The sequence below is a fragment of the Pollachius pollachius genome (genome assembly GCF_949987615.1).
Source record: "Pollachius pollachius genome assembly, chromosome: 2".
Taxonomy (NCBI): domain Eukaryota; kingdom Metazoa; phylum Chordata; class Actinopteri; order Gadiformes; family Gadidae; genus Pollachius; species Pollachius pollachius.
In genome coordinates, this window is record NC_136935.1 from 18,542,670 (window position 1) to 18,614,758 (window position 72,089).

The 72,089-nt window shown below is 43.8% G+C and overlaps 4 protein-coding genes across 5 annotated transcripts; 2 read left to right on the forward strand and 2 right to left on the reverse strand.

The window, feature by feature from the left end:
- Positions 1 to 743: 743 nt before the first annotated feature.
- On the forward strand, positions 744 to 3,400 carry myoz1a (myozenin 1a; the record flags this gene model as incomplete). The annotated part of the gene is made up of 5 exons (XM_079730555.1): positions 744 to 834; positions 1,101 to 1,288; positions 2,111 to 2,387; positions 2,687 to 2,849; positions 3,172 to 3,400. The coding sequence occupies 5 exons, from the start codon at positions 744 to 746 to the stop codon at positions 3,398 to 3,400; spliced, it is 948 nt and encodes a 315-aa protein (XP_079586681.1).
- A 1,163-nt stretch (positions 3,401 to 4,563) lies between these two features.
- On the forward strand, positions 4,564 to 20,062 carry hhat (hedgehog acyltransferase). Its single transcript, XM_079730551.1, has 12 exons — positions 4,564 to 4,676; positions 5,095 to 5,275; positions 5,440 to 5,504; positions 5,955 to 6,068; positions 6,639 to 6,833; positions 8,250 to 8,462; positions 8,843 to 9,020; positions 9,570 to 9,720; positions 11,798 to 11,833; positions 14,728 to 14,929; positions 15,263 to 15,407; positions 19,466 to 20,062. Exons 2-12 carry the CDS (start codon positions 5,155 to 5,157, stop codon positions 19,540 to 19,542), a joined length of 1,497 nt encoding a protein of 498 aa, XP_079586677.1. The 5' UTR covers positions 4,564 to 4,676; positions 5,095 to 5,154; the 3' UTR covers positions 19,543 to 20,062.
- Positions 20,063 to 23,670: 3,608 nt separating this feature from the next.
- On the reverse strand, positions 23,671 to 51,424 carry kcnh1a (potassium voltage-gated channel, subfamily H (eag-related), member 1a; the record flags this gene model as incomplete). Of its 2 annotated transcripts, XM_079730547.1 has the most annotated exons (13): positions 23,671 to 24,552; positions 27,114 to 27,310; positions 29,391 to 29,643; positions 32,907 to 33,106; positions 37,173 to 37,444; positions 38,304 to 38,461; positions 42,109 to 42,135; positions 44,459 to 44,851; positions 46,215 to 46,333; positions 46,745 to 46,873; positions 47,346 to 47,452; positions 48,385 to 48,508; positions 51,352 to 51,424. In XM_079730547.1, 13 exons carry the CDS (start codon positions 51,422 to 51,424, stop codon positions 23,671 to 23,673), a joined length of 2,934 nt encoding a protein of 977 aa, XP_079586673.1. The 2 variants fall into 2 exon arrangements, with proteins under 2 accessions (XP_079586673.1, XP_079586674.1); XM_079730548.1 differs by lacking the exon at positions 42,109 to 42,135.
- Positions 51,425 to 52,387: 963 nt separating this feature from the next.
- On the reverse strand, positions 52,388 to 53,845 carry mrpl57 (mitochondrial ribosomal protein L57). Its single transcript, XM_079730557.1, has 2 exons — positions 53,724 to 53,845; positions 52,388 to 52,788 (listed from the first exon to the last, which is right to left on the reverse strand). The coding sequence occupies exon 2, from the start codon at positions 52,758 to 52,760 to the stop codon at positions 52,449 to 52,451; it is 312 nt and encodes a 103-aa protein (XP_079586683.1). The 5' UTR covers positions 52,761 to 52,788; positions 53,724 to 53,845; the 3' UTR covers positions 52,388 to 52,448.
- Between the last annotated feature and the right edge of the window lie 18,244 nt (positions 53,846 to 72,089).

A 72,089-nucleotide genomic window follows, 5' to 3' on the forward strand; every position in this document is an offset into this window, starting at 1 on the left:
TTTATGAAATCCAATAATATATGGCAAGTATGGCAGGGTAGATGACCTCGTTACAGGCCTCTTCAGAATGAATATGTTCGGTAGTCCAACCATTGGATCATTGGCATATTTTGTTTTTCAAAGGCAATCCAGGGTGGCGTTTTTTATTCGTAAGCATTTACAAAACTACAAAAGTCTCCAGGTATGTAACATAAACGATCCACACAAATATCTGAAAACGCTGGTCGCTGTGTGTGTACGTCTAGAAGATACATGATATCTATGCGTGCTGACATAACCCTTGAACCTGAAAATTGAGCTCGGGCCTCGGCCCTCCCCGTCTGAAGACCTCATTGGGCGACGGTCTCATTCGTTTGGCTAATGAGGTTTCACTGTGACGATGTTGTCACTGCTTGTGGTCTTGAGTTCAAACAGCAGTGGCACTAAAAGAAAGAGACCAGGCAGGAAATTGATTATTTAGGTGACTCCCAATCTGATGTTTTAATGAGGAATTCCTCATTGAAACAATAGTATTAAAAATGGTAATTAATAAAACAAATATCATTTAAGAAAAAAAAAAAAGAAAAACATAAACATATACAATGGAAATCTGCTCTTCTGTCAAAGTACGAAAGCTAAACATTGCTATTATGTTTGGTTGATATTTTCTCATCATAATAACCTTCAAGTGGCATTTGAATGGTAAAAAGTAAATGAACCAACTGGATAGGATAGTTTAACTGTATCTCCTGCCTTCTCTAGCCATGTCGCAAGCAAAGCCTGCCCCTCCGAACAAGCGGAAAAAGGGTAATCTCTCCAAGATCATTACAGACCTGGCCCACATCACTCAAGATGGTGAGGTCCCCACAACACCACCTGCAGAATGACCACCAGCACCACACAATCAACATCACCTAGTTAGTTCACTCTGCTTATCTATCTTGTGAATATCTCTATGAATTAAATAATTCTTGGCTCTATGGACACATGTATTTTATTGTGTCTAACTATTATGATAATTTTTACGATACAGAGAAGCTACACATACATTCCTTACCTATACATGGCTTTTTTGCTTGCTTGTGACCCCCATCATCCCCACCGTTGTGCTGTGCGAGCAGAGTTTGATTCAGAGCCAGAGGCGTCCGAGTTCGACCTGGGCAATAAAATCCGGACCCCCCGAGACATCATGCTGGAGGAGCTCTCCCTCATGAACAACAAAGGCTCAAAGATGTTCAGGATGAGGCAGAAGAGGGTGGAGAAGTTCATTTGGGAAAACAACCCAGACGTCTTCTCCAGTGAGTCTATGGTGAGAGCTGTAGATCAATCCATTCATCCCTTCATTCCTCCATCTCTCCGTCCATCCATCCCTCAATCCATCCATCCATCCCTCTATCCATCCATCCAACCGTTCATTCATCCAGTGGCAAAACATAGTTGCCTATGCATGATTTACTGATTATAAATCTTGCGCATGCAGACATGCGTATACACACATGTGAGCACACACACATCGGCACAGGCCGGCATCAGAAAATGCAGGCTTTTCGCGGCCTACCATCAAGAACATTATAACAGGTTGGCACGGCAACCTAACATCAACAACATTCTAACAGGTTGGCAGGGTGACCTACCATCAAGAACATTATAATATGTTGGCACGGCAACCTATTATCAAGAACATTATAACAGGTTGGCACACAAACATTAAAACAAGATAGAATCTTTAGGCCTAAGCTCATTAGAAACCCCAAAATCCCTGAAAATCATGCTAAGGCAGAGGCCCTTCTCAGGGCAAGGCCGATTCCCGTAGGCCCCTCCCAGCCCTGGGCCCTGGTACACTGGCACCCCCTATGCTCACACCAGTGAATCCATCCATCCATCCATCCATCCATCCATCCATCCATCCATCGAGCAGAATTCTTTGAAATACCAAATACCTTTTGGATACATTTGACTACCCCTTTAAGCTTGTTGACTGCTAAACTCTCTTCCAGAATACATTAGGGATGGGTTTGCTAGCCCCAGCTCCTTAAACACATAAGTGAGGACACCAGCTGTTGGAATGTGATTGATTGGATATGTTGAAATAACTTTATTGTAAGTGTTACCTATGAATGGTTGAACACAGGATAACTTGCAGAAGCTGGGCCCCAGTCTGGGCGGACAGGTGGATGGATGCTACTTAGGAAGCACGCAGGCTGGGTGGCTGCTTGGGGCAGGACCCCCCATGCCCCCACCCAAGCCAGGGATCAAAGTGGGCACAGGGGCTGGTGCAGGAGTAACTGGATTGGGAGGTGCAGCTGGAGGAGGAGCAGGAGGTGGAGCAGGAGGTGGGGCCGGAGTAGCAGGTGCAGGGGGTCAAGGAGGCAATCTCCAGGATGGAACAGGTTGGACTCCCCTTAAAGGTTAGTTTGAAGGTATCCTTTTTTCATATTAAGAGTTTGGTGATAAAATGATATATATGTATATTTTTTATGTATATATAGATTTATATATTCATATTTTTTCTTTCCAATCGAATTAAAAAAATATATGAATATATATATACATACATGTAGATATATATGGTTAGATGATAAGTTGATTAGAAAGAAAAAAATCGACCAATCCATATTTTCAAACTTTTAGTGTTTATTGTTGATGTTTGTGTGTTTTCTCTTATCCTACATACTCAATCCCTCAAACAATCCGTTCAATCATTCAGGCGGCGGAATGGATGACCCGACCAACCAATCAGTTGCGAGGACCTATCAGTCTCCATGGGAGAAGGCTATGAAGGGAGACGAAAGCCTCACCTCCACGTTGAGGTCTAAGATGGCCGGGCCGGTGGCCCAGAAGGACCTTGTTCATTACAAGTCCTTCAACAGGTATTCCAGTTCCAACCCTGAGAAACACAAGAGAAACACCTCAAGTTGTATTCGTGGTAAAGGTTGAAAAATACGGTTTAACGTATGTTGCAATGCCTTGTCTGTTGTATCGCTTGTGGATGAATAAATGTGATGTATAATTACAGTTTAATAGTTGTGCAAGAGGGACAGATAGCATACAGCATGTAACCAACATCAGTGGTACCATTGCAGAAACATATCTCTGTTTTTTGATGCATATGGTGAAAGCTATCTCACCGGAATCGAAGTCCCGGTGTTAGGTCAGCTGATTCAGGGTTCTAAACCTGTTCTCCCCTGCCAGGTCTGCCATGCCCTTTGGGGGCTACGCTAAGGCCAACATGCTGATGAAGTTCCAGCTGCCGGACAAACCGGAGGAGGAGCCAGAGCAACCGATCGTTTACCAGCACGAGATTGGCTGCAGGCCCTCGTTCAACCGCACTCCTATTGGCTGGCTGGGCAGCAGCGAGCCGAATAGCATACACATGGAGACAGAGGCAGTGCCATTTGAAGTAGAAACTGATGACCTGTGAAACAGCACACTGTGACGACATCATCAACAACAACATTCAGACAACATCAACAACAACCACAACAACAACATCAACAAAAATGTACAAAAACATCCCTCCATATCACACACACACACACACACACACACACACACACACACACACACACACACACACACACACACACACACACACACACACAACACATAAACATGCTTGCATGCCTACAGAGCTGCACACTTTTTAGCATGCCCACGCTTCATAGGTACGCTCAGATATTTATACCCATGGATAGGTTTCTTTCAATTGGCAACAAAAAAAAATTCTTGATTATGGTCTATAACCAAAGATATGTAGGAATGTATTGGCATGTAATAAGCTACTGGGAAAGGATATTATTCAACATATAATAATCTATCTTTACTGAAATGTCACATCCTGTCCATATTCACAAGTCGGACTACATGTTGGTCACCGGGTTTGTAAAAGATGGAGGATTGACCCTTGAATGAGAGGAGGTTGAAGGTAAAATGGCCTATCTTTGTGGTTGCTGGTTTGCTCTTTGTTGCTTATAATTTTATTAAGTGGATGATATGTTATGTCAATATGTTGGAATGTGCAATGACAAATGGTCTGGATATACAATAGTGACATTTAGTCAGATCTTCACAATAATGGTGAAATGTGATGTTTTCATTTGAAAGTAAAATGTCTTGCTACTGAGCAACTGTACCCCCACATCATTTATCCATAATAAATTATCTCCATTTCAACTTCCTGTGTATCCTACTGTATATTCAAATGTATATATACATATTACAACAGTTATAAAATATACGGCTTCACCGTTTGAGGCCATCTATTGGTTATATGTAATTCACATGCATCTGGTTTGAGCCACAGAATAAAATGCTGTATCGTCATTTTTATATGCATCCACTCATTACGTTCATGACATTGTCAAAAAGATGTGCCTGCCTTCGCAGGACATTCTAAAAATAAAAACAATATCTCAACGACAATGAAAAAAATTGGCAAGCTTTTATTTTGAAATATGTGGACAAGCTGGCACCGGAAGTGTGTTTCTGATTCGACCCCACTGGAGCCGCTCTTCTACCGACCCGACGCTCTTCCTCAGTAGGAGCATTCAATAGAAAGCGTATGCCCTATCTGTCAGTTAAGTTCTGTACTCTACGGGGTGTTAATGCTCTGTGCAAAACGTTGACTGCAGTTTGGTCAATTTAGCCAAAGAACTTTCTAGAGCACGAGGCTATTGTTGAGTTTTACACTTAGGAAGGTAAGCCAAGTTGCATTCCGTCAGTGATATCAGAGATGGTTACATAGTGTGTGTTCTAGGAAGAGGAGACAGCCCCACTAACATCATCACTAACTTTCACCTGGCCTTTGGCTCATCGGGCACTTGTATCCGGTCCTTACACAATCATAATTGCTCCTCAGAAAATACATTATTCTCAAGACAACTTAAATCTCACAACTTAATATACGTTTGTAACATTGGCATACTTTCGAAGCATCCACAGGGAACACTTGGAGGAAATGCCAATTTATCGCTTTTGTAGCTGTAGGTATGACTTTGATATGGTATGACATGACCGTGTGTGTGTGTGTGTGTGTGTGTGTGTGTGTGTGTGTGTGTGTGTGTGTGTGTGTGTGTGTGTGTGTGTGTGTGTGTGTGCGTGCTGGCGCGTGCACAGGTCAATGGAACACCATGGACAGGCTTGCAGAGTGTGTGTGTATGTTTTAGGTACACTCTGATGGCTTCTGGATCAGTAAGCCGTTTGGCAGCTCTGCCACGGACAGAGATCCTCATATACTGGATACTCTCCTTTGGTTCTCATTTCTACTCTTTCTATCAACTGCACAGATTCTCCAAAGGTAAAGAAAACTAAGTACATTTGATTAAAATTATACATTTGCCTATTCTACTTCCCCTTCCTAGGCCCAAATTAACACTTAAAGCCTTGCAATACACCCAAGAACTGTCCATCAGAACCCACTCAGCACTAACCAATAGCAAACAACATCATGTTTCATCACAGAACACAAAACAGGATTGGAGAGAGATTTTCAGCTGGAACCAGGACTTCTTCCAGGCTTAAGGAGGGTATGATACCGTACACACAGACAGTAGTTTCAGACAGTACACACTTTAGTGCATAAAGAATATCTAGTTTGGAATTGTAAATATAATGTTAATCCATTCCTCCTTGAGTGGACTTATTACTGGAAATCCTAAGCCTACAGCCTGATACTGAAAACATTTTGTTGGATATTGAGGTCCCCCAATCAAACCCCAAATTAATTCCAAGTATTTTCTGTTTAGTGAACTGTACAGGCTGTTCAGTACACAGGATGCCTTTGGTTCCATATTAGTAATAGGCAAGTAACTGATAACTGAAGCTGTAACAATTGAACTATAAATGTAAGCCGTTATATATATATATATCTTGGCATTTTTATAAATGGTAGTATTTAGTGTTTACGTGGATATAGTGTAGACATGAGTCCTGAAGCCCACATCTGAGCACACAGTGACGTTGGGGGTCTCTGTCAGGACCCTGCAGACTTTGAGTGGAGTTTCTGGACTGAGTGGAGCAGGAAGTCTCTGCTGTGGTCTCTGACCGGCCATGCTCTGCTCTCCATCTCCACGGGCCTCTTCATACCCAAGGTAGGCAGAGGAAACTGCCTTTCTACACCCGTCTAAAGGCATCACAGCTAGTATAATAATGCAAATGCTACATCTGAAAGTTGTACTATAATTTCAACATTAGCTTTGCAGATTTCCTTCTCAATTTGTGTTTTTGGGCAGCAATTGGGCAGTGATGATGTCAATTTTTTTGTACTCTGCAACATAGAAACCATACAAAACCTTCCAATGAGATTTATCATTGGCGTATCAGTATTCTTTCCTATTCCAAACCTTTTGCAAATATATATAAGGCATAGGCCCAGGATCTAACATGAAAACCTCCCACTGCCTATGGCAACAAGAATCGACCATTTGGCAGGTAAAAAAAATATAATTTTAAAACCTTTGCTTGGCAGGGAAATAAGGCAAGTTAATTTTGGGCCATGAATAGACCTACGGAACAAATGATTCCATGTGATGGGTTTTGTAGGCAGCTGCTTTTTAAATTGTATATTTATCTGATGATATTTATCTGATGATAATGCAGCTATCCCTATGACGATTTCACCTCATTTCCAGAACCTCTCTTCCCCTGGTCTCCCTCCACAGCTCAGGGTGCCGGTGCTGCTGGTGTACGGCCTGCTGGCGGCCGGCGGTGTCTTGGGGCTGAAGGGTTTGTGCGTGCTGCTGCTCCACCTTGGCCTGTCCTTCATCGTGGCTCAGCTGCGGCGGCCGGCCCTGTGTTGGGCCTGCAGTCTGCTGTCGCTCTCCACCCTCCACATCCCCTCACTGCTCAAGATACAGGTAGACAGGTCCTCATTACAAAGTGCAGGCCATATAGAACATGAAATGTATGAAAAATAATGCACACCCATGAACTTTACAGAACAATGAGGATATTTTTTTGTATAATTAGTAATATTATCCTAATATTATTATTATTTATTTTTTTTGTTCTCTAATAAAGTAGACAATGTTCAACATTTGTAATGTCGTGGCTACTAACTACTGGGGTTTAGACCACCGGCTTGTTGAATACTCGATTCTGATTAGTCAATCATTTTCCATGAAGCTGCATTATTTTTCGTTATACCACAGCACTGTTTAATACTTGATCCTTATGGATCAATAACCTTCCACGGGTGTGCATTTTTTTTATCACTATACCCAAGCGTTTTTTAATACTTCCTCATTGTTGTATAAAGTTCATGGCTGTGCATTATTTTTCAATAGTGGAACGTCGTCCATTGAACAGTTCCCAATCAATTTGCTGCAAATGCAGCATTAGAAACAATGGTTGAATACAACTATTGACCAGATGTTTCCTTAAAAAATGATATGCTCACAGTCCCTGGTGGACGAGGTTATTTAATAACACTGTCGTTCATCTTTTTACAATAACAGGACAGCCTTGTTATATATTTTTATAGATATTGCTAGCTTTTGTTTCAGTACTGGAATTTAATGTTTAGTCTCCCATTACGTTCTGTTTAAGGGTGTTTTAGAGTCATTATTTAAGTGTTATTTGTCAGAAATGGCAAAGCTATCAGCTATTAGTGAATCAAATGCTCTGAGAGAATATGTATTCCAGGTTGACATCTTGCTTTTTTCTGGCAATTTCTGGTCTCTCTCTTTACAACTCTTGAATCTAATCTACAGCACCTACAGCAACCTATTTTTCATATCTTGATACAATCAAAGAAGCCAGTCTAGGATCATTTGAATATATTGTGTTCCTCTCTTCAAATAGAAACAGGCAGGAATATAGTAAGTTGGCATGAATGTTGGTCTGTAATATAAAGATGTGAGCACTAGATGGTGGAAGATACTAACACGATATCAGACTGAACATTCTGAGTTTACCTCTGGTTCACCTGTATGCTATTCAGGGTATTTATTCTTGCTTATTTCATCAGGCTTCAGGCATCAAGTATTTATCATCTCAATGTATTTTGTTGATTATCTTGGTTAATTAACGAAGAAAAATAGAAAGAAAGAAAATCCATCTATCTTGTCTAAAATGTTGTGAAAGAGGCTTATGTATCTGATGGTCAGTGTAGCCCTTTTACAGCATACGTTTAAAATGTATTCTACTTACTCAACAGTTTTCTACTGAAAGACCAAAGAAACGCTCTCTTTGCGTGCTTTTATTTTCCCATGCCTTCTGGCGACGGATAGGACTCTAATAATAGAAGTAATGAATGCACGTTCCCCCGACAGAGAGCATGGTATGACACAGAAGAGGAATACTATCTGCTGCTGTTTAGCGTGGCGGTTTGCGGCCTCCGCATCATCAGCTTCAGCCTGGAGCACTGCTGGCGCCCCCTGGAGGCCGTCAGGGTAGTGCAGCTCTTCTGGTTGCTGTCCTACTCCTTCTACCATCCCTTGTTCTACAATGGGCCGATCATCACCTTCAAGGACTACACACAGCAGGTAATCCAGGGCCTTCTCAGTACTACTCTCATTTTGGGGATATAGCCCGAATGTTTGATCAACGTTACCTGGAACCCATAATGGCTGGTCACTCACGTGGCAGCATGCGTTAAACTCGAAATTTGAGTCTGCTTTTACATATTATCCATATATACGTTTTAAAACATTGTGCATATAGGTCGCAATTTGGACCAGGATTAGTCCGTAGCATTGCTATGCAACCCACAACATCACGTTTGATCTAAAACAGAACATTTATAGTTTGGTTTTGCTTGAATGAAAAACTAAACCGTGTTACACATTCACCCGCCCCACATACAGAGCGAGTAGCGGGCCGTAAGTATAACACAATGCCAACGACCTGTGGCTGTTCTCTGTAGATGCGGCGCTCGGCGGGGGAGAGCTTCTCCGTGGACGGCGTCCTCCGTTACGTGGTTCTCCGAACGGGAAGGATCGTCCTGTGGTGGCTGACGGCAGAGTACATGATCCACACCATGTACATGCACGCCATCCAGGCTAATGAGACCTACTTAGAGAGCCTCCCTCCCTGGGCCCTGGGTATGCCCCCCCGCCCCCCCACGCTGCATCATTAAGGAGGGTTTAATGTACAGGAGTCAGCTGGGTCACTTCAGACCCTTGTCTGGATACAAAGGGTGCGAGTCAGAGGAAAATGTCTCGCAAGAAATGCGAAACTCATTTTTTGCTAACAACTCGAAGGTCTCCTCACTCTGACAAATTATCCTAAATGGTTTGGTAAACAACGTGGACTATACACATAATAAATCGTACAGGTGCACAAGGAATATCCAATGGCAATCCAATCGGAGTTGGATTTATTGTTTCTGCAGCTTTTATCGAACATGATCGACTCGGGTTCCCCGACTGAAATGACTTCTCATCAGCTTTTGTCTTTAGCGAGAAGGAAGCGCAAGCATTTACACACCGGCTCACCACCCCTGATCCCGAGGGGAGTTTCTATGTCTAAAAATGGTCCGGACATGCACATGTTTTGTCCCACCTCCCTAAACCTCAATCTAAGCATTTCTCCTGTTGTCTGCCTTTGGTTTCACCCCATGTGACCCCCATCCACTTGGTGTCACGCGGCAGGCGGCCTGGCGCTGGCTCTGGTCCAGTTCTTCTACGTCAAGTACCTGGTGCTGTTCGGCCTGCCCTCCATGCTGGCCACGGTGGACCGGCTGTCCCCCCCCGCGCTGCCCCGCTGCGTGAGCACCATGCACAGCTTCACAGGCATGTGGAGGTGGGTCACACGCACGCACGGGCACACGCACGAACACACAATGGCAACCCTGTGTGGGGATTATTGTATATTATCTGCGTTGTATCTGCTGAGTAGGAGAATTACTATTTTGCAACATAAGGGTACAAATTCGATAGGATGATGTTGTTATCACATTTTAAAAGAGTTAATGATAGGATTCTATTGTGAAAAGCAGAGCTGCATTATTATGGGAACACACAAAATTGCAGACATTTATGCTGGAGAAAAGGCCTTCCTACGCAGTCTTAAAATCTATACTGTTGAATGGTACTTTGATATAAATCAAATTCCACAAAGTTGCACAGGCTTACTTTTCTCTGCAGCATTTCAAAGTGTCTGTTGACATCCATCATCCTATTTGATGACTTGGGTCATTGGTTTTTCTTCAGGCAAACCCGAATACTACTACAAACTAAAATGACAAGCAGTTGAGCAATTACATGAGATGGCATACAAATAGACATTGAGGCAATTCTGTGTTCATTTGTAACTGTTGGAAATAAGGGCTTGACTTGAGAGAGATACGTCAGCCAGCTGAACCACAATTAGTCTAAAGTCCCTTTCAAAATTGGAATCTTTTTTTAAAACACCCCATGCAGTCCATAGCCTCATCTCATTTACTTAGCCAATAGGGCCAAACTTGTTTCATCCTTCTCCGATAAACAGTTCTTTCTAGCTACCAAGGTCTTCCTCCTTTCCTATGATGGCCTGCACATATATAATGTAATTCCACATTGCTAGTTTCATCGTGCGATGTGCTGTCGGTGTTCCTGGACTAGAGGGGTAGGTAAAACCCCTGTGGAGTACCTCAAGTGGTCTACTGACTGCAACAATCAGATGCTCCGATCACAGGGCTTTATCTCATCTCCTGTCATTTGTGGCAATCAGAACAATTGGTTGGCGTAGCAACAAAACCATTTGCAGCCTTTTCTAGAGAAAACAAACCAAATAAATAAAAGCTAACCTCCCTTTCCCAATCCACTGCGGACAATAAAGGGTTTGTTAAGGTTGTATTCTGTATCTTTTGTATTCTTTGTGTTCCTATGTTAGAATTTTTGTGTTGTTATTTAGCGTCAGTAAGGTTATGTTGAAGTGTTCGACAGATTCTTTCTTCAAAGCTGACATTTCCCAGAGCATTCACTGCCATGTGAAAGAACACACGCCCTGACACCCACGCGTGCTTCTTCTCTGTAGGGGATACCTGGAAGATTGTGCCAAACATTCCCTTCAAGTAAACAATAAAAACGTTATTATTGTGTGGTCTTTCTCCTGTGAAATAAATCCAGGGCTCAATATTCCTCCTCTCAGAATAGTATCAAAAATATTCCAAGGAACACGTTTAGTACCCAAACAGAAGTTAATCATGAGACTGGATGAACATGCTCTATTGGGTCTCGGCTTGTTCTTATTGTATTTCCAAGTGGCCAGCAATCTTGCTACATTTCACCCACTGTAAAATACAAAATTAATCCAGCAAGTGCCATAATACTAATTTATGAGCTGACGTGATGTTGTTCTGAGTGGGGGTTGTCCCTTTTAACATCAGCTCTGTATTTCCCAGGCTCCATCTAACCACTAGTTTGCGTTTCTAGCTGTAAGCGTCAGGGATAACCCTCCTAGCCCGGAGAGACCCCAGTCAGTTAAGGGTGGTGGGGTTTAAGGCGTAAAGGTAGGAGGATCAAATTAATCCCAGATTGATGTGCTGACACAGAGAACCCCCCCACCCCCTCCCGCTGACTGGCCAACTGCCAACTGCCCCCACGGAGTAAAGCGTAACGCTGCTAAGCCTCTTTATGGACGGCCAGCGATGCTTTATAAGCACGGTTACGAGACGGCCTTTCAATTCCTAATGTGCCCTGAGCACACACACACACACACACACACACACACACACACACACACACACACACACACACACACACACACACACACACACACACACAGAGCTCTATTTCTGTCACTGCTGAGGGTGTTCAGGTGTTTCTGAGCCTGGTCTATATCAGTATGTAAATGTCTGATTCAATAGCGATGTTTTCCCTTCCTCTTCTCATTGTAGGCATTTTGATGAGGGTCTGTACCGCTGGCTCATCAGGTGAGAGACACTTCCCTGTTCGGGGACTTCTGGATGCTCACATTCAAATGTTAATCCATTGTTTTTCACATCGATTTGAATCTTTTCAAATGGAAAAAAAAAATAATAAATGGAGGGCTTCTTTTGTTTGTTAATGTGAGACAAATTTAATTTCCAGGCAGTTCATTGTTGTTGCCAAGCAGCTCATTTCCAGCGATGTAGAAAATGATGCAGCAAAGAATACACTCACCTTCTAAAAGGTGTCAATCTCCAACTTCCTGCAAAATAGTACATTTTAAAGTTCAGCATTATTCATAATGATAGGGGGTGACTTAGTTTTACAGTTAAATTATTTACTTCCCATTTTCCCCCTTCCTGGTGTAATATCGGCTTGTTAAATATGCGCACATGAAATGTGGACATAATGTATAAGTTTGGTGTGTTACTTTGTTTGTAACACATGTCATTAGTTTGTCAGCTTTTAATGACAGACACTGGGCTAAACAGACCCCATAGGAGCTGGAAGCTCCTATGGGGAACATTAAGTGTCATACTCTATTTATTAATATTATATTCATTAGACCTATTAGTTCTTAATTGGTTGTCTTTAATTATAATTCCATCTAGCTGACATTAACTGATTATTTACTACCATTTCATGAAGGAACCATATAATAAAGATACAATATATATATTTTTTTGTAGATCTTCTTTTCTTTTTTATATGTTTTCAAATTGTTCCGCACAACCATTGGTGGAAATCATTATCAACCCATCCAAGGAGGCCACATTAACATTGCAAATTCAAGTTTCCATTTCAACCGACGTCCATTATCTCTCTCTCTCTCTCTCTCTCTCTCTCTCTCTCCCCCCCCCCGTGGTAATTATCCCTCGTTGGATGCAGAGCGCGAGCCGTGACGCTCCGGCCCCCACGAAATGGCCGATAAAGGGCTTCTAATGCAGTTCTGAAAATGTGCTTTAATGTGTGAAGAGCCCTAGATGAGCGCGTAGGTGTGTTGGGTCGATGCCAGCCACATGAATCATTTGCCCGTGCCCCGGTCCCCTCCTCCCCCCCATCAGAGTGGCTCATTCCTCGGTTGTTTCAATAGACCCTCTCACCTGCTCTGCCTCCCGACTTAGCAGGCTTCCAAGAACAGGGTTTTTTTGTCGAGTGGCCGTGTCCTCCATTTGACAAGGGTCTGATAAGTTCAGAGTCTCTGAGGCCGGGGATAGTTTGGCATAAATAAAGACAGATTTATGGGTTTATTCATCAGAGTTCATTCATCGGAGCATTGCCCGGCCCATCGGCCAACACTGCTCACCAGACCGCAGCCCGCAGCCTGTTTGATGTGAGGGTGCTTTTTAATCCTCACTTGCATTATCTGCTGCTCCAGCTTAGTTTTCATGGCCGTTGAGTATTGGTTGAGTTTACCTGGCTGACCAGCCTAGTATCCAGGGCATGTGAAGATATTGGTTGAGTTTACCTGGCTGACCAGCCTAGTATCCAGGGCATGTGAAGATATTGGTTGAGTTTACCTGGTTGACCAGCCTAGTATCCAGGGCATGTGAAGATATTGGTTGAGATTACCTGGTTGACCAGCCTAGTATCCAGGGCATGTGCATAGATATCCGTTGAGTTTACCCTCATATCCTCATGTGAGCTGACCCCGTTTACCAGCGTAGTTTCCAAGGCATTCGATTGTAGTCTGGTTTGCTAAACCTGGTTAACCAGCTTAGTTTCCAGGGCTCTGAATGGATTTGTTGTTCGGCTGAGTGTCTGTCTGCCTCAGCAGGGCAGGGCAGGCTGCTCCCCGCCGTCCACGGCTGCAGGAAATGCTGGCTCATCTTTCAGGAACATTGATTAGCCACAGGCTGTCCGAGATAATTAGTTCCCAGCTGGGCGACTCTGGGCTGAAAGAGATGTTGGCTTGTAAGTATGGCAGAGGGATCCAGTGCGATCAGGAGGCCGCGGGCCCCGGGGGACCCAGTGAGAGGTCCCTGTGATACCAGCGTTCACCCTTCAATAGGTCGAGATATTCCCTCTGGGGCCGGGCTGTGCTCTGCGGTGAGCTTTTGTGGGAAATTAATCTTGTTTTTGACAAACGAACAACAAGTCATTGTTTTCGATGTGGTACAAATAGAATGTTTCATCGTTTTTGAACCCATTTCTTGAGGCTTATAGAATTCAGGTTTTCGTATAATTTAAATGGTTGTGTATACATTACTGTCAATTCTGTTTGTGTATTTATTGAATGACCGTTTCCTTTGTGTTGGCAGTCTTCAAACCGCTCATTCGCCATCCAGCACAAACAGGCCCAATTGGTTATCCTATATACAATGAACAGTTTAAAGGAGTGATTCCACCATCTGGTGCTTTGCTAGTGGGATGAGCTGTCACAGAGAAGCACTGAATACCAGGCCTGTCGCAGCGCATAAACGCTCATTATGAAGCATGGAGCCGTTTGGCTCGTCCATGGTCCACATTTACACAACAGTATCCCTATCTGAATGAAAAATAAACTGAAAACCCGGGGGAATATGACGTGAATTATTCCACTGACAGGTCCTCTTTAGGTTTCATTGATGTTCCATGATCGCGCCAGCCCCTCACTGAAATACAGTACGACCACGAGCGGCTCGGCTCTCTGAGAAGCTATAGATTGGTAACATAGGTACATTGATATAAGTTGCATACAAATATACGTACAAACCAGGTGTCCGGCACAGATAAAAGAAAAGGGTTATAGGACACCGACCTTTCTGCCCAGTAATGTTGGATGGTAGCTCAGAGAGTGACTCAACCAAACCTCAGCTCTACATCAGGCCTTTTCTGTCCACTACATTATCAATCTAGGTCCATCCCGCCACACTCATGATGGTTCCCCATTATGCTGCTGTTCCCCACCTGCTCCCAGGTACATCTACGTTCCTCTGGGAGGCTCCCGCTATGGCCCTGCCTACAAAGCCCTGGCCACCGGCCTGGCCTTTGGCTTTGTGTGCCTCTGGCACGGCGGCCACGACTACCTGCAGTACTGGGCCTTAATGAACTGGGCCGGGGTGCTGGTGGAGACCGCACTCAAGGCCCTCTTTGCAACCTCCATCGTGGAATCCTTTATTGTAAGTCACCAGTAAATACTCTGTGTTTGGGGTGGTTTGAGAATGCACAACGATGCCGGAGTGTGTAAATAAATCCCAATGCAACGTTTGTAGATGATGTTCTGTGTACACTTCCTCTTTCATACGGAAGCATGCGTGTGCAGAGAGCATTCAGTATTATGTGAACATCTGTTTATTCAAACAGGGCTTTGACCTCGGCCAAGGCCATCTTCTACTTTATGCTGGTTAGAGGAACAGGCCACTGGAGGAGGGTGTGGGGCAGGGCATGCTAGGACTTGAGCGCAGCGGAGAGTGTGGCTTGAATAATAATAATGGGTCTGGTGCCGTTCCCAGGAGCGGACCCTCTCGGCGGCCATGAAGAGGCGCGGGGCGGCCCTCCTGTCAGGCGGCTCCACCGCCATGCTTATCCTCTCTAACCTGCTCTTCCTCGGGGGGACGCACGTCGGACGTCTCTTCTGGAAGCGTGTCTTCGTCCAAGGTGAGCTGCCTCTTCCCTGGCGCTCCCATGCAGGGTTGCTACGGCCAGCCTCGGCCCAGTGGAGGAGTGTCTACGGTCGGAGCGTCAGATTGTATATGGCCCTCACACTTTATCCAAACAATTTGTGTGTCTGTGTGTGTGTGTGTGTGTGTGTGTGTGTGCATGAAATACAAATGTAGAGGGTTTAGTGTTTATATTTTTAAATGTTCATGTATGTAGGAAGGTAGATAGTACGCTGTAGAATGGATGTGGACAGACAGGAACTATAATATAGAAAGAATCACAATTACTTTGATATGGAAATCCACCTATACCCCTTTTTCTCTCAGTTTGGCTTCATCTCACATCAGGATGCCTACAGGAAGACCCAGACCTTGGTTTTCTAATCCAAAGCCTTAGACTCGGAAGAAAACAGCCTAACCAGTCAACTATCTGATCCCCACCTTCATTAATATTAATGCTTTATTGTTTTGGGAGGGAGAATATTGAATGGCTGAGGTGTTAACATAGAACCTCTCATAGGGTAGTGGCAGGAGGAAATATGCAATATTTGTATATTTGGAGTCTGCTATGCCAATGCATGTCTTGCTTCATGTCTCTATTTTTGGCTGATCTTGTACCTTAAGCAGCAGGCCATCTGGGAGTCACGATTCCCACATTATCCAATGTTGAAGGTGATAAATATGCCAATTATTCCAAACATTGTCATCCATGCATAATTACCCATGTGTTATCAAACACCCTAACAAAAAAACATGTGACCCATCTCTCTTCTACACTGCATTGAAACGCCATTAATTCAGCGCAGAGTTCATGTGGAAAAGGGTAGATTTTATTCAGGCTTCTCGGAGGCTTCAGGACTTAAAATCTGCACCAGTATCCTGTTGACTAGCGCTCCAGGGACGCTGATAGCAATGTCTCTGATCCATGCTATGAATCTCTGAATTGACTGTGTTTCTCAAGAGTCATCCAAGAGAAACACGTCAATCATCGGCCAAGTGTGCATACAAATATAAAAAAATGAGACATGTCCAATTGTTTAATGAGGTGGAAAAGGGAGGACGTATTAGGGGATGTGGTTTAAGTAAGTGTAGCGAGGTCTGTGCTACATGCCACCTAGGTGACTTCTGCTGGGCTCCTCCAGACAAAGGACTCCGGTTGTCGCAGTTGAAACCGGTTTAATGTAAAAGTTTTGCAGAAGATGATACATGGCTTCCTTCCTTCGAAGGGTGCAAATTACATATTCAATGACAAAACTATGTAAAAACATTTTTTTATATTTAAATATATATTAAATATATATTTAATAAGCCATATAATGTTAAACTAATTAACGTTATATTTTATATAATTATTATATAACAGAATCAGAATCAGAAAACTTTATTGATCCCCGGGGGGGAATTGTTTTGTTCCAGGTGCTCCGTACAAATAGAAATTACAAGCATAGAAGATAAGATTATAAAAAATAGAAAATTATAAATAAAATACAATAAAATAAAAGTAAGAATAAAGTAAGAAGTGGACATCTAAGTGAAAGTCGACATCTCTTAGTGGGTTATATAAAACGGCTCCATATTTCTCCTCCGCCGTCCGGTTTGAACCGCAGCTGTCAGGGTTGCTAGGTGACAGGAGCGGCGCGTCATCACGCGAGGTAAAGTTGATTACCGGCTTGTTACGCAAACTTTTAATGCTCCGTAGGGCAGACTGTCTCATTTAAAAACGTTTGTTCGGCCTTCAGTCCGGCCTTCACGGTCTACGAAGGCCACACCTTCATAGACCGCGTCCTTCAAAGGATACGTCCCCTGAATTGAGACACAGCCATTGATTACTTAATGATTACTCAAGGTACAACAGGTGTGCGACCTCACCAGGCCCAGAGTCCAATCAGCCTTACTGGGGCCAGGTGAGGCGGCTTAAACCAGCCATCATTAAAATACACACCCACAGTTAATATTTATAGTTTCAATCCCCCAGATTGCCGTCCTCTCGGTCACTGACTGGAAGAAAGTAAAATGTATGTATGTATGTTTTCAATGTCTTCAACATGATCACATTTTATCTTTTGTTAACGACCAACCAACAACTTCACTCTTATATAAAAACATTATTTAAGGTGTTTCCTATTTAAATGTGCAATGTGTAAGATTTGGCCGAGATAATCCTCCACACTCCCATTTACAAGGAGAAAACCATTGGTTTTTCAACATTTGAATCCTCAGTCATCCATACATTGTACGAGAAACGGGCTGTATGTATTTTTGCATTGGCGGTTGTAATCCCCAATTTCACCTCAGTCGCTCTCGTGAGTCGGCCCGATAATGTCAAACCGGTTTGAAAAAAATAATTGCCCTCCCGACTGTATGGGGGGCCTTAAAATATGTCTCTAGAGACCCACTACACGACAATCAGAGCTGACTTGACCACTATTGGGGGCGGTTTGACGCTTAGCGGGTCAGAGCCTTTATTGCCTAGAGCTGTGTCCAGCAGTGGACCACAATGTTAACCCTGGTTTTGTTTCTATTTCTATCATTTATTTCTCTGTCGTGATTGACCAGGGGTTAGGGAAGGCCCTCTGAGCAGCGCTGCTTTGGTCCTAATGTTGGAATGAGGCTGATCTCTGAAGGGACAGACTGGTATTACGAGATGTAAAGGACCTGGCCTGCTCAGATAGCTGCTGACTTAAGTAAAGATCTCTGCAACCCGATACATAGCTGTCTTTGACATGACATGGTTCTTCTTCACATTCTGTTGACAATTGTAGTTCATTTTTTTCTTACACATTGCACCATTAAGTTTTGACATTTTGAACCTTTTGATTTTAAGTGCAAGGGGTTTCACTAGTATCCTTCATAAAACACCAAGGGAGAGCAGTGATCTTATTAAAACCAGATCAATGATTTGAAATCAGCCTGCTTGAGATGAGTTTAGGAGGGCTGCCTGCCAGTATAAGCAGATACACATATACTTTGTGTGTGTGTGTGTGTGTGTGTGTGTGTGTGTGTGTGTGTGTGTGTGTGTGTGTGTGTGTGTGTGTGTGGGGGTGTGTGTGTGTGTGTGTGTGCTTTTACAGCATGTGTGTTTCACTGGGCCTTCTTCTCCGGCTACAATGAACAACTGCACAGTTGGAATGAAGTTAAGATGATTTATTTTGTTAAAATGTGCAGAAGTTGACCCTCTGACTGGCGACACAATACGACTGTGATGAGTTATTACAGAGGGGACTGATTGGAGCCTCTGGGATATGCTGATTAATGGCTGACTGAATATGTTAAGGAACATTGTACTCATTCTTATCCACTTGAAAAGCAAATGCCGTTCTCAGTTAAATCAGAACAATCAGGCAAGACTCCAATAGATCCAGTGTATCCATTACATTAGACAAAGTTTTTTTTTCGTGAAACATGAATAATACCAGTTTTAAGCGAAGGGGCTGGTTTAGTACAGTCCCTGTCTTGCAGGTATTGTAGGCAATTTTTTTTAACACATACATTTTGTAAAAGTTCCTTACAACCTTGAAGCTTAGAGTAGTTTGCTCCGGTTCCTCGTTGAAATGTCAAGGTAGTCAAGAAAAACATGTTCCAAAAACCTTTCCAATGGAAAGGTTTTTTTCACTCTTTAGGTTTTTTGTGGGAACATCATGGTTTTGTGTTTTTCTCTTTTGACGTTTTTGGAACGACGATGGACACAATGAATACCTGTCGGTTTTACTGAGGAGAAACTGGACAAAAGCCTCCCGGCGTCCTCCTGCGTGTATGCACGACGCCGTTAGGGCGCATGTAAAAACGGGATTGTGAAGCACATGGGAAGAATGGGTGATTGAGATGCATTGTGGTGGCAGGTGCAGGTCAGAGAGGGGCAGGCGGTGGGGAGCCCGCTGCAGACAGCTGCAGACAGGAGGGAAAGCCGGAAAGGTTACAGTCAATCACACTGCACTCGCCAACTTCTCAACCAAGGAAGATTGTGTGTTATTTTCACAAAGACGTCCTCCAGGATATACTGTATGAGATATCTGTGTTTATTCAACTTCTGAGCCTTTATTTTCCATTTTATTTCAGGCTGGTCAACCATCGCTCCACCCATGTTGGCTTTCCTGTACTGCTTCGCTCAGGTCGGCCTGGAACGCGCACCCTGACCCCGCCCCACCCCAACAGTCCCCTATACAGTAACAAGGTCGACGAGAACTGCTGTTAGTCCACTCAGCAGGCTCCGGTGTCCGCGGCTCCTCGGGCCCCCAGCCAGGGTGTCGTCTGTCAGGCAGGGCCCAACCAAACTCCCCCGGACTGAAGTGGAGCCAGACACCTCCAGCGACGCCGGGCCGCTTCAGAGGGCTAACAGGAGGCTGCCTGGGCCAGCACAGCTTCAACACATTCAACCTCAGCACAGTTGCTAATCGTGATCATTTCCAATCGTTGTTTGTATTAAATTTGTTTTCTAATCCTGAAAGCGACACTGAATATCGGTTTGAACTGGGAGTGTAAGCGAAAACAAACAAAGATGCTATAACAAAGGAAATATGAGATATATTTATATGATGCTTAATCATGACGCTAGCATTAACGCAAGTCTAGATATCCTTTATGGTTTGTTAAATGGATCATTGCAATGCTATATTTGTTCTGTTGTGGAAATGTATGATGGATGTTTCGTAACAATTATTTTATTTTTTTCAACAGTTTCTGAAATAAATGCTTTTTTAATCCCAAACCAGTAATCAGCTAAAATAAAATATAGTTTAAACCCATATGGTAGAGAGGTGACATGTAAAACATTTCCAATTTCTGTCATTGACACATTTATGCAATTATCCAAAGGACAAAACCCAAAGCTTTCATACTTTAGCGTTGGTAATCAGCAGAGCCTGTGCTTGATCAGCTCTTAGGGGTTTCATGACTCGCTCGCTATTCTTGGTTAGTGGATTATTGAAGCTGTGGTATTAAGTAGGATAAGGTTGCTGGGTCACAAAGAAATCTTCTTAAATGAGCACCAAAGTCTACGGCGCAGCCACCGTAAGAAGATAAGCCCACACAATACACCGGCTGATACACGGCTTGGCTAGCTTGTCAATTAGGTAACCTTATTAGGGCCAAAGATAAGACAAAAACAAAGGCAAGTTGCAAGGGTGTCATAGTGTTAACAAACGGCATAGAATATATATATTAATAAAATATTTATTATGAACAGTATCACAGTTTAAGTATTCCAATGTGCTTGCCATTGATACCTTTCTGAATACATGAAATCGTGTGTTTAATACATATATATATATATATATATATATATATATATATATATATATATATACGTCTACAGGCATGTGCATTTTACATATGACAGAATAATGCAGCCAAAATTATCAAATTTCGTATAAACAACTCATTCCAGTATAATTGGTGGATCCAGAAGTCTGGTAAGGTAGGCACATCCTAGAGCTGACCACCAAAAAATAGAAATATCCTCTTCAACTTCCAGATTCATGCTTCCTCCCATCTATAATAATTTACTGCAGGACTGGGCATGACTTATAAGGGGACTTTCCTGAAGGCACAGTTGCATGCTTTTAAATACCAGGCAATGGTAATGACCGACAGTAATAACTGACTGAATGTTGATGAGTGTAATACGTTAAGCAAAAGTAGTGATGGCAATGTTGTTATGATTGCAGCCATGTTGTTCATAATGGGACACCTTATTCAAAATAAGCAATGCCGCATTATGCAAGATGTCCCTTCTAGTTGGGACAACATTATAATGATACACAATAGTTCTAGATATTGCTTTTCAAGCTCTGGACTGAAGCTCCACCATCATGCAATCCCATCCCCATGTACTGTAGGGAGAATAGTGAATGATCAACACTTTCAAGTGTTGCATTCAAGCAATTCGTTTTTCATCGATAGATGGTGGGCTATAGACCGTTTACAAATGTGGCTTAAGAACTACTGCAAGTTCATAGACTGACTCATCATATCCCGTTGCCTATTTCATTTCTCTTTTCAGCACCTCTTCATGCTACTTGCAAAGTACATGACTAAAATAGCAATCACCTTCCAGCATACAAAACATCCCTCTTTATTCAAGCCTTTAGTGTCATCACTAAAAAAATGCATCTCAATTCATATGGAATAGTTCATGAATATAATATCGTTGTATGTTCGCTCATTATACTGGGAAGTGTATCACTTCTATTTCCATAATGTGGTGCATTTTGAACTTCCCAACCTGTAATGGTTGTAAATAAACATGATGTATAGGTGTTTCATTCCGTGAGCCATGGTTTCTGTTACTGTGGGTCATGCTCATGATAGCTAAGTTCATCTACTTATCAGTGTGGTTTAATAATAATAATGATTATGTTAATGCTGGCTTTCATAAGAGAGTAAGACACTTGTATGTATTGCCTCTTGGACTTGAGTTGCCAATGAAAAGTGATGTAAAAATAAATAAATTGCAACAGGGATTCGTGAAGGGGTTATGAGACAGTTATTGCAGATACATGTTGATACAATGAACTGTGCATATCATAGATGTCCCGACAAACATTTGTTCTTATCAAAGTCCCAGCAGTAGCACTGCCTCGTCTGTCATTTCAAATGGACAAGTACAAATAAATGTTTCTAGTACAATTAGCAGCTAACAACCTTGTTCCATCGACGCATCATGCAAGTTGAAAGATTATATTAACATTCAGTATCATACAGAAATTGTGTAAACATTCTATTAGACGACCTGTTTCAAAACACTACTTTGTCGCACTGGTAATAAAAATAACAATTAGTGGTTCGGTCGTGTGAATTGATTCGAATAAAAACTTAAAAAAGTAAACAAACTAAGGTAGCACAAATACCTAACAGTCTGCATTGAGAGAAAAACAGAGGTGGTCTGAATTGTCTGCCTGGTTTAAATGAAGTACGGTCAATGGGTGGACTGAGGTCTGTGTTTGTGTGTGTGTGTGTGTGTGTGGGTGTGTGGGTGGGGGGGGGGCTCTTAACACAATAGAGAGATCCAAGATTATTTATAAAATATGTTGCCAAAGGTTTTGCATTTTGTGAAAAAGACTAATAACAGCAGAGCAAAATAGGAGGTAACATAAGAACGTGAGTACGTAGGGCTTAATACAAAGGTGATGTTATCACTCTTAGTACTAATATAGGGGCCCTGCTAATGGTTATGATTGTAGAACTGAACCAAGAACTGGAATCCTTTGATAAACAATCTATAAATCATCAGTATATTAAGTTGAAAAATAAATTGATGATAAATGTTATACATTTACATTTTATCAAGTTGTGTTGTTATAAATGTATTTCAGTCGGAATAATCCTAGAAGTGCATATGAAGGATATCTGATATTTTTCGATTATCCAATACATTGCAGGCCACCGTGTAGTGTACCTTATGTACAGCGACTAGGATAAATATAAACTATTACAGCTGCGACATGGTACATATGAAAAAATATTAGGCAACCTGGATATTTCATGCTATGTTTATCGTTACTTTTTGTATCTGGATACAAGAATTGATGGGTTAAAGACGTTCTGTGCTAAGCCAAATCAAAAATGCCTTTAAATCCCTTGAAGCGTACAGCTTGCACAGGGTCAAAGACATATCTGTCACACGTTCACAACCAAGGCATTTTAAAAAATAAAATAAATAAATAATAACATTTATAAATAAACAACAAATTGATGTTGGCATTGCTGGGGCACTTATCGTTGTGATGATACAAGAGAGCCAGAAATACATTATGTGTAATTATAACAATAATAACGACACTAAAATACAATGTTAGCCTCATCCTGATTCAGTGCAAAGTCTTGCCAAAATGCCTTTCTTTATGAGTGTAAAAACAAATGCAAATGTTGCAAGTTGTCAATCAAAGATGCATCCTTACCGATGCACAGCTTCAAAAGTCTCTGACATGCAAGCGCTCCCAAACGATTATTGGTCATGCTCATTTTCCATCAGTGTGCTATGGAAAATATAATTTGATTGTTTAAACAAACGTGTAGCTGTCAGCTTTTAATTGTTCAACCATCGTTCAATTGCTCTTCGGTGCAAATCTATTCCGCTCAAACATCCCTTAACAAAGCTTTGTAACTCAAAGTACCTCCCCTGTGGAAGACCACTGAGGGGCTCCTAATGTTAAAGCCAGCAAATCTTGAGGAAGACCATGATATTACCAACACAAAACAGCTGGCCAGCACAGTGTCCCAGCCCAAGCTCAAGGTCCATCACTCACATGTTCCTCTCTCCACCTTCACGAGAACAGGTCGTCTTTGTCGCTGTCCGGTGACGTGGGTCTGGAGATCTCAAAAAGGGGCTTTGGGGAAGCAGCAGCTGTTCTTCTGGCCCTGAGGAGCTGGAGGGCCTCTGCGAGCTGGGCCTCCAGGCCCGACATTCGTGCGTTCAGGCTCTTGAGGTCGTCCTTGAGCTCCAGCTTGATCTCCTGCAGCGAGGCCTGCAGCGTCTGCTCGGGGATGGGGTAGAAGGCGTGCCGGGCGTCGGGCTGCACCGGGCTACGGTCCTGGGGCGTCAGGCGCGGCTCCCCCATCTTGTCCAGGCGCAGGTCGCTCTTGGTGATGCCGCTGTCGCAGGAGTCCGTCTTCTTCAGCGGCAGGGGCGGCTCGTGAGCCTTTGTCCTTTCGGGCAGAGTCTCCATGGACTCGGCCTTGGACACCTTGTTCCACTGGTCCGTCTTGGCCATGGACTCCTTGAAGCGGCCCCAGCCCTTCACCTTGGCGGGCTCGGCCGGCCGGCCCCCCATCAGGGCGATGGCCGACACCGGCGCCTGGAGCTTGGCCTTGTCGGAGGGGGCGGGGGAGGGGCCGGGGGAGGAGCCGGGGGGCAGGAAGGACGACGACGAGGGCGTGGCCGGGCTCTCCGTCACCGTGACGATACTGGTGGTGGCGACGGGCGCCTTGTTTGCCGAGGGGATCTCGGTATACAGGGGACCCCGCTCCAGGTCGTGGTCGTCCAGGTCGGGCCGGTCGGTGTTCAGCCGCGCCTCCTTCTGCTGCCTGAAGCGCTGGAAGAGCCGACGCACCGGGTGGTCCGGGGGCAGGTTGAGGGGCGCCTCGTTCTTGCGCCGCAGGCGCTCCTCCTCCTCACGCTTCACGTCGCTGATCTTACGAAAGACGATCTATGGGGAAAAAGCAAAGGGCGTCATGGGAGGGTTTTAGTCATGGCTAGGGAATAAGGTGATTATACAAGTGATTATGCAGTAGGACATTCATTTAATTATTAATTGAATAATTAAATGAAAATGTCCTGAGCAGTTTGTTTGTTGGCCGCATGAAGGAAAACGATTGGCTAAAGTGTTTTTGGATTGTTTGCTGTGCAAATGTCACCCTAAAAAGGGTATTCCCATAGAAGCAGAGCTAAAGAGCATGGTGTGCCTTTGGCTTCGTTTAGCCAAGATGCTCTTGCAAAGGCAAACTCCACAATCCGTACGTTCTCTTTACATTGCATGTGGTTTCACTAGGACTAGCTCTTTATTTTGTTTTAAGAAATGTTGTTTAGTCAATAATAATGTCAATAATGTTAAGTTTTACTAAATAACCATCTCAGAATAAGTTTCCTAACCTTCCTGACTATTCATCATGAAAAAGAAGAAATTAACTTAAACTAAACAAACCCATTTGAAAAGCATACATTAAAAAAGGTAGACTCTAGCCAATTCAACGTTGCTCCACTCTGATCCTATGGTGGTTTTAATCTATTGGTGGAGAGGAAACACTGTGGTCTTCATCAGCCTTCATTACCCCATTACACTGTGTTACAACTGCTTTGTTCAGCGCTTTCCCTGGAGGGCCTCACACTCCCCAGTCACTCAAACCCAGGTCGTATAGTGGAGTGCTCTGACCAACACACTGACCCATAGCTTTAAGACTCAAAATGTACTATTTGAGTGTCATTTGTTAGGACATTGCTATCCGTCAGCAATTAGTGAGTGAAATCCTCAGTGAAACATCTGTTCAGTGTGACTGCACCGCCTCTGTACGAGACATCTTGATTCCAGAACGCTTCCGGCTCTTTAATGACCAAGCAGGGGCAGCTATTCACTGATTGGCTCAGGAAATCCATCCACATTATAATACTCCCTTCTGCTCCTTTCAGGTCTCTGTCTTTACTACTCTCAAATCTTAACTGCAGCATTTACGCTGCGAGCATCTCTGTCGACTTTGAAAATGATTTACGGGTTGTTCACAGCCCTGGCAACTGAAGCCACCGCCCATCCACTGGAAATGATGAGGGTGCTGACAATACGTCTGAGATACTGCCAGTGGGGATGTTCCTATCAGCATCCTTTCACTATGATCACTACGTTTGGTGCAGTGAGTCAGTCTGACATACACAGAGGATAAAAGACTCTTCGCTTTCCCTTTTCTTCATGTCAAATTAATTTCAATAATAACTATAACACATTGTATATATAACACACTTCTCTGCCTTTCCTAATGAGACATTATAAGCGGCTACGTGCTCAAGGTATCTCCCCCAACCTGGAAGGCGCAGAGGGGGGTGTGTGTGCAGTGTGAGAACCACATGGTGTTTAGTATAGCCTATCCATTTAATCAATTCACAGATTCCCCCACTGTATGCATGCAGAAGGCAGAGGGCCCCAGTGCCCAGTCCGAGGCATTAGATGAGATTGCCACTTTGTTAGCAGGCTATTGAATCCTATGCAGCCTCCCAAGAGGGGGAATGCTATTACGGATGAAAACGATTTGTAGTTATGATCATGGCGTCGCTGTGACTGTTTTAGATTTCTCATTGGAGGAGGAGGCCCGGATTGGGATACGTATGGCGATGTCTCTGCTGACTTGGCTGGAGGTGACTCTCCTTCTGGGGCTGTCCAAGCTAGGGCCATGATCACACTGCTTTCTCCTTCAGAATTTGGTTGGGCCTGATAGCCATTAGGTCAAACATGAACTCAGAAGGTTGTTTCATTGGCCGTTGATAATACAGTGATTAGAACCCAAATCAATACTAGTTTAGTCCTTGTCAGTGTTTTTTTTTTTTTTACAGTATACTATCACTGAACACAGCTGAAGCTGTAAATTAAAGGAGCTAATCCAATTTCATATTAACCCATTACCACTTGGCTAGTTAATTCGTGACCCCTCCATTTCCTCTGACTTAAGTGTTCTAGCAAGACAGAGGGTTAAACATTGAAACATTAATTGGGTAGAGTTTGACCACTTTCACATTTTGCATTAGGCAAGCTGCAGCTATGAAGTGCAGACATTGTTAACAAAGATCAGCCACACATTACACTATAAGCCTCTTTAAGATGCACTTCTGAAAATGTTTTGAAGTAATCTCCCTAATTCCACTCTCCCAAAGAGATCTCCCGCTACCTAGTAAATGGATTACAAGCTAGCTGCACAAATTATTTCCCTTCTGTAGGCTACTAAACCAAGCGGGAAGAAACAAAGCATTGCAATAACACAATGTAAACATTGTGTGAGGAGTGCCACACGTTTGGTGGATAAATATGCTGTGCTGCAGCGTTCTTCTTGAAAGAAGATAAGTGGGTGAGGCATTGCATCTTGCTAGCCCAGCCCTCTCACTGATGCTGTGACATCATGGCAGGCAAACCTGTGAGCCGGTACACTAACTCTCTTGCGAAAAAAAGAAATAAAAACAGAAAGAGAGACTGGCCAAGAGATAAATAAACTTGAGTTGAATGCGACCGACCCTCTTGCGGAGGTTGTAGGTGAGCAGCAGATTCCTGGAGAAGTGGTTGGAGAACGCGGTGTAGAACTCTAGCACCTTCTGCAAAGCGTCACGCTTGATGACGTGCAGGTCGCAGTAGGTCAGCGCTCGCACGTTAGCGCAGGCCTGAGCCAGGGTCACCTCCTTCCAGAACACGTCCCCAAACACGTCGCCCTTCCCTGTGCACACAAAGCAGTAAACAGTGAGACGTCAAAATCGAACACACAGGGGAAAATTATCTGTTTCTCTTACTATTTTATAAATCTTTCTTTGATTGTAAAGGACAGTGTACACCTGTTCAGCAGGGAAGATACATCTAAGAAATGTTATATTCTCTACCCTGGAAGACAAAATATGTAAATGAGGAACTTGAGTTAACAAGCAGCATCATTCTGGTTCAAAACTCCTTCACTGAAGTAGTTCCCTAATTGCAATCTTTGTTTTCTTACTGACCATCACCGCCCCCAACCTCTCATCGAGAACACTGCCTTCCCCTCATAGTCAGCCGACACTTTGTGGAAACTTAGTAGATCAGCACCAATAGAACACTGAACCTGGCCACTGTTGAACAAGGAATAACTCACATTACATTAAGCACAACTGATCATCACTTATTTAAACATTTCTTATTTCAGGAATATTTATACATAATATAAAGTGTATATTGAGGGCACAACATGGATCATGTATATCATCTCTCATGTGTGATGAAAGGCCCCGTCCACGGACCAACCCTCCATCAGCGCCTCTGTCCGTTGGTAACTTGTGTAAATTTAAATTTGCTTCTCTCCTAGGGTGCTATTAGGCTAATGAGAATCAGATTTACAGCAGTACACAGTCTGTCACCAGGTGGTCTGTTGCAGTGAATCCAGCCAAGAGGGCAATACTCGTCTAATAGTGTATTGATTGCATCAGAGTCACCGATAGATTACCAATGAAAAGTCAAAGGTTCCCTCCAATAAAAAAATTCCAATAAACATATCCCCTGTTCAGTAAGTGTGTGTGTGTGTGTGTGTGTTTACATATTTTTGTGTGTGTATGTGTATATGCATGTATGTGTGTGTGTGTGTGTGTGTGTGTGTGTGTGTGTGTGTGTGTGTGTGTGTCTGTCTGTCGGTGTGTGTGTGTGTGTGTGTGTGCTTGCGTGTGCGTGTGTGTATGTCTGTGTGTTAACATTCAATGTGTCACTGTGACCCCTACTTTTATGCAAAAAAAAAAACATCAATAAAATGTCTAGGGTTTTTGTTCGTTTTTATTTCATTTTCTTACTTATTTTGGCTCATCATTCACTTTAAAGCTATTTCAACTAGAACAGAAACTGATAATGTTGAAACTGCTATTTTATTTGAAACTATGGTTAAAATCTAAGGTTGATAATTCTCCAAAATGAATCTCTTTAAGTGTCCTTCATGTTTTTGAAGTATTTCTATTTGCAAAAAACAAAAACAAAGATGACGTACTGGTGAGGCTGTGAAACATCCACACCAGCTTTTTCAGCACCTTTTAACTAACACACAACCTGATTCCTGCTTATCCTGCATCTCAAAGTTTCCATCTTAACTAAACTGGAACGGAAACAGGCATTCTTCAGTCTGATTCATCACGCTGTAAGAAGGAAGCTCTTTCTAAACACGTCCAGTGACAGCGCTTGAGGCCAGTTCCAGCTACAATAATACTTTTTGCTCCACAGATCTCCTGGGCCGTCTGCCTTAGCGGAGGCTCCTCTGAAGAGCGACCAGGGCTCAGCTCAGGAAAACCACTAAACTCCCTTTGTAAAGGCGGTTGATCAGGGGGACACAGGGTGCAGATAAACACACAACAATAAATACAACTGAGACGCAATCTTACGTGTTCTGAGATCAAGATGGCACAAGATCTGACACGTTAGGGTTGTGAACGCTTAAGTTACTGAGCATTAAACTATAGTATTAAAGATCTATTCTACTGACGTCTGCATTATTCAGAATAAAAACTGTACAGATCAACAATGCAACACTCAATGCAACTGGCACGGGTAGTACACTCCACTGCTGAAGATAAGTCAACCTTTGGTACTTAAGAGTAGTAGACCCATCATTTTTGTTTTGAGCGCCACCTGTGTTTATCCTTATGTTGACACATAACACATCTGCTACAGAAGAGTGTGCATTGGCTGCCCACTCCTCCAACACAACTCATCCTCTCCAACCAATGCATCAATCAACCTGGGTCAAGATCTCGCACGGCCGGCATAAGAGAGTGCAAAAGGTCAAAGCTCACCTAAGATGGCCACCACCTCGTCGTCCTGAATGACCTCGAGGGATCCGGACACCACGAAGCACAGGCTGTCCACGCTTTCCCCCGCGTGGTAGATCAGGTCTCCCGGGGCGCAGTGGATGGTCTGGAACTCCATGGCCAGCGCGCGGAGGCACCCGTCGCTGGCCAGCCGGAAGGCGGGGTGCTCCTTGAAGACCTTGCGGTTCAGATGGACACAGATGTCCGCTCGCATGTCCTTAGGGCATATCTGCAAAACCTGGAGCACAGACAGAGATGGATGGACGGTTACACCGATTGGACAGAGTGTGGTGTGATGGGATGTAGAAGTTCAGATGTAAAGTGTTGGACAACAGAAATATTGCAACCTCATGTCATTTCTCATGTCATGTCTATTGATTTTCCGTACACTCACTTACAGCGACGGTACTGTAGAATAAAGCTACAGTGTTTCATACTTTCAGGAATTATGAACTACACAAAACATCTAGGGGGCATTCAGACTGCGCCAGATGCATATTAATACTAAGTGTGTGGTGGAGAAGATCCCTTTGTGATATATTATGGATATTTAAAGTTTTTAGATACTGTTGTCCATCACTTAAAGAGTACTGAATAATTTAGGTGGCAGGGAGTGAATAATATGAATATCTGTAGAGAGCTGTTGATTGCATTTTCCATCCTGAGACTATGAACTGAAGACAAAGAGAACAGGCACAATTAAAATTTGACACGGAAATTGCACACACTTTTCTTTTCTGTGCTGTAAAAGTGAAAACCGACAAACACCTCATTTTAGAATATTGTATTTTGCAGAAAACAAACGTTCTTCGTAGTGGCTTAGTGGATCGTATTTGTGGCCCCGGTGATAATTTTTCCCCTTCCCATCATTTTGATTGATGACACTGTAAATTAGAGCTGAAGTTTGTCTATCTAGCTGCAGGGGTACACTGGGAACACACACAACTAGCAGAGAGGGAGAGAGAGCCATTACGCACAAATATGCTGCTATCACACCACGTTCACGCTGCTGTTCAGCTGGGATCCTGCCCTAATCTCTCCGACCCCATCTGCCGTTTCTTCAGGAGAATATAGTGTTATTGTCCAAAGACGCACACCTTAACTCCACAACAATCCCATTAATACGATTTCATGTCTGCCCACCTGGCACAAGCCCTCCCCTCTGTAACGAAGGATCCATCTTACGTGTTCCTTCCTGGTCTCATGTCCTCCCCTTCACACTGTGTCGTGTTGTGTGGGCTTATGGCGGCGGCGGTCGCAGTGGGGGGGGGCGTCTAATGCGAGCCTGTGAAGCCCTGCGTGACCGTAATCATGACAGAGGAGGCTACACAAATAAACTTGACTTGCTCCACCGGACGGAGCGCGGCGTGCCACCTTTAGCACCGCCGGCCTTTTGAAGAGCTAAGGCCACGCAGGGACGAGAATGTCACACCACAGCCGCCTGGGGAGGGTCTAGGCTGCGTCAAGCACACGGGATAAATGACAAGCAGCGGGCCACATTCAGCAAGGAGACAGTCAACAAGAAGACACGTATCATTTGTATTGAGGGTTTAGTCTTTATTGTCTTATTTTAGGAATATTATCGTTTCAAATGCATATGTGAATCTTGAATATGAAAAGACGGCACAAGGTCGATGGTTTGATAAGAGCTCAATCCAGATTATGTATTAATAATTATTTATCTTATTAATTACCTTACAAGGGTTACAGTTAGGTTAGCCGTTCATTATTTACCTAAAATGGAAAATCACACACACAAACCTCCCCCTGGTCCTCTACATGAAGAGATCTCCCCCATCTGTGACTGTTACAGTCATGCAATATAAAGTAAGTCATGCTTCTGAAAGTCTTTCACCTTCCAAAGAAACACAAACTGATATTTTTTGCTAAACTGCATTTTAACATTGCCTTTTTGAAGTGGTGAACAAACATGCAGGGTGCCATTCTACCAATCAGAGAGACGTTTAACAACGGTGGGCATCTTTCAGCTAGTAACCATCCAGACCGGGATTGGTTGGACTCTTTAGCCACCGAGACCAATTGTCTCGAGTTGAGTTTCAGTAGTTTGGATGTGTAGAAAAGGGGAGGGCGGGGGTGGGCGAGGTATTAACGCTAGGGCGGCAACCACTTCCATACACAGAAAACATCCACATGCATGAAGACTAAAACATAAAATAAAAAGAAAACGTCCACATGCATGATTATAAAAAATATATATAAACATAAAATAAAACGATAAATAAAACGAGATACACTGCATGCCACACACACAACTAGCTACACAGACCAAAAGCTAGCTACACAGACCAAATGCTAGCTACACAGACCAAACGCTAGGTACACAGACCAAACGCTAGCTACACAGACTAAAATCTAGCTACACAGACCAAAAGCTAGCTACACAGACCAAGAACTAGCTACACATACCAAAAGCTAGCTACACAGACCAAACAACAAACTACGAAGACCACAAAGCTAACTACAGAGACTACACAGTCAACTCTACAGACCATACCGCTAGCTTAAAATACTTCACAGACCACAGTTTACAGCACAGACCAAACAGATAGCTATAGAACACACAGCCTACTACAAGACTACACAGCTATCTACACAGTCCACACAGCTAACTACATAGACCACAGAGCTAGCTACACTGATGACCAAGTTAACTACAGCGACCACACAGCTAATTGTAAAGACCATACAGCTAGCTCAATCATAACACAGCTCACTAAACAGGCCACTTAGCTAACTACACAGACCACTTAGCTCACTAAACAGACCACACAGCTCACTAATCAGACCACAGAGCTAACCACAGAGACCACTTAGCTCAATAAACAGACCCCTTAGCTCACTAAACAGACCACACAGCTAACAAAACAGACCACACCGCTAACTACACAGACCACCAAGCTAACTATACAGACCGAACAGCTAGCTACATAACCACATAGCTTACTACATGACCACAATGCTAAGTAGAGAGACCACACAGCTAACTACACAGACCACACAGCTAATTGTACAGACCATACAGCTAGCTACATAACCACATAGCTTACTACATGACCACAATGCTAAGTAGAGAGACCACACATCTAACTACACAGACCACTTTGCTCACTAAACAGCCCACACGACTTACTACAAAGACACCTAACTAAACAGACCACTAAGCTAACTGCACAGTCCACACAGATCACTAAACAGACCCCAGGTCTATCTACATAGACCACACACCTCAGTACATAGTCCACACAGATCACTAAACAGACCACAGGTCTAACTACACAGACCACACACCTAACTAAACAGTCCACACAGATCACTAAACAGACCCCAGGTCTATCTACACAGACCACACACCTAACTAAACAGTCCACACAGATCACTAAACAGACCACAGGTCTAACTACACAGACCACACAGGTCTAACTACACAGACCACATTCGTGCATGCAAGTGAATGAATGTCTGGCTTACAGTTCGAGATACCTTTTCAGTATCTATACCCCGGGACATGGACCAGGTGGAGGCAATGTAGTCCATGACCCTCTCGCTGAGGCCCTTGGGCACCTGGTACAGCTTGAGGAAGTCCCGCACGCTGTTCAGCATCTCGTGGTAGCGGTTGGTGTTGGCGTACATCTGCTGGAAGATGGTCGTCACGTTACCGAAGATGGTGGCGTAGAGGAGGGCTGTTTCAAAGAGAAGAGGGGGATATTTTTTTATTTATTATATTTGAGTTGATGTAAAGTTCATTATAAATAAAATGTATTATTATTATTATTATTATTATTATTATTATTATTATTATTATTATTATTATTATTATTATTATTATTATATTTGATTTAATTTCAATGCAATGGGGGGGCCATTAGGGGCAAGCAGAACCAAGCAGAACTTCTCTGCTTGGTTATTGAAATATGTGTCACACAATATTTTGGGACAGAATGTGGTTGTTTTTAGGAAGCCAAATTATCAAAAGTGTCAAAACAAATTGACATGGAAAGTGTTTAATACATGTGCGTGAGCAAGGGTAGAAACAGTGAGTAAAAATATGGTTCATGAAAGTATTATTTAAGATGCTATCATACGAGTGCTATTTAGGATGATTTCAAGAAGGAAAACTGTCAAACTGGATTTGCATATTCATATATATATCAACAAAATCAACATATGCATTAAAACCTTTACCTTCCAATGTCCTTTGAGTCATGAATTGTATTGATTAATATATCTATTGATAGCTGACAGATGAAACGAAAGTGTATTTAGGCTTTGACTTAAAAAAGTATAGTAGTAAAGATACCATATCCATACCCATAGCGCTCTATGTTCATGGATAACAGTGTTGTGAGTTCACCTGGTGATAGAATATGAACACTAATAGAAATACCATCTAAATGTCAATATGTACAGCAGTATGTAGACAAGGTGTGTGGACGCCACCGGCAAAGCACAAACAGCTGCAGAGTGTGTACAGATCAAAGACCTTAGGTGTGTGTGTGTGTGTGTGTGTGTGTGTGTGTGTGTGTGTGTGTGTGTGTGTGTGTGTGTGGTGTTCTCTTGGCAGTGAGGTCCTAATTAGCCCTTCTAGAGGGGACTGAGAGAAAACATGCCAAGCCCACATTTCAATTACCCTCAGATGATGACAGCGACCCTTGACAGTATGCTTGTGCGTGTGTGTGTGTGTGTGTGTGTGTGTGTGTGTGTGTGTGTGTGTATGTGTGTACACGTGCGTGCGTGTGCCTGCCTGCATGTATGCCAGTGAGAGAGCATGTGTGTATTTGTTTGGCCTTGTGTGGCTAGTGGGTTGTGTGTGTGTGTGTGTTTTTGCATGCGTGTTTGTATTTTGTTGTTGTGTTGTTGTGTTGATGGTACATTATCAAAGGGATGCTACACTGTCCAGGGAATAATAGCTCATTAAAAATCGCTATGAACTCCTTAGGGGCAACGATAAGCACAACTTTACTCCTTTCATCCCTGTCACTTTACAGCAGTGTCCCTAGGGCTTGCACTATCTGTTAATATGCATATACAGTACACTGACTATGATAGATGTAATAATGAATATGATCGATGTCATATATAATGATATCATAATTAATAATATTGATGCATGCTCTTTAGATAAGTGCACATGCTTAAAAGTAAGTGGGTATATTTTTCAGCATGTGCTTATATAACCGCAGAGGAAAAAAATCATATCACCTTACAAATCTGCAAAGTGACACCTTTAGAGGTCCACATTAACAGGTCTGAAGTTGTGTAACTAGCAAAACTATAGTCAGAACAAGTCCAATATATAACAGTTTTGGTGATTTGGAGATTCGTATGGCAAATTCCCAGGAAAAAACCTAAACCAAGATCCTTCGCAAGGCACCAAGCATGCGTCTGTCTGATAGATAAAGAGCAATTACAACCAGAGCAGCATTTATTATCTCATAGCAGCTCATACCCATGAGGCCGTTCCCTCGCTTGGACCTTTGTATCGTATCCAGCAGCTTGAAGGTATTTACAAGACAGTTGTCACTAAATTAATGGGCTCCGGACTATCGGTTGCCATGGCAACAGGACATATGTATCCCCCCCCCCCCCCCCCCCCCCCCCCCACACACACACACACACACACACACACACACACACACACACACACAGACTACCCGACACGTCCCTGGATTCAGCTCCTCGATGCGCTACACCATGCTTGTCACGCTGTGATCTTCGGGTGCCAGCGCGGTGCACATGGTAAAAATAGCACACAGTTTATCAATGCATTCATATTTCATAGAGACAGAGGAACAGTGGGACGGGGGAGTTGTTCTCACCAAGCACCACTGACTCAGTGCACTGCAGGCGATCTGTTGTGCCACATAGTGAGGATCTCAGATCATTTCTGAGATCTCTTCTTTGCATTGTAAAAAAAGACAATAAAAAATGAGTGACAGAGAGAGACAGACGGAGAGAGACAGACGAAAGAAAGGAAGTGAGCAGGCGAGAGCGAAAGCACAATACTGTGTGAGGAGTACAGTGTGAGCCTCCTGTGAGTGTGTGAGCTGGCTGCTAGCCCGGGGCGATCGCATTCAGAATCAGCACCAGGTGTAAAACAGCAGACAGAATACAATGCACTCATGATGGGGGGGGTGCAGTCTCAGACTAGGTTAGAGTGGTTGGTGTGGGTGTGTGTGTGTGTGTGTTTGTGTGCCCGTGCGTGTGCGTCTGCCTTAATGTGTGTCAGTGATAGTGTGTGTATTTGTTTGGTCTTGTGTGTGTGTGTGTGTGTGTTTTTGGTGTGTGTGTGTGTGTGTGCGTGTGTGTGTATATGTGTGTGTGTGTGTGTGTGCATGTGTGTGTGTGTGCTGTGCCTGTGCGCCTGCCTTCATGTGTGCCAGTGATAGGTAGTGTGTGTATTAGTTTCGGCTTGTGTGTGTGTGTGTGTGAGCGTGGTTGTGTGTGTTTGTACATTGATCCAGCGGTGTCAGCTATTCTCTGAGGCGCTGCTGCTGGTATCTGAATGCAGTCACACACAACAGCTCAGCGCAGCTCGCTGTGGAAAGAGCTGCAGCTTACTAATAAATGTTTAATGTCTGGGCTTGAGGATAGGAGGAGGAGGAGAGGAGGAGGTGGAGGAGAGGAGGAAACAAAAAGCTTTCTGTGCACTCTTTCATCTCTCCGCTCTCTAGACGCTTCTCTCCCCGAGTGTGGTGACACTAAAGAGTGGTTTCTTAACGCGTCGTGTGCTGTATTGGATAAACCAGCTCGTATTCTACTAGTTTTGTGGGATTTCTCTCCATTATTCAGACACTAATCTTGTGGGTGGGGGGGGGGGGGGGGGTTCCCAAGGTGTCCCTGTTCCCACTTCCAGCAGGGCTTATGCCCCGGGCCCATCCTCCAACGTGGCCTCTTGGTACTATGTTACTTGTTGGTTTTGTTTTGTACCAATGATGGGTAAAACTGCTCTCTCCTGACAGTTCTCTTTAGAGACGTTTTAGCCTAGTCAATAGGTGTAGTGCGTCTGTTCGCTCGTTGTAATTGGCCTGCCACCAAAGACCGCAGTGCTGCGGGAGATGCGGCGGCAGCGGCAGCAGCCATTCTTAACACGTGCTCCATGCAGTGCCTTGACTTACACTTGGAATTACACAAGGGCTCCAAATGTAACTAATCAGGTAATGAGCATGGGTTGTCTGGTCCTGTGAAATGTGCCTCGCTTCTATCTCTCTCCCCCTCCCCCAACTCCCTGGCTCTCACTCTCTCTCTCTCTGCATGCTTCTTAATTAGCTCAAAGTTGGCAAGTTATATGCGTTTTTGCCAACTAAACAGAATATTTGATTCACTTCACAAAGGCAGAACTTCCAGAAGAGCGATTCAATCGTAAACTAAGAGAAAATGAAGATGCCTTCCGGGTGTGCTGTGTACTTAATGTGTGCTGATATAGGAACACAATCAAACCCTATTTCCTGAAGTTGTTCAAATTCTTAGCCTTGAGATAATAATGATGACTATAATATCTGTCTTTTTCGGTGTTTTATTAGTCGTGATTTTTTTTCCCGAAAGAATTAGACTGTGAGTGTACATGCTATTTACATCACTTTTTAATTACTAACATTTCCTACTTCATCATTCAAATTTACAAAGTACGTTACAACGTACAACATCACCGTCTGACGAGATGTTCTGGACAGGACCATCATCATGGGATAATTTTAATACCTGACAACAATTCACAAAACACACACAAACACGGACGGTCACACTCACATCCGATCATCATCATGGCCACGGCAAAGATCTTCTCCCCGTCGGTGGTGGGCGCGATGTTGCCGAAGCCGATGCTGGTGAGGCTAGTCATGGTGAAGTACAGCGAGGTGATGTACACCGAGTCCTTGTTGGGCCCGCCCTCCCACTTGCCCGAGCCGCTGGCGTTGAAGCGGTAGGGCGTACCCGCCGTCTCGGCCAAGATGTAGAGCCAGCTGTCCAGGCGCACGATGTTGGTGTCCTCGTCGATCACCTCGTAGTCCCCAATGCTGTACCTGACGGGGGCAATGGAGGAGGAGGACGTGTTGGGGTCGGTGTGAACAGTTTGTGAACAAGGACTCGTGGTAACAGCTGTTATCATAGCAGCCGTTACTTAACATGGCTGCTGTTGTTGTGATAATAGGAGGCGGCAGGCATATGTGACGCTGCTACAACTTCCAACAAACAAGCTGCCAGCAGGACTGGGTAGCAGCAATACATATCTTGGTTGAATCCGGTGTCAGTATTAGGTACTATAAGGCAGTTCCTGCTCTCTACTGTCATAAACACAATCTCCCCTTAACTTGACTTCCACTCTACACCCGTCTGCTAGTCTGAGTGCTGTACTCCTCTCTTATATTATCCATACAAGTATAGTATAGTATGGGAGTATGGTAATGTATAGTATAGCATCATAAAGTATGGTCGTGTAGTTTAGCATATTATAAAAAGTTGTTATATCTTGATGTATGTAAGTATAGTATAGTGTTTGTAACTATAGTATTGTAGAGCATAGTATAGCATATTATATTAGTATAGCATATTATATTATTATAAAGTGTAGCACACTATAGGACGGTATAATATAGAATATTTACTATGCTATATTTACTATAGTATAGTACGGCATTGTATAAATAGTATGTAATAGTATAGCATATTATAGCATACTATGTTATAGCATGGTAAAGTATTAGTAGTTAGGTACAGTATTGTAGAAGGTTGTACAGTATAGTATAGTAGAGAAGCGTATGGTATAGTAGTAGTAGCATCATAGGGTAGAAGGTAGCATAGCATAGCATAGCATAGCATAGCATAGCATAGCATAGCATAGCATGCACAACGCAGTAGGATGTGGACCTGAACCCTCCATACCAGATGCAGGCGAGCCAGTGGGCCGCCAGTCCAAACACACACACCAGCAGGACCAGCACGGCGGCCCCGTACTCGATGTAGTGGTCTAGCTTGCGGGCCACTCGACCCAGACGGAGCAGGCGGACCACCTTGAGGGAGCTGAAGAGGCTGCTGATCCCCTTCATGAGGAGGGACACAGGGGGAGAACAGAGGTTAAGATGTCAGGACAACACTTTAATAGCCTGCCACGGATGTTGGACTAAATAGGCAATATTGTGTTTGTTATCAAATGTTGTCACAGAGAATGTGTGTGTGTGAATGTGGGTGTGTTTTATGTATGTTGCCATGACAGCAATATAGCCCCGAATGTACTTTTGTGTTATTTAAGATTTTGTGAGTGGGCTTGTGGGTGCGTGTGTGCATGTGCTAAAAAGCCTGGAATTAATAAAACATAGACGTGAAACAATTTGCAGAATATTCAATCATTCCTGAAGGCAGAACCAGGCCACATCGACAAGAACCAGTGGAGACTGGTGTGTTTTCCATTAAAAAAACACAAACATTTATATAAACTGTACATTGAATTCCTAAAGATAACTGACATTTACGAATTCTTCAACAACAAAACAAAATTGTAAATGAATCTACAAAATGTGAATGTTTCCCACATCCTTAAGGTGACCTTAACTACAAAGCGAGGGATGGTGACTGACCACTCCCAGAAGCACCATAATATGTAGTCAGTAAATGAATATTGAAACCTAAGTTTGTCTAGAAGACATTTCAACATATTTCTCTCCTTTTGACAACTATGAAAAGTAGCAAGTTTAAAAAGAAAAGATTTGGTTTGAATAGATAGGACCTTCAGACTACGATGACACTGTGCTTGGATCGAATTGTGTTATTCATTATATGGACAGGCTTACTGTTTATGCTACTCCGTATTGGAACCCCACAGGGTGATAAATTCATAGTGACAACGGCAATAACACCGGCCAGAGGATGGGATTCCTCTTGTGTCGTGGCATAGGTATTGGTGATGTGTGTGTGTGTTTGTGTGTGTGTGTGCCGGTGTTTGTCTGCGTGCGCATGTGTGTGTGTGTGCGTCTGCATGCATGTGCGTGTGTGTGTGCGTGCGTGCGTGTGTGTGTGCGTGTGTGGTCATTGATCTCAGTAATGTGCCGTGGTGAGCAGTGGGACTACTACTGCACTACTGCAGCAAATTGGTGACACTTGATCTGATGACAGTTCCCTGCCAACCACCCTGCTCTTTACTGCTTTTCCTCAAATCAATTATCTGAGACTGGAGAGCCTTGCTCCTAGTTGCATCCAGTTAAAGAGGCTGATCTGGGGCGCCCCATTGGTTCATCGGGTAGAGCGCGTACCATTAAGGCCCAGGCCTTACCACACCGACCAGGGTTTGGTACCTGCCTGCGGTCCTTTGCGGAATGTCCTCCCCTCTATCTCCCATAACTTCCTGTCCATCTCACTCTACAATAGAAATGATAGAAAAGGAAGGTGATCATGGGACCGACTGGTTTCACCTCTCCTTTAAAACTCCTAGAAGACGTATCCCAGAACATCCGCTGTGTGTTTGACCGTTGCCCTCTGTAAAGGGTTACACACTAATTAAGAAATATAGGCCCCTCCACATTTCTCTTCATCATTCCCTAACAATGTATCAGCCTTGGCAAGAGCACTTATCAATGATTTGATTTTCAGCCCCTTTAACAGCCGCCTTCGACTGATCCCGCCCCTTTCTGACGGACAAGGTTCAGTGCCAATGAGCAGTGGGGGGAGAAATGCAACACATCTACCCAGACATGCAAGATGGAACAGTGGGGTGTGTACAAAAATCTTGGGGTCACAGTGGCCAAATCCCAATGGCCGGACTCACAGACTCACAGACTTTGTTGCGCGTTCTCGCAAAATTATTAAGGCTTTAGGGCTGTCCCATTGTCGAATTCCAAAGGGCATGAGGGTTTGAGTCCACACTTACCGAGCCCTTTCCGTGAGTCTGCATCAGTGCAGACTTCGCCTAAGGGAATTACCCACAGTTCAAAGCGGTGTGACGTTTACCGCGGAGACCATAGGGAAATCCGGAAATTAGGAAGGTAAACAACAAGACAACGCTACTGTCAATGTGACCAGATGGGATTTTCTCCCTTTTTTAAGTGAGCCGGATCATTTGGATCAGCTCACCAACAAGAGCCGGCTCTTTTGGCTCCCAAACGATTCTTCATATTACTAATTATACCTTTCATAATTCAGCCAAATGTAGCCCGTTCTGACTTATGATTAGTATGTGTAGGCCAATAATCACCTAAACTATTCAATACATCCTTTATACTGAAGTATTCAAAAGTAAAAATTAAATTTTCTAATATCAATAAATTGCTGCAGCCGATTGTTTTCATTGCATTTACAAAAAACAAAAAAATAAAAAAATGAGAATTCCCAAACCGGCAAGTGTCAGCAACTTCTTTGTCATTTTACGTTGCCAAGGTAACATGTGCTCTCGTGAAGTGCTGTCCCAATCCCATATATACCTATCTGAGCCCATGTGGCCTCACGCACTCACTCACTTAGCACCTGAGATCAATTAAGTCTGTGAGTCCTTAGTCCTTAGTCCTCAGGGCTCACTTTGGGATTGGGCCAGTATGTATCGTAGTAGTGGGCGTAATGTATCAAGTATAGCGGAGCTTTGTGGCGTAGACTTCCATTACTGTCTAAAATGAAGATTGAAAACAGGGTCAGAGAATCCTCCTCCCTTCTGTCTCTATCAACAGAAACCGACCTTCCAGGTTACTGTCTTGCCGACACCAGGGACCCCAATGCAAACGGATGTGAGGGAGCTAAAAGCAACACACTGGGTCAGACTAGTACTAATCCTACACTAACACACACACACACGCACACACATAAGTTATATCGTAGCAGATTGCATTGAATGAATTGGATGGGTTTTTGACAGGGGGATTTTGCTGACCACAACGCAATGGCTCTGTATATTGGCTTTAATGAGCTGCTGGGACACACTGCTAGCATACGGACAAAGATAAATGCAATACATAATAACGAGACAGACGGGGGAATAGCTGGCATCGGAAACAAATCAAATTCAATTTGTCTTCTTAACAAATGTTTTTGGCTTCCCACCTTATTACATCCTGGTAACTGTATTGTTTTTACATATCTAATGTCTACTGTTGAATGCTGTTAGTAATGAATGTTCCGGTCATAATATTACTGTGCATCCGCTCTAATATGATAGAATATCTCACAGATCTCTCTGATGCCTGGTGCCATTAATACCCCAGTATGAACATCGCTCACTATGATATTGAAATGCCTAAAACCAACATTTTAGAAACAAAAATATACTGTTTGTCATGATCGATGGAAATAATAAAATAAAATAGAGTAAGAAGCATAGGGACAAATTTTACCGAACCGGCCATGTGATGAATGGGTGAGAAACAAGAGTCCATTCATGACCTGGGCCTGGGTCAACATGAAGCTGAACATGACTAAATATCAGAAATAATATGGATGAGGATTTAACAGCAATGCTTTGTACTTGGCAGTCATACCATTATTTCTTAATGATTAAAGTTATTACTATGTAAGCATTTGACACTGCCAAAAAAGAAAGGATGTGATACCTGTCCATGATTGTTCACAGTAACCAGGCCAGTCTTACAGCATTACTCGTGTGCTCTTTACCAAACACTGTGCATTGATAACAACTGGGGGCATTCAGGCTCCTACAGGTAAATGTTGGATCAAATCTTCACGGAATCGATGAGATAAAACTGGAGCCTACTTGAGTGACAGCTCCATGATTCCAATTCTTCCGCCACGTCCGATGGAAGAGCGGGAGGGGGGGCATGCAATCAAAACATACAGATGAGAAAGAAAATAAAAGGGAAATGGGAAACAATATTCAGTGATAAGCAATTAACTCAAAAGATGAGATAATCTTTATTTGAATGTGTCAAATGAAAGGAAAAGTGCAGGCTTATTATCGCAAAATAATTGTTGAAGCAACATGCATTTAGTAAGCATTTCATGTGTTTGCCCATCTGCTCTGCCAACACATGCCCCTTGAGAGTCTGAAGTGAGACTGAAGTCATTAATTACTGTGAAAGCCAAGTCAACAAATTATCTGCGAAGTGCATAATCGTAAGCCATCTTTGCTAGATCCACCCTTAGAACAAACAAACAAACAAACAAACACTCAAGAAAGAAAATAAACAGTGGGGATTGCTGTCTCACAATGGAGTTATGGTTTAGCTAGAAAACATCAGCAACCAATTTTAAATTGGATCTTCGCTGTAAACATATAAATCCTCTGGTAGTGCCCAAGCATAAAAGATGCACATGCACAGTCATCGCAATAAGTCTGAATGGTTTGTGGTTTTGTTTTTCCCATCTCCTGACCTCTCATTATTTTGTACTTGCTTCAAGCGTTCTTGCTGAAACTCTGAAAGAAGAGACTTGGTCAAAATGCTGTTGGTGCAATACAACCTGCCTTAACCCTCCCGGCAAACCAGGCCTTAAAGCACAGCCACAGCTTTTCATAGGGCCTGGTTTGTGTGTGTGTTTGTGTGTGTGTGCGTGTGTGTGTGTTTGTGTGTGTGCGTGTGTTTGTGCGTGCTTGTGCGTGTGTTACTGATGGGTCTTGCTACCTCTGGTTTACACGTGGGATTTTCCAAATGTTTCAACAGCATTCTACACACCATTTCTGCACAGTGGCAGAACCGCACACACACACACACACACACTAGTACAGTCACAGATAGACAAACACGCAAATGTTGAGAAGTGACAATTAAGGACACATGCATGCACTGGTACACACACACACACACAAACCGACAAATATGCATACACACAACGAAAACTGCCATTCACAGGTCACAGTGGCTTCATATAATCTGTAAGTGTGTATTCTATTTTTGGTTATTCCTACGTGTGTGTGTGTGTGTGTGTGTCCGTGATGCGTGTGTGTGTGCGTTAAACAGAAATCACCTCATCTCATCCCAAGGAACATCACGTCTTCAATGCATCAGAGAAAACTGAATTCCAATGAGACACTGGTGCAGACCACTTGATCCAGTCTTCCAAAACATCAACACAACCTGCCCGCATGTACATCTATGTCTGAGCAGTGTGGACTGTTGACAAATGTACTATGAAGTCAACCGTTTTATCTTACCTTCAATTTGTGCCGTCATGAAAATGAAAACAGATGCTAATTGTAATAAATTTGTGTCACAGCTGAGTCTCCGCTCTGTTGTTCAGAACGGCAGCGTCGCAAAATGCAACACAACCCTAACACGACAGCGAACAGAGGGACACAGAGGCTCCCAACGGCCTCTTCTCATGACTGTCCCATCGAGCCAGCATGTGACGAGCTGTCGAGGTGAGGGGGAGAGCGCACGGGGAATATGCTCTTTCAAGTTTGAAATTGTGTAAATGAGAAATGCATCTGGAGAGAAGAGAGGGGAGGTTTGAGACCGCCGCTGGTAAATCACAGTGCCTACGGATTTTGTCCTTTAGCACTCGGTTCAAACGCATCGTTACACAACGGACCACGTGGTTGGTTCAGACCTAATGCCGACTTCCGTGAGGTGTTAATACGATAGCGGGGGGGGGCGATGGTGACAAGGCGCAGGGAACAGCATGACTCCTCAGCAACACTTTGTGGAGCCCTCGCTCATTACTCTGACTGGACCGCAACCTCCATGCTATGACTCCAGGGCTTTAGAGCGAGAGGTAGCATCCAAATCTGCTTATTTACCAGTATAATAAACAAATCATCAAACTTCATAGCTTTAAAGCACAGGATTTTTTAACAGAACAAAGTAGTTATGAAGTTTACATAGCAGGCACATAGCGGGACGCCTGCCGGCTAATGAATTTATAATTAGCACATGACATACACACATGGGTAAGTATGTGCATCCTTTCCAATTAGGGGGTTAAAGAGACTCTAAAGTCACGCCAGTCAAACCTCCCCCTCCCATAGAGACCAACTCAAGGACATAAAATATGTATTCCATTCCAAAAAAAACACTAAAGCACAGAAGGACAATTCAATGAAAAGACCCCTCCTCCCCCCCATACACACACACACACACACACACAGACACACACACACACACACTCACCTCGTCGACGTTCTCGAAGGCGTTGATGACGTCATAGGGCAGACAGGACAGCAGGTCGATCACGAACCAGGTCTTCAGGTAGTTCATGCGGATGAGCTTGGGGTCCGAGATGACCTCGCCGGCGGGGCCCACGAAGGTGGTGTGGAAGTTGAGCACGATGTCCACCAGGAAGATGACGTCCACGATGCTGTCCACCACCAGCCATGTGACGTTGTTCTGCTTGGTCTTGAAGGACACGTTGTAGGGCACCATGATGGCCGTGTAGAAGGTGAGGATGAGGATCACCCAGTCCCAGGTGGTCTTGAAGAGGCAGTAGTGCAGGATGATGTGGGGCGGGGTCTTCGGCGTCTCCTGCTTGTACTGAGGTAGGATGTCGGAGCCCAGCTGCAGCACCTGGGGAGCAGGGTGCAGAAAACGTAGGGGTCAGAGGTCAACCAAACAAACCAAAAGCACTCCAAAAACACACTTTGTTTGCTCAAACATGCCACAAATTTTGTGCATCTTGGGTGTACATACATACATTTATATACATATATATATATAAATATATAGAGTATTTTGGAATAATACAATTATATAGGGTTAAAGTATAATAGTTCATTATAGTATTTTAACTATTACAGATTGGGGGAGACATTTTTTGGAGTGTATTGAATAAACCGGAATGAGCTTTATATGGTGAACCACCAGTGAAACACACACAGACCTGGGCAACACGCACATTCATGGAGTCTTTTATGATCAGATCTGCAGTTAAACTCCATCCCTAATCCTGAGCAACAATGCATCACGGTGCATATCTTGACAGCCCCTGCTAAGAGGGACGCTGTCTCATCAATCATAACAGCACATCCATAACACAGGGCGTTAATTCATTATATCTGTCCACGAGGCCTTTCATATGTATACAAAATCAATTTTAAAGAGGAAGCCCTAAAAATACCTTGTTTCTTGACAGTCCCCCGCCCCCTTTCCAACCTGAGCCTGGCCCCACGCCAGCAGTCATGCTCGGGCTGCGTGAGATTCTCCAGCACTGAGCAGAGCTCAACCGGCCTGGCAGGAGCCCCAGCGCAACACAGGCTTTTGTTCATCTTCCGCATGGTACGAGAAGTAAGAGCGCAATGAAATATATATGAAAAGAACGATAAAAGCCCCCTCACTGCTCCCCTGCCTACAGGTTACTAACCCTGTCCTCGTACACTATACCCTGCTACACATTGCTCTAGGAGTATTATTTTAACCTTTGGTGCTTGGTGCTGATGACTAAAACAGCAACATTGGTTTTGTAATTACAATAGCAATGTGTTAATAAAACAATCATCTCAGCTCTTCACAAATGTTATAATAATTTATAATAACAGGATTTCCTATATAGAAGGGCTCAGCGGGCCAAGGTGCTGCAGTCACATCAAAGTGAGTTCTCATTATATACTTACTCATCCCTGCCCAGACTGCAGCCGGAGCTGGAGCCTGGGGTTTAAGTTCCACCGTTGCATTAGACATTTCCACAAGAATCTTTACTATATTAAAACGGAATGAATGAATGCCTTACATCTCAGATCTACTCCCAAGACAATGACTATAATACATCCCTAAAGGGCCACAACCAAACAAGCATTTCATTATTTCATTGATCATGAGAGGTGTATTGATCCTGGTGTGTTGGTGGTTTGTGGATATGTGGAGTGGAGTTGCTGTGTGGGATGCCACCGTCATAAAGAGCGCAACCATTGACCCCCTCAGGAAGTACTGGTACCTCAGCTAAGCGCGAGTGCTTGTGGACGTTCTCTCCTTTGTGGACGGTGGGTTGGAGCTGCTGCAGCACTCCTCTACTGCTGGTCAGGGCACGGGTCAAACGGGCGAACTTCCCCCAACCTGCGGACCAGAGGATCCGGTTACTTACCTTCCCACATATGACAAGGTGGGTTTCTGAGCACACTGAGGTCAAGCTTTTGCTTATGCACGTGGCTTCTGCAGAGACAGACTGACAGGGGCTTAAATTATGAACTTTGATTCAGGAATGATCACTATACTGAGAATATAAAAAAAATTAAACAATTGTTTATAGCATGTATTCTGACATTCTTGGGGGATTAACAATAGTGATGAATTAATGAAATGGGAAGCACTCAGAACAGCTTTCCTCTAACTTACGGATGATGCCGGTTTAGGGTTAGGGTTAGGGTTAGATACACGGTGGTTTAATTCAGCAGCATCACACATCTGGTGGGCAGCTATATGTATGGTTCCATAGAAACAGCTGCACTGTTATTTGCTGACTCAAACCTTTGGAAGAGTCGTCCTCAATGGGCTGTTTAAAGGCTGTGATGTCACTGAAGGTACAGAGAAATAGGACCACCTTCTCCTGCTCGTTTCGTATCGGAGCGATCTTTACGAAGAACCAGACAGGCGTTCCTGAAACGTAAGCATTAACTAACAATTAACTTAAAGTTAATTAACAGTTAACTTGAATGGTCTAGTTATCATTTACTAAAGGTTTCCATGTTTAATAATGGTGTTAATTATATCTTAGGTAATGGGGTTCATGTTAACCAAAGGTATTCATTTAAACATTATTTAATAGGATTAGGGTTAACCCATCTATTGTGTAATTATATAGGTATTGGGCAAAAAATATATTTTTAGTGTATTGGTACTGATACTATCAAAATTGTGTAGTATCACCTTGTAGAAATAGGAGGGTGACGCTATAGATTTTGGAATATAATAAACATATATCTGTGTTGAATATCCAAGGTCTGCCAATAATTAATACAAAGGTGCAATACTTTTGGGTTGTCTTTGAACCCTACTTAGCCTGAATGGATTTGCATGTAAAAGTTCCCCCCCCCCCCCCACCCCCTCCAGACTTGGTAGTGCTACTTACTGTTCTTCTTGTACATTAGTATTTCAAAGGAATTCATCTCATAGTTCTCAAACGTTAGCCGCACTTTGTCACTCGTGTCCTTATCTGTGAGCTCCCCATACATGAAGCTGTAAAAAGGTTGAAAAAGGAATGAGAAAAAAATATTTAATTTACATTTTTAACAGAAATCTTTGTTAAATCAGACAGAAAAGTATTTGTAGAGTATAACATATGTTTATACATGACAACGGTGCGTTCTTGATGTCGATTTGTGTACATTTCAATACAATCTGCTGACGGCATGTGTGAGGGGGGAGAAGGGGGGGGGGGGTCAAGCATCCATGAGCCTATATAACCACGTGGTGCTCACATTCGTCTCACTGTGGCTGTTACTGCCACCCTAAGAAGCTGCATGTTCTAGCATGTTCTAAATATAACCCAGGAGTTTGCGATGAAATTCAGTGGGAAGGGTGCTTTTAATGAGGCCACGTTGTGACGCTGCACGCACACGCACAGAAAGGTGGTTCACGGACCTGCATGCAAACACAGACCCCGACAAAGACAGACACACACACACTGCCGCAAGCGTGCCCACACTAACACAAGCACACACTCGTGCCTTTAAAGGCAGTGTGAGGTGATGTGAACAGCTTAGAAAGCCTAGAACGTGAAGGAATCCATTACACAGCCGGTAAGTATCCAGCAGAGGGTTAGCTGAACACCAAAACAAACAAACTAATACACTGCAAGTGACCATGACTGCACACAGACCAGCAGATGCCATCCCTGGTGGAATCACACTAAAGTTAACATTACAGCGACGGCAAACATCAATAATAAATACAGTTTGGACAGGCTCTCTGGATCCTAGTTGCCCTTGGTTACGCACACCTAGCGTGCGCACAGGGGTAAGCAAAGCACCAGGTAGCACCAAAATAAGAGCTTACAGGCCCCTGGACAACAGAAATGTCACCAGAAACAGCATCCTGAAACGTTTATAACACCAGCATGGAGCAGCTATCCCATTCGCTCCACCGTTTGAACATCCTATTGACTATACCTGCAAGTGCTGCTCTTCTGCATGACCTCAGCACGATGATAGCCAGACAGCTTGCAGAAGCCATCATTACTGTAGACGATTGGCCAGTCTACGATCTGAGCGTTTCCCAGAACAAAGTTGGTGTCTGTCATAAATAGAAAGGATATAAAAACTGTCAAAACATGTTTTTAAGTCTATATATAAACAAGAGGGACATCATCAGTATTTAAAGGTCCAATAAGGGTTGCATGGAATGTGGGGATGGATTGCGTGTTAATCAATTTGAATCAAGGGATGATGAGTGACCTGCTGAAGATGTAATAGGATTAAGAGCATTAAGAGCCAATTATGGTTATTTGTCAAATTGAGATTTTTTTCAGCAAGCACAGCCTCAGGCTTCAATAGGTTCATTTTCGGAGCTCTACTTTACATGGCCAGCAGACCTGAAACACCAGTATCCGTTTTATTGTATAAAGGTGGTCATGTGCATTCAGTTACTAAACAAGCTAGAGCATTAATGTCTTTATAAGCAAGAGCCTCAGTGTGTGGACTTGGCAAGGGGTAAAGCTGTCATGTTTGCATACAAAACAGCAGGGGGGATTTCTGACGGCCTTTGTATAACATACATTCTCTAACACATGACACATTTATACCACAATGTTTTGGGATTCATTTAGATTAAACTAGACACACACACACACACACACACACACACACACACACACACACACACACACACACACACACACACACACACACACACACACACACACACACACACACACACACACACACACACACACACACACACACACACACACACACACACACAGTGCTGCTGATTATAGACCAAACAAGGACACACAACAGTGAGCTAAAGGCAAGCCACTCTGCTATGATTTCTACCATCAAGATTTACCACATCGATGATGACTATAAAACCACTTTAAAACATGATTAGGTAGGCGTTCCATGCAAATGCATTATTTTACAGTCATAAGCAAGGAAGCAGGTTAAGTTTGATGGCTTTGGTCAACTTTTGACAATACATTTGGAATAAAGCATAACTATGATAATAGTAACGTGGACATTCATTTGTCATTTGTAAATGAACAGCATATGGTATAGAACATTAAGAGGAGCCACAAAGAAGAGGGTATTAGATGGGACAATACTAGAGGAAGCACTTGAAATGATAGTATGTATAGTACCTGTCTGTCTATGTGACAGTGTCCAAACTGAAAGAATACACGTTATAAAAAGACAAAAAAAATGAATAAAATATTTATATGGTTAACAAATAACAAACAATAAACATCATTGAAAGTCATGCAAAAGACAATGTGACGTGATTGTAGCAAAAAAAACTATACTTGGAACTTGGAAAAAGAATACTGAAAAAGCTTCAGTATCTATATAGTCCCAACAACAAACCATCAACTGAGAGAGAGAGAGAGAGAGAGAGAGAGAGAGAGAGAGAGAGAGAGAGAGAGAGAGAGAGAGAGAGAGAGAGAGAGAGAGGCCAGTGAAAACACTCAGGGCCCAAATCAAAGACTAGGGCCAACCATCTGGTTGTTTGGTCATTATTGTCTCTCTCCACAGACAAGTGGATGTCTGCGATTGGTATTCCTCCACTGGTCACCATAGACATCGATGGTCTACCTCAGTTTATTTAGAAGCAGCTGTGGTCTTTTGAGAATATGTACTATGTGAGTGACTTCCCATCCAATTTAGCCTGATGTTCATGTGAATATGTTACTGTTTAAAATTATTTAGAAATAGCATAACACTTTCAAGATGTTGTTAAAAAACCTTAAAGCTCCAGTTGTGACTTCATAAACAGTAATATAAAGACAGCCCAAACATCATTCACTCCTCTGTTCTATAAAAATCCTCTCTGATTGGGTACATTGGTTATACCTGTGCAAGTGCTTACTTACATCAATATAAATGTAACTGGGAAATGATTGAACATTTTAACAATGAGAGCGCCTTTATTTTACCTTCAAAACATTCAAGGCAAAGTTTTAAATAGGAGTTTCTTTAATGATATAGAGAGTCTTGAACGGTGTCATGGACTGCCGGCCAAAGCTTGATAGACCAATTCAAAATTGATTAAATTCAGTGTAAAATACCCCATCACACACACGGGCAAACACACACACACACACACACACACACACACACACACACACACGCACACACACACACACACACACACACACACACACACACACACACACACACACACACACACACACACACACACACACACACACACACGTGGAAATATACATTTTTGTAAATGTATAAAAATAATTGTTCAACCCTGTTTTGTGTTAAATCACACGAAAACAAAGATGCAGGCGGGGTTTTAGATGTTATCAGTGTTACGATTAAAGGACAGGGGTGAGATGGGCTCCAGTTCGTCGATCGGTACATAAGGAAAAATGGATGTAGGCCTGCGTATTCCCCAGTGAAAAGGAAAGGGAAGCCGATCGACTCACTGTACAAAGTTAGTAGTTAGGTATTGAGAACAGAATTATTTACATTTCAACAATGTGCTCCCAGATACGACAAACGGAGGACCATGCTCTCACTTTAACTGATGGTTAATACAACAGCTACGTGTCGGATCCTTGGCTCTAAAATGTAATCTCCCTCCCATCACCTGCACAGCACCGAGGGAATGCTGAGCATCGTTTACAAACCAAAGGTCTCCCCGATGCCTTGGTGTACAGTGGCCAACCAATGCATAGGTAGAACACACAACAGTGTTCATTGTGTCATAGCGTGGGCACACAATAATAAAGCTTGCACCAACAAACCCCATCTCAATTAAGATGCACGAGAGATGATTGCAGCCTAATCGTGATTAGTATTAGTATCAGATTACCATCTCACATAGTAGGGCTATTCCCAGTCACTTACTAGTGATGTTTTACTTCGCAGCATATTTATTTTCTACAAAGTGCTAGAGACGCTTACCATTTGATCGCCTGACAATATTCTCCAAAAAAGTATTTTGAGGGGCCACAAGTCCTCTCCGACCCCCTGCCATTCTGACTCCTCACTCAAGTCATCCGATGGGGGATAGCTGTGGGTAAACCTTACTTCCCAGTCTGTTGCAATCCGTGGAGTAAACGCTCCGAACACCTGTCCTCATCATCTACCTCTGCAGACAACGAGGGGTAATCCTAGAAACGGTGGTCTGCACCAAGCCCTGGTTGAGACATCGGTGCGGTGGTGGTGCGTTGGAGGCTCCTTCTTCAGCATCAAATCCAGTGGACGAGAACACCACTTCAGCACCACCACACCGCAGGCAAGTGTTGAGTTGGTCGCGGTAAAGGAGGGGCTACGGCTCTACTTATTTTTATCAGCAGTTTACGCAATAATAGCTCGTAGAGCGCCACCTACCGGAGAGGGCACACGCCTGCACCCTCCGCAGAACGACTCTACCCACTCCGTTGTAGTTGGCGATTATTCCGGCTGCTCCGGTTTCCTCCCACGCAACAAATCCATGCAAGTTAACACTGCTGCCCTGCCTATAACCACGGCAAGGGCCCGCCACTACACCTATAGTTGGTGTCCGGGCACCACTCTGGAGTAGGCTGCCCTCTGTTCCCAGCTCATACTGTAGGACGGGTTATGTAAATAATTTATTTTCCGATGTAAATTTCCCAATAGTAGTATCTTTATCGTGGATCACAGACAGTGTTAGTCAAATATGCTCTTGTGGTAATAATTTACTTAGCCATTGATTTAGGCTCACCCACATACATTTATCATATATAGCCATTAGAGGGAACCATGTTAAATTAATGTTCACAAAAAAAGGAAAACTTATCAAAGATGAATAGGTTTCAACAATCGTTTTAAAAAACATTAACATATTTTTCGAACACTTGTGTTGCATGGTGTGATAACCCCACACTACACAACAGATAAGAGACAACGCCAAATTAATGATCATGCCATGATTTGAAATCGAACGGGATTAAATAGAAACACATTGACCAATCTATACACAAAACAGAGGTTTAATTTACACAGTTATCACCCATAGAACATGTTCATTGTTCCAATTAACTTGACCATGTTTTGGTGGTGTTGAGGTGGCTGAGGTGATCAGCAATGTATTTGTGTTCAGGAAACTTGGAGAATCTGCTCTCCTTAATTTTGAGCCAGCTCTGGGCTCTGCGCTCTGCTGCGTGGCAGAACTCCTGCTCAGCGGTCATGTAGGGCCGGCTGATCCAGTACTCGTTCTCCGCCTCGCGCTCAAGCTGGTTCACCATGTTGCGCTTCATCTGCCAGGTGATGGCCCTCGGTCGGCGGTACTTTCCGATCCACTGCTTCCCGGGGATCCCCTTCCTCAGTAGCGCCATGGTGAGAAACATGGCTGGGCCATACAGCGAGAAACCACAACTGCAAACAAAGACACATCGTTAGCCTCATAGCATAATTACCCCATTCAATTTAAAACAAACAGTCGCCTTTTTCATTTTTGATTAGTATTAGTCACAATTCCTTGCGTGGAGTGCCCCATAAATCAAATACTTAGTGCAAGTCTTATCTGATTGTATTCAATGGCAGTAAACTGACAAGCTGTACCGACAGCTTGGGGCATTGTGTGTGTGTGTGTGTGTGTGTGTGTGTGTGTGTGTGTGTGTGTGTGTGTGTGTGTGTGTGTGTGTGTGTGTGTGTGTGTGTGTGTGTGTGTGTGTGTGTGTGTGTGTGTGTGTGTGTGTCCCAATAACCAACCGTTATCCTGTATTAGCACATTTGTCAATTCTGAAGCGTTCAATCACTGCGAGAAGACTGAGAAAACGTAACGCTTCGAGACTTCTTCACACAAAGTTGCATGACAAACATACATTGTTATGAAACCAAAGGCACGTTACAAGGACGTCCTTATGTGGGCAACATTGGATCACACATTGTTTAAATGCATAACTTTCATTAAATAACATGTTATTTTTCTCGTGTCTGTCTGCGTTATTTATTTGGCTCTTTTATCCCAAAACAAAAAATGCTTGGGCTAATATGAGTGAAAGTCGAAGTACGTTTTGGTCCCCTTGAGTTCCCGTAGTTGGTTCTGTTTAAGCTAAATGCTATTATTCGATTTCCATATGGTGCTATATTAAAATAAATAATTACAATTTTTACAAAGAATACATAGAATACACAGATAAAATGGTTAATAATTACTTCCACATTAATGTCGCCGAAACGCATGTTAGCAGAGATAGCATTGGCTAAATTAGCTGTGTGCGTTCTGTGGACATCTGGCTAAAACTTTAAAGCCAAGGATCTGGTGTTATTTCAGAATGTGAAGTGTAGGGACTTTTCCTTTTCTATACCTGATAAGTGTGGGATGATGACTTGTTATTTACAATCCGACAGCCCGAAACAACAGCAAGGTCGTCGTCAGGTTTAACTTCCCGGTGTGTCCTGAAAGAGCCAGGTCTTCTTCTTCTTAACCGGCTAAAAGAGCCTATGATCACAGCTCCAAGGTCTTATCGCCCCCTGTTGGACTGATACCGCCCCCTACTAGTGGGAGGAAAGGGTTCTGTTGTACCGCCCCCTACGGGACAGATACCACAACAATTCCAAGGTCTTACCGCCCCCTATTGGACTGATACTAGTAGGAGGACCCAAGGTCTTACCGCCCCCTATTGGACTAATACAAGGCAAGGCAAGGCAACTTTATATATCTATGCGCGTTAACAGCGAGCACTCTCCTGCTCGCTGTTAAGGCTCGCTTGTTGCTGCGCTTGTTGCTGCACGCTGTTCTGCGCGCTTTTTGCCCAGAATCATAGCCAATTGAAATTCACAGAGGCCCACAAAAAAGGCCACAATAACGATAAATTCCACAAAATCAGATATCAATAATAACACTTCTTTTTACAAACTCAGTCAAAGCAATTCATGATCTAATGTATCTCGGAAGTCCTAGATCCCCCCAATATCAAACAGCCTACAATAGGCCTACATACAACCAATCATATAGTGCTGCTGTCAAATGCATACTCATCTATTGGCGTTTCATTAATAAGTATTCCTGGTCAGTTTCATGTCAACCACTATAAAATACACTTCTAGGTGAGAGCTTCAAGAGCCTGGCCTACCTGTTCCGCATAGGACACTGCTGTTTCAGAGATAATTCCCGGGACATGCAGCGCCATCTATAGTGTCTTAAAGGAGCATTTAGTGACACTTTTCACGTATGGATCAATGTATCTAAGGTGTAAAAAAGAAAAAAAAGAAAAGAAAAATACTTCAAGAGCCAATATCAATGTGTTTACCAAGTATTCTTTGCACCTCTCATCTTGTACTTTAAACAGCAGACCTCTTTAACAGTTTACTCACATGTCAATGAGGTCTGCTGTTTAAAGAACAAAATCCTACATGAAATGTAATCCAGTTTCAAAGGTTTACTGAAAAATGTGTGGTCCTGTGCCTAGTTAAGCTGTAAATTATTAGGAATTATAAATACATAAAACTTGCAAAAATATAAATCAATTATTTATTATGCATAGCCTATGTTATATAACTGTTTAAATAATCAAAAGTTTCGGTAAAACTTAGAAAAGCGAAACAAATATATACAAAAATAAAATATATACATTAAAATAAAATAATAAATAAATTTATATATCAAATCTATACAAAAAATTCATATAATCAGCGCCTTCATAAAAAGCAATAAAACGTCGAGATGAAAATGAGATCATTAGATCAATTAGAGCACAGTAGCGCATGTCAAGTGTAACCATTGAACGGATCCGGTATTACACCGAATTCTGTGGCCCACCGAAAAGTGTGACCCCAGGGGGCGCTGTAGCACATTTTCTGCAACATGCACGCAGCACGAGTTTGAAGTAGACAGGCATGAAGTCGAAAAGACGGTTTGCATTATAACAAAAACATAAATAAAACATAAGATCTCCCCCAACCTCCCACCTTGTTATTAAATGTGCTTTATGAATATATTTGATTTGATTAGCATTTAAAATACCCATACAATGGATGAGGCGTTTAGTATGGTCCATCACCGTTGCTTCTTTCCCCATAAAAAGCTACAGCAGTCAGTGTTTAATTAGTTGATTTACCTTTGAGTATTTCCTATTATAGGCTACTGTGTAAAATGCTGTTTAGAATTAATGTCAGTAAAGACCCGCCCCCTAGGGTCACACTTTTCGGTGGGTCGCAGAATTCGGTTTAATTGCCACAAGAGTTGTTCATCTAATAATAAAGATCTCAATACATTTTGAATTCAGCATATAAATAGTTAATTTAAATATAAAAATATTGATTAATCAAAAATTTATCGTTAATTCTCACGACGATCGACTGAGACAATTTAATCGAATACCCATCCCTATTGACTGTATGCATGTAGGCTATGTATGTTTGTATGTATGTATGTATGTATGCATGTATGTATGTATGTATGTATGTATGTATGTATGTTTGTATGTATGTATGTATGTATGTATGTATGTATGTATGTATGTATGTATGTATGTATGTATGTATGTATGCAGGGTGCGATTTGTGAAAAAACCAGAGGGGGGGATAATTTTGAGAAACATTTTAAAATGTTTCAAAATGAAGACGGACCCTGTGTATTTTGGTTGTTAATTATTACGATGTAATGGTGAAAATACTTTGGGTGGGGGGGATAATTTTTATCCCCACCGAGGATAAAAATAATTCAGCAGAGGGTAGGACGTGTAAACCAGAGGGGGGGATAATCCCCACATCCCCACCGGCAAATCGCACCCTGTATGTATGTATGTATGTATGTATGTATGTATGTATGTATGTATGTATGTATGCATGCATGTATGTATGTATGCATGTATGTATGCATGCATGTATGTATGTATGTATGCATGTATGTATGTATGTATGTATGTATGTATGTATGTATGTATGTATGTATGTATGTATGTATGTATGTATGTATGTATGTATGTATTAAGGTTTAGGGTTAACCTTAACACAATTAAATAATGTATAAATGAATAACTAAGTTCACATGAATACCATTATTTGAATGCTTATTACGGTAATAGCTAAAGTAATTGTTCACCTGATTATACTGCCTCGTTTCAAAGGCAGCAGATTCTGTTTTCTATTTCATTGCTACTGACCGCCAGAGACGGTGCTTAAAGCACTGGATATCTCCACTTCGCACATGCGTATTTGGAGTACCTAATACCAACATAGTCACCTGTGACCCCCATGTGACACCGGGAAGGCTATATCTTCTGGTGTCGTCAGAGGATCTGTTCCTTTACATCTTCTCACTGTGCAGGTACCGTATTGCACCTTTGTTAGAGAAAAGAAGGAAATTTGCTTACAGCTGACTACGTGCAGCCTTGTGGCCACAGTCGGAGTCGCGGGCAACCCGTCCTCCAGAGGCTGTGGCTAGCTCATAATTCTAAGGAGGAAAAAGAAGCAGGAGAGTTGTGTGCCGCCGTTTGTTGGTAAGGGCAGTGTGCTCGCTCCCGCTCCCAGCACTCATTGGCCTCATTGCTCTGTTATTGTTTTGTTCTTTGGTGTGTTAGCCGTTAGCTGTGCTCTGTTCTAACCACCAATTTATTTTCCATATAACTTACCAGTGAAGGCGTTGCTCTCGCTCCCGCTCCCGGTAACGTTTTAATTTGGCTTCCGTTTTTTAGCTGCAGCACTTACGCTCAAGCTAATTAATATCGGTTGTTAATTTAATTTCTGGTGAAGGCAGTGTTCTCGCTCCCACTCCCAGTAACGCCGCCTTTGGCCTTTTTTGTTGACAATTAGTAGCAGCGCTCACGCTCAGGCTAATTAGTTTTCTGTTTTCAATTTACTGGTGAGGGAAGTGCTCTCACTTCCACTTCCAGTGACGCTGCCTGTGGCTGGCTCCGTGATGGCCCACCTATGTGTCGCCTGTGAGGCTCCTCTTGACCCTGAGGATGGCCACGACAGCTGCCCTCCTTGCCTCGGTCTCAAGCATTTGAGGGAGGGCCTCACTGACGGCGCCTGCATGAACTGCAGTCTCCTGCCTTGGGCGCTTAGAGTGGCTAGGTTGGCAGAGATGGAGAATCGGGCAACAGCCAACGACCCCTCTGCCTTAATGGGTCTCCCTCCCAATCAGCCCGGTCGTTCTAGGCGGCATCGGCATGATGGAACTGTGGCTATGGGTGCCTCCCCCAAAAAGAAGGCAAGGGGCGGGCTGGCCTCCAAGGTGGACGGATTGGCGGCCGACATGGAGCAAATGTGGTCGCTCCTCCTGGCCCTTCAGCCTGGGACTGGTCAGGGGCTGGCTGGGCTACAGCCTGACCCTCCCTCGTCTCAGTTTGACGATGCCCTCTCTCTTGTAGCTTCAGAGGGGGATCCCTCCCACATATTGAGCCGGAGGCCCACAAGGCCTCCTGCTCCTCTGCACAAAGCTCTCTGGAGGGGGCAGCAGACACCTCCATGGCGGCGGTCATGCGGATGGCACTGGCTCACCTACAGCTCGATGCTGTGCAGACTGAGTCGGCCCAGGCCAGCGCCTTCTTCAGGCACAACCTTGCCCCGGCCACATTCACCGTCCATTCTTCAGAGGAGTACTTGAAGGAGCCCCATGCTTGTTGGAGGGACACCAGGGCCTTTTCTCATTCAACGTCGGATGCCCAGACCTTGGCTGCCATGCCGAATGCGGCACAGTTTGGGCTAGGCCACATGCCACCAGTCGAGCCTGCCATCGCCTCCCTAATTCTGGCTCCTGATGAGGCTCTGAGGCCAAATGCCAGGTGTCCTCGGTCACAGTGCAGGGTCACAGACAACCTCCTTCAAAGGCCTACGAAGCTGCAGCACGCATGGGTCGTATTGGGAACTCCCTTTCCAACCTGTTGCTGGGTCTTTCGACCTCTCTGCAGCAGGCCCAGGTTGAGCCGTCGCTGCAGAGTCTGAGTGACGCCTCATTACAGGCTTTTGCCCTCATGTCAAGGGAGGGGCCTGATGGTAAACTTCGTGAAGAGTCGCCTGAACCCATCCCAACAGGTCACATACCTGGGGATGGTCCTGGACTCAGACACTATGAGGGCCTATCTGTCACCTCGGCGTTTAACCGACATCCTCCTCTGCCTCCCCCTCTTCGGGTATGGCAGGATGGTGCCATTCATTCATTTTCTTCAGCTCTTGGGCAAGCTGACAGCTGCCTCAGCTGTGGTGCCTCTCGGCTTGCTGTCTCTACGCCCTTTGCAGATGTGGCTAAACAGCCTCCACTTGGACCCCAAGTGGCACTGGCACCGAAAGGTTAGGGTGTCTCGGTGATGCCTCTTCTCTCTGTCTCCGGGGAGAAGGAGGTCGTATATATCAGTGTCCCATGCGCACCATTCCATCCCGCCGGGAGCTGGTCACGACGGATGCTTGCCTCTCAGGATGGGCCACGGTTTGGCAGGGCAGGACTGCCTAGGGGCAGTGGCCGGCCCAGAACTACACAAACATCAATGTGCTAGAGCTCAGAGCGGTACAACTAGCACTCAATCACTTTCGGCCTCAATTGAGAGGCAAGCATGTGCTAGTTCGATCAGACAACAGGTCTGCTGTTGCCCAGATCAACCACCAAGGGGGAACCCGGTCTTCACGGCTACTCCGGGTATCTCGGAGCCTGTTGACCTGGGAATATCGCCGCCTGGCCATCATGCGGGCGGTCTTCATACCAGGGGAACTGAATCAGGTCGCAGATTTCCTATCGCGGCAGAAGCCTCCACCGGGGGAGTGGCGGCTTCATCCGGAGGTGGTGGAGACGATAAGGGGTCTCTTTGGCAGGGCGGAAGTGGACCTCTTTGCCTCAGAGGAATCCGCACATTGCCCCCTCTGGTTCTCCTGGACGGAGGTGACCGGCCTCCTCGGACAGGATGCCTTAGCTCACGACTGGCCACAGAGTCCTTTGTATGCCTTCCCACCACTGCCCCTGATTCTTCCCATACTCCAGAGGGTGTTTCTGCGGGGCCTTCTCGGCCTACTGGCCAGGGAGACTCTGGTTTCCACTGCTGCAGCTCTCCATGGCGCCTCCATTACAGGAAGGACCTCCTTTCGCATCTGGGGGGTCAGATCTGTCACCCAGATCCCCGTCGCCTCCAGCTCTGGGCTTGGCAGCTGCAGGGCCCGACCCACCGCTGAGGGTTTGCACTGCAACCGTCAGGAATACCATTCTGAGTGCCAGGGCACCATCTACCAGAGCACAGTATGCCAATAGATGGAAGTTGTTCCCTGACTGGTGTAGGGGTAAGGCAGTAGACCCAGTACGTGGCTCCTTGGCCATCGTTCTGGAGTTTCCGCTGTCCCTCCTGGATGGTGGTCGCTCTCATTCCACCTTGAGAGTCTATGTGGCTGCTATTTCTTCCCGGCATGAGATGGTTGAAGGAGCCACAGTGGGGTGCCACAGGTTAGTGTCCCATTTCCTTAGTGGGGCCCTGAGGCTGTCCCCCCCTAAGACTCTGAGGGCTCCAGCTTGGGACCTGCCCCTGGTGCTGGAGGCCATGTCATCACCTCCTTTTGAGCCTCTGACCCAGATAGGGTTGAAGTGGCTGTCCATGAAGGTGGCTTTTCTGCTCGCCATTACCACTGTGAAGCGGGTCGGGCTTGACCTATCCGTGGCAGATACATGCCTGCAGAGGAAACCTGATGGCTCAGGTTTGGTTTTATGGTCAAATGTGGCGTTCCTGCCCAAGCTGCTTTCACGCACCCATTTTAACCAACCTATCCAGCTTGCACGCTTTGACTCCCCATCTGAGGAGAATGAGTCCGAGATGCTGTGCCCGGTAGGGGCGCTTAGGGCTTACATTGGTGCTACTGCCGGTACACAGCAGTCTGAGCAACTGTTCGTGTGTCACAGTGGCCCTAACAGAGGTTGTGTGCTTTCCAAACAGAGGCTGTCCCACTGGGTCGTCGACGCCATCAAACATGCCGATGGGGCCAGTAGCCGCCCCCCTCCTTCAGGGTTGAGGTGCCACTCCACCAGAAGCGTGTCGACATCATGGGCTGCACTAAGCGGTGTACCCCTTGAGTCGATCTGTGCCGCGGCATCATGGACGTCGCCTGGCACATTCACGAGGTTTTACCGTGTCAACGTCGCCACTCCCCATCCGATGGGTGTGTCCTTCTTCCAAGCTCTGCTGCCTCCAATGAGTGAGGTGGGTGTTGGATTCTTTGTGACCCTTTTGGTATGGGTCATCCAGTGCTTTAAGCACCGCCTCTGGCGGTCATCCAGGATTCATTTTCTTACCATTTTTCTCATCAACGACATGGACTCTTATTGTTCTCGCCTTAACCCTATTTCTGTTGTAAGTAAAAGACTCGAACCTAAATGTACTAGAGTTTTCTGTGTCATTGTGTGTCTTGCGTTTAATACAATAGTGGGCGTGAGACGCTGCAATTGACAGCGTCTCCATTTGATGCTTGTGGGGGCATAAAGAGCTAATGCTTATATAACTCAAACTATTGTTTTGTGTCTTTTTCTATTTTGCAGGTATGTATTGGTGGGCCGAGACCCTTGCCTTTTGTGGGAACGTTGCCTTACGCCTTGTTCACGCTACATGCGTCTGTCGACAGATGGGGGCTTTTTGATGTATCCATGTGTTCTTCCGGTTGTATTACAAAGGCGATTTCATTGGACAGTGTCCTTGCGTATATTTGCATAAGTCTGATTGGCCGATGCATCCGTCGCTGCCTGAAAAGTTGACTTTTCTAAACTTTTAGACTCAGGCCACGGAGCCGAGAGAACGGACGGACCCACAATGCATTTCGCGAGCGCCCCATGCAAAGTCAATGAGATCCGTCAACGGACACATTTAGTGTGAACAAGGTGTTGCGCTCTTGCAGTGAGTAGAACCGATTCACTATTGCAAACAAATAGCCAATATGAACAAGCCTATCCAGCCTTATGGGTAAACAGGTAAAACAAATATTGTATTTACCACGCGTACAAGCACAAGCACGCACACGCTATTAATATATATCTAATGTTAATTATAATTGCAGAGAGGTCAAACATTTTCCTTTGAATGCAATAAGAAATATGGAGATGTCTGGGGGTAAGTTGTTCTCAAATCATTTGCCATTCAAAGTTGTTTCAGGTTTATTTTAAGATTGTATTGAACTTTCATAATCTCAGAAACTCAGTGCAGAAACAAGCGTTTGTTGAGAAATAAAATACCAATAGTTCTTAAACATTTGGTAACATTATGTGGTAAGCAGCGTTTTATGTTGTTTATGGACAGGCAGTTTGAAGGACGTTCCCCAGTATTAAAGGTAGCCGATCCTGAAATGCTAAAGGTTATTTTAGTGGGTTAATTAGAGTGTTATTCCACCTTCACCAACCAATTCTTATTTTTAGAATGTATTGTTTTGATCAAATGTTTCCCTTTCACACTTATTTCTCAATGAAATATCCAAATAAAAAGCATTTACCTTATTAATGCTCCTTGTCCAGATGTCAGATGATATAAGGCCGTGTTTAGGATATAAACAACACATTGACCCATGTCCACAGACCTTTGCTAAAGAACTTTCCGGACCATTGAAAGATGGACTTACCCTGGTTGAAGATGACAGGTGGAAAATAATTCGTATGGTACTCCGGAAAAGTACCATATCGCCATCGTTTACTAGTGGAAGGCTGAGACAGGTAGTGCATCGAGCTTACATTTTTCAGTAAAGAACGAACAATGTTAATTTTCTAGTAAATTGTAAAGAAGAATTACATAATGGTGGCTCAAAAGTGTAAAATCTCTAATTTACTTTCTGCTTCCTTCTTCATTAAGGTCTTTCCCATTGTTGAACGCTATGCTGACCATCTTGTTAAAACCCTAGACACTGAAAAGCCGGACCATTCTCTGGATGTAAAAAAGTTGAAAAAATAACCTTGTTTTTGAACTTGCACTTTACACACAGGTTTTATTTAGCACTTTTGCTTACATGAATCCATGTACTATACCCATTTAATATATGAGTTTGTTGTTTGATAGTATTGGAATTTATTGGAGTCTATTTTTGGGATATAACACACACAGACACACATTGCTACAAACAACACTACTTTACAGTAGTCTAATGGTGTCTAAAATGTGTCCAATATAGTGTTGCAAATAAATGTTAGTAGTTGTGGGTTTTCAGTAGGAAGGGAAATGAGAATAAGACGATCATAGAAATGTGTTTAGTTGGTGAAGCATTTTAATACAGATTAAACGGAAGCTTGATTTAAAAGAAAGTTAAATTTCATCACTTTCCTTTTAGATTCGTCAGCCCCTACATCTTGGATGTAATGACCAGCACTTCCTTCAGCATTGACACCGACACCACAGTAAATCCAGATGCTCCTCTCAGCGTTCAACTCAGATATTCTCCTGAAGATAAATTTTTGGCCTTTTCTTGTACTATGTATGTTTTCCCAATCCAACTATTCCTACTATTGGAGATGGAAAGACGGCGATCAAGCAAAAGCTATCGTATTATCTGCAAAACACTTGGTTTGTTACATTCCTGTTATGTATTTTTCTCTTTCAGTGGCCTTGCCGTTTGCTAAACCCATTTTTAAGCTGAGTGGCTTTTCAATAATGAACAAAGCCAGTGTGGATTATTTCTATAACTTTATTAAGTGCTTCAAACATGACCACAAGGAAGATGAATCTGTAAGCCCTTGTTTATTTCAACAATTTGTACTGGTGCAGACATAACAATTGAATGCAGATTGGACCGTACTGGGACATGACTTTTATTTGTTATCCTTTCCTGTTTTGAGTGTGTTCTGTTCTGTTTAGGGACACAGTGATTTTCTTCAGCTGATGATTGAAAGTGAGATCCAAGACTCTGGCATTAAGGACGGAGTGGAGCCAAGTAAAGGTATGATGATGACCGATGATGACGTGAAATTACTAGACTACTTAATTAAGTACTGAAAGAAAATGTTGAAATTTAGTGCAGGTGCCTGTCTCTGCCCCGACCACATATCTCTGCAGTTCCGCCAGAAAAGTGTTTGTGTGGTTATTGTATGTTGTGCGTACTTACTAAGTACGCACAACATACAATAAGTGCATACATTAAATTACAGGATTTACACCATACAATAAGGTCCATGTGAGGTTAATCTTTCCCTGGCATAAGGAGGAGCTCAGTCTTGTTGAGGTTAAGCGTCAGGCGATGGGCAGTCGTCCAAGTGCTGTTGTCTGCCAGACATTCTGAGATGCGTGTTGCAAGCAGTGTGCTGTCAGAGGAGGGGAAAGAGAGAAATAGTGTAGCAGTGATAGGAAAGTCTGTGTGATGCGTTTACAGAGCCCAATGATCTAGTATATAGGTAGAATAGAAGGGGTCCCAGTACAGAGCCTTGAGGGTTCAAGGGGGCAGGTGGTGGCGGGCGTGGTTAGACGTAACATTTCGGTTGACATCTTTGGAGGAGAGAGGGATAAAGTGGGTAAAAACAGAGGTGAGGATAGGAGATGGGAGGATTTCGGCAGGGGTAAAAGACGAATTGATGTCCTTCACCTTCTTGGTAAAGTAGGTAACAAAGTCATCAGCACTGAGGGAGGAAGGAAGGGGAGGGGTGAGGAGGGTTGAGAACATGGAAAACAGTTTCCTGGGGTTGGAGCCAGAGGAGTTGATTTTGCTCTGGGAGAAGGCAGATTTGGCTGTTGACACAATGGAGGTGAAGTCTGAGAGGAGGTGAAGGTAGTGAGAGAGATCATCAGATCATCAGTCTGATCTCTTCCATTTCCTCTCAGCTGCCCGTAACTCTGCTCTACAAGCCCACAGAGTTTCGGACAGCCAAGTAGGGGGTGAGTGGATCGCGTTGGTCTGGAGTGGAAGGGACAGAGGGAGTCCAAAGAGAACGAGAGGGAGGATAGCAGGCTGTCAGAGGCTTCCTCTGTGGACAGTAGAGAGAATTGTTCGAGAGATGGCCGTGAAGTCAAGACAGTTGAGGCATGTAGCGGGAGAGAGAGATTTCAGGTTAGTGACAGTGAGGAGTATGGTGGAGGGAGGGGGATGACTTCAAGGGGAGAGAGAAAGCGAGGACCTCGTGAATATAAGGTCAAGTTGGTTCCCGGCCCTGTGGGTGGGATGAGTAGAGGAGAGTGTTCAGTTGAAAAAGTTGGTTTCTTCAGGTGAGGGTAACTTCTCTGGCAGGAAGTTGAAGTCGCCCAGGACAACGAGTGGTGTGACATTTTCTTGAAAGCAGCTGTGAAGGGCATCCATCACATCGTAGAAGTCGTGGAAGGGACCTGGTGGGCAGTAGATCACCACAATGTAGAGCTTGATAGGAAGGGATACAGTGACAGCGTGGAGTTCAAATGGAGTTCTGGTCATTGGTTCCAGGGGAAGAACCTCGTAGGACCACATTGGTGAGATGAGGAGTCCAGTCCCTCCTCCTCGCTGCGTTGGTCTATGGGTGTCTGAGAACAAGTTGGCGGTTGAGAGGGCAGCTGCAGTAATACTCTATCAATACCTTTGTGCTCTTTGTGCTAAAGAGGGCTTCCAACTCACAAAGTGGATAAGCAACAGATGTCTCGTGCTGGCTACTATACCTACAAAAGAGAGAGCAAAAGAGGTTAAGGATCTTGATTTGGACCAATGCTGCACTTCCTGTGGAAAGAGTATTGGGGGTACAGTGTTGTGTTCAGTCTGATACATTTAAGTTCAAGAGAAGGGTCAAAGACCCTTAACCAGAAGAGGGATCCTCTCAGCGGTCAGTTCAACCTATGACCCCTTGGGAATCTTGGCACCTTTGCTCCTAGCTGCCAAAAAAAATCCTTCAAGATATTTGCAGAAAATAACTTGGTTTGGATGAAGCTATTGAATTGAATCCAGCTCAGTCGAGATATGTTAATACCACAAACAATCTCGCAGATCTCGCAGAAGTGGAATTGATTCTGAAAGAAAACACAAGGGTGACTGGACTCTGGACCTCAGTTTCCCATTGGGCCTGAAGAGGAGTGGCCTGTAAACCCTGATGGCTGATGCAGAACCTTGATGAAGAGGATCTTCACAGTTCTTTGTGATCAACAGCCTTCCCATTACCAAGGCATCCACTGAACCTAATGACTTGGAAGCACTAACCCCTAACCATCTGTTGCTGCTTAAGACCATGCCATCTTTGACACCAGGACAGTTTCAAAATGAGGATATACAGTATAAAAGGAATGCTTACCCTTACTTCAGGAGCGTCAAAAGTGTTCAAGTGCCAAGCGCAACTTCATTTCCAGAGCTATTGTGGTCATGGTTGATGATTCAGCACCTCACAACCCATGGCTTACAGTAAGGATTGTGCAAACTACTCCAGACAGAAGAGGACTTCGGTGGCACGTGCTTGATTCGCACCTGACTATGTCAGGTGCGAATCAAGCACAAGACCAGCTATCTGGACAGGCCAATTACCAAGGTTTGCCTTCTACCGGAAGTAAAAAAAGCCAGGAGAACATGCAGCTGCCCTTTGAACTTCATAAAGCTTGACTTGACTATGTTTTTTTTATTAGTTCTTGTTTGTCTCCTAGAAAATGTGCAGTTGTGTGATTATTGTGTTCAAATAAATAGAATTGGGAATGGAATTTGGGAGCGACATTCGTGGGTCTCCTGTGTTCTGTATGATCTGTGGTTTTGCATTACTTGCTGCACTCTCACTTTGTGTGGTGGGTGTGCTCACCGGGGGTTAGGCGGGAGTTATGATGTTAATGCATTCACCTTCACCGTCGTTTGTTTTTGGCATTGATAGAGTGAGAGAGAGTGAGCTTGAGAGTGATTAATTTCTGTTGCCCGCACTTACGCAATTAAAGATTTGGTCACTGGTACAAATTTGTATTCTAACGTGTTTATGAAGAGAAACTAATTATTTTAACTACGTGCGTCACAAGTTTCTTCTCCCATGTTTAGTCCCTTGTGGCTAATTTGGAATGCCTGGCCGCTGCCCCATGTATCATGTAGTGCCACAATCACCTTACCTCCTATATAACAGGTGCGGGCACTACCTTCATCCTCGTATCCCTTTTCGAGGCCTCCATGCACACTGTCAGGAGGATTGGAGTGATCCAATTATTTCACATAACCTGGGTTACAGTAGGTAATCTTTGTTATGCTTCACTATAATGGATCACTCCAATATGGTAATACAGTACCAGATCAACTGTGAGCAAGGACCAACCAGAGGAACACAATCCCCTGCCAATATGGAACAGAACGGCAAAAGGTTACTCAGCCCTGGGCAGAGGAGGAAACCCCCAGCACAGCCAGTCCCAAGTTATCGCCGGAAGTCACGTTGCCTCTGTAGTACTTAGCTTAATTGCTAGGCGAGGCCCAACTGGCAGTCACAATTTACTCTATGCTCGATCTTTTAAGGCGCTGCTCTTATGGCTTCGGTTTCTGTCAAGCGCGCCGGTGAGTTGCCGCTCTGTCTGTCAGCCTGAGCTGCTTGTTACTCAACGAAGACAGCTCCCTCACGTTGCTTAGACCCAATGCTGCATTTCTCCCCAAGAACATCAACAGTTATTTTCAGGCAAGGGATACCGTGCTGAAGGCTTTACAGCCCACCCCCAACTATTCTAGTGAGGTAGAGGCGGAGTTGCCTCTCCTATGCCCGGTGCGGGCACTGGCTATGTGCGTGCAACACTCGGCCGCGTTACGTTACACTCAATGGTTGTCTGTGTGCTATAGCAACACGGCCAAGGGTTCACACTCTCCTTAAGCAGCGTCTTTATTGCTGGATATTACAGTCCAGATAAAGATGCTTCAATACTTATTTTAGCTGATTACCTTCTCTTATCTTTTTCACGCCTGCCAGTGTATTCCCCCCAACACCTCTTTTTTGAGAGGACGTGTGAGGATTCTAGTGGCTTGCTGCAGTTGGCAGTTGATTTTTCCCATTACACAGACGTAGGAGAAAACTTGTAGCTCTGCATTTCCCCTTTTTCATGGGTTCTATGAAATACGAGGTTTCAGATATTACTCATCCTGTTCTCTTGATCATCGCTTTTGCACGTTCTCAGAAGAAATTTAGAGTTTTTTATTGAGTTGTTTTTTGCACATCCGCTGCTTATTGAGTCTGATGTTCCCTGGGACTTGGGTCTCTGTGACTAGGGTCCAGCGGGAGTACATTGATCGGGCTCCGCTCGCAAGTTCACCTTAGCCAATGAGGCGAAGCCTGGACGGCGTAGCCTACATGAAATAGAATGATAGTTATGTTATTTTAACTCTAGCTCTATAATTTTATGCTTAGCCGTCTAGTTTCCCACCAATTGTACCCTCCAAATGCTGAGAGAATAGCGTGGGGAACGAGTGCGGCTGTACGCTGAGTTACATGGGGCCATGGGGAATATGGGCGGGGCCAAGGCTGATTGGAACATTGTTTAAATCTTAAGTGCATGCGAGTGCACGCATGGGAAGTTTATAGCCTGGACGGCTGGGCCTACAATCCTAGAATTAGAGTTGTAATTACATAAATATCGTTATTAACAATCAAACAGCCCGAAGCAGCAGCAAGGTCAACAGGTTTAAAATGACCTATGTGGTACAAATAAAAGAAAAAAAAATCTCTTCACGGGCGCAGCCATTTCGTTGAGAGTCATCACTGCTCTCGGTCTACTCTCAGATTTTCGAAAGATGAAGACAAAAAGGGGGCGTGCCTTCGAGAAATGCCGCAAGAAAGCTGGGAGATCTTAGACTTTCGACTCGGAAGTCTGGCGTTCGAGGATTCAGGAAGACACCATGATCTACTACCACCTACTGGACTGATACCGCCCCCTATGATGGACTGAGGGAGAAAGGGGTCTTACAGCCCCCTACTGGACTCATACCGCCCTCTATACTGGACTGATACTAGTGGGAGGAAAGGGTCCTTCTGGACTGATACCGCCCCCCCACTAGACAACTATTCTAGTGGAGGAAAGGGTGGATTCCCCTGGCTAAACGATCGGTATTATGGTATTAAAACAGTTATATACACAACGTACCCTACATGTTGTAGGCATACTTTATTTTTTATAAAATATGCAGTAATAAGCATTATTATATATAGCATTAAGGGTTATGGTTATGGTTGGGGGGTTAGGGTTGAACCTTACCATAAAGCAATTAAATAATACCTTGAAAATGAACACCAAATGATTACTAGAACAATTAACTAAGAAGATTGGTTAACGGTTAATTTACTGCATTTGGCATACGTTAACTAATGGTTAAATCAATGTACCTGTTTTGTAAAGTGTTAGCAACATACAAAATCCAATGGTTTTTTATGTTTAAAATCTCTAAAAAATATACATAACATGGCACTTCTTTTCAAGTCCGAAGGTGAACAGTTGTCATCAGTTGCATAACAGTTTTTCAACTGCTCCCCCTCATCAATCCCCCTTACTGAAGTTGTAGCTCCTCCCACATGTTCTCCAAACCAAGATCCGCATTTTAAACAATCTCCAGTGCGCACATGATTATACTTCCTCGTTCCAAAGGCAGCAGATTCGGTGTTTCAACTCCGAAAACATGTTCTTCTTAACGTTTTTCTCGGCAACGACATGGACTCTTATTGTTCTCGCCTTAACCCTATTGCTGTTGTAAGTTAAATACTGCTGCCTAATGTACTTGAGTTTTCGGTGTCATTTATTCTGTTTGTGTATTGCATTTAATACAATAGTGGGCATGAGACGCTGTGATTGACGGCGTCTCCATTGGATGCTTGTGGGGGCATAAAGAGCTAATGCAGGGCTTTCAAGTCTCACACATTCGGCGAGAGACACACTCAATTCAACCCATGCACACGCTCACACGCCACGCTTCGTATTTCTCACGCAGAGAAATTACCAGGATAGCGCCCACCAATTTGGGCCGCTATTTCTAGGAACAGGTAGGAATCAAATGGGTTTCCCGTACGTAGGGTAACCAGACGTCCTCTTTTGCCCGGATATGCCCTCTTTTTGAGACATTTTTTTAAAGAAAAGTGTGGCGGAATTTCAAAATCGTCCGGGATTTTATTAAAGCCTCATACATTGTTGTCATTGAATTTGCCTTGCGTTTCTCTGGGTCGTTCACAAACTAGTTAGGCTACGCCCTCCCCTACTCAGTTCTGTTCGCTTTGGATTGGTGGAAGTGAGTAGGGGGAGTGGTTAAGTAGAGCCTTCAGATTGGACGGTTTGACTTACTTAGTTACCGTCATGTTTTGTATATATATATATATATATATATATTTTTTTTTTTATACCATTATTGTTTTATAGGGACAAACATTAACAAATTTCACCTACAGGGGATTGATAAAGTTCTATCTATTGAACAGAAAGAAACACTTGGTCACACTTTACACACTTTACCACAGCATTGGCCTACTGAATGCCACAGATATATTTTAAGCATTGGACTGAATGCCACATAAATATATATATATTTTTTTGCACGTTTGCAACGCTTAAAGGTTCAGGGAAAAGTATATGCCTCTACTGGTGTTGCTTAAGCCAATAGCCTTTTGAGGCAGTGTTGTTTCTGAATATTAGTGTTAAGGGCCAATAATGCTTACTATCATACATTATTCACCATGTCTGTGGACACATTTGTATGCAGTCACCCCAAGGGCGTAACCATGGTTTAGACATTGGGGGGGTCCAATTTTTTATTATTATTTGTTAAGTGCATTGCCTACAATTCTATATTTATATATGAAAATGTGGACATTTAGAACATAGTTTCGAGGACTACATTGACCATTTGAATTCACATCTAAAGGAATAGTGTAATCATGTAATGTCTGCCCCGCCCCCCCCCCCCCCCCCCCCCACACACACACACACACATACACACACACACTTTGTTTTGGTTAGTTGCTTACTGACCTTAAACACACCTACCAATTACAATTATGCTCTTCCAGTAGTACTGTAGCAAAAAGGATAGCTTCCAATGGAAAAATACCACAAACCCAAAGCATGTTTTTTTAATGTTATTTTAATTAGGACAACTACTGATGTACTTTTGTGATGTACAGACTTTAACAAAAAAATTTGCTGAGGACTTTTAATTCCAGGGACTTGCACAAAGCATGAAACTTAAAATCTTGATTTTTACTATAAAAAGCAAGTCTGATTATTTACACTGAAAATTATTTACATTGACTGGAACACAGAAGAGAAATGAACATGGGATGTCTATGTAGGTGTAAAAGTGCTACAGCCAAAGGAAAGGCAGCATAGGACTGAGATGGAAAAGTATTAACTAAATAAATGACCCAAAAACCTGGAGGCGTTCATTATTAAGCTCAACTAAGCTCTGACAGATCTGTTTCCTGTCCAAAGCATCCAACTTTTCCTGATGAACATGGCAAATGGCAACGTTGTTCAGCCGGGTCTGCGTCATCATGGTTCTCAGCCATGTCTTCAGCCGTCTCAAGGCGCTGAAACTTCGCTCTGCCTCTGCTGAGGAGGCAGGAACAACCATCAGCAGTCTCAAAAGGATCTCGACTTGCTTGAAAAGATGTCGCACCTCTGGCACCATTTCCCGGAAAGTGTCTGCTACCTCTGAGGAAGTTGTACAAGTGTAGTTGGCCTGGAACATTTTCAGCTGCACTTCTAAAGCCATGGCATCCAACTCTGGGTATTCATCCACAACTGCATCAATGTTCCCAGAGATGAGTACATCCTCTAATTTTTGCAGTCTTTGAAGCCCGTCCTGGCTGAAGCGCTCATTGCATTGCACCACAGCAGTGTCCAAGGTATTGTAGTACTGCATTCTGTAGTACGCTTGGGCAGTGGAGTGAGAATGTGATGTGCTTGAATGAGTGAAGCGCTTCGGAGGCTGCCGCACATGAGGCATCTTGATTGGCTGCAGATTAAGAGATGTGACAATCTGAGAACCTCTGGAGTACAGCCAGTCAAAGTGCACTTCAGATCTTTTGGCCTGGAGGCCTCTTTTCACATGGTCTACAGCAGCCAGCATCCCTGATGTAGTTTGGCTTCTCTGCTGCAGAGAAATGTTCAGCTCCTCCATGACAGCCATGACATCTTCTGCCAGAATGATGCCGAGAATGGTATTGCCCCTCAAAAAGCTTTTGTGAAGGCCACTGGCTCTTGCAGACATTTCCATCGTGGTGGATTGAGACATCTCTTCTGTGGCTGTGAGCACAGATTCATATTGTGAGAGGACAGAGCGCATGGCTGGCGTTCGGACTGTCCATCTGGTGGGGCAGAGAGGCTTCAAAGATGTATGCGTAGCTGTTCGATCTGACTTTGCTACAGCTGTGAAGATAGCCTTGAACTTCCCAGACTGATTGAATAAAACGCCCAACTCATGCACTAACTGCATTGCATCTCTTATAACGGGGGCGGATACACAGGCAGCTTGGGTGATCAAATTGACACAGTGTGGCCCACAATGAACATATACTGCAAGAGGCTGCTCTTTCTTGATATGAGCCTGCACACCTTGCATCCTGCCAGACATATTGGCTGCCCCATCGTAGGTTTGACCTCGTAGCTGTGAAAGTGGGAGATTTAGGCGAATCAAAACATCTTTAGCTACACTAGCTATGTTTTCTCCAGTTGTGGATGTGACCTGATACAGGCCTATGAATTCCTCTCTGGGCTGCAAGTTTTTGTCAACAAAGCGCAGACAGAAGGACTCTTGCTCAACTCCTGCTGCATCCTGTGTCCCATCAATTATAAGGGAAAACTGAACCACTGGCAATGAGTGGATTTCCTGTGTTATTTCGCGTACAATTGTGTTGCTGA

Excerpts from the sequence above, each read along its gene's own strand:
- mrpl57 (XM_079730557.1), bottom strand. The coding sequence starts at position 52,760 with ATGTTTCTCACCATGGCGCTACTGAGGAAGGGGATCCCCGGGAAGCAG.
- hhat (XM_079730551.1), top strand. The coding sequence starts at position 5,155 with ATGGCTTCTGGATCAGTAAGCCGTTTGGCAGCTCTGCCACGGACAGAG. Across the intron at positions 6,069-6,638 it reads CGGGCCTCTTCATACCCAAG|CTCAGGGTGCCGGTGCTGCT; the intron begins GTAGGCAGAGGA and ends CTCCCTCCACAG. Across the intron at positions 11,834-14,727 it reads CTGTACCGCTGGCTCATCAG|GTACATCTACGTTCCTCTGG; the intron begins GTGAGAGACACT and ends ACCTGCTCCCAG.